This window comes from Gasterosteus aculeatus, chromosome 11, assembly GCF_964276395.1.
Source record: "Gasterosteus aculeatus chromosome 11, fGasAcu3.hap1.1, whole genome shotgun sequence".
Classification (NCBI taxonomy): domain Eukaryota; kingdom Metazoa; phylum Chordata; class Actinopteri; order Perciformes; family Gasterosteidae; genus Gasterosteus; species Gasterosteus aculeatus.
Genome location: NC_135699.1, coordinates 6,604,855 through 6,658,908, shown reverse-complemented (window position 1 = coordinate 6,658,908; position 54,054 = coordinate 6,604,855). Strand labels below are relative to the sequence as shown.

General features: G+C 45.7%; 4 protein-coding genes across 8 annotated transcripts; 1 reads left to right on the top strand and 3 right to left on the bottom strand.

The window, feature by feature from the left end:
* Nucleotides 1-5,295: 5,295 nt before the first annotated feature.
* On the top strand, nucleotides 5,296-13,436 carry csf2rb (colony stimulating factor 2 receptor subunit beta). 3 transcript variants are annotated; one of them, XM_040191621.2, is made up of 15 exons: nucleotides 5,296-5,414; nucleotides 7,196-7,393; nucleotides 7,849-7,966; nucleotides 8,079-8,254; nucleotides 8,360-8,508; nucleotides 8,987-9,131; nucleotides 9,401-9,533; nucleotides 9,628-9,782; nucleotides 9,968-10,101; nucleotides 10,190-10,367; nucleotides 10,519-10,615; nucleotides 10,947-11,013; nucleotides 11,116-11,198; nucleotides 11,332-11,491; nucleotides 12,135-13,436. In XM_040191621.2, the coding sequence occupies exons 2-15, from the start codon at nucleotides 7,291-7,293 to the stop codon at nucleotides 12,516-12,518; spliced, it is 2,082 nt and encodes a 693-aa protein (XP_040047555.2). In that variant the 5' UTR covers nucleotides 5,296-5,414; nucleotides 7,196-7,290; the 3' UTR covers nucleotides 12,519-13,436. The 3 variants fall into 3 exon arrangements, with proteins under 3 accessions (XP_040047555.2, XP_040047552.2, XP_040047554.2); XM_040191618.2 differs by having other exon boundaries at nucleotides 11,329-11,491; XM_040191620.2 differs by lacking the exon at nucleotides 5,296-5,414 and adding an exon at nucleotides 6,979-7,069 and having other exon boundaries at nucleotides 11,329-11,491.
* Nucleotides 13,437-16,423: 2,987 nt separating this feature from the next.
* On the bottom strand, nucleotides 16,424-27,619 carry pdgfbb (platelet-derived growth factor beta polypeptide b). Its single transcript, XM_040191642.2, has 8 exons — nucleotides 26,621-27,619; nucleotides 22,160-22,256; nucleotides 21,225-21,278; nucleotides 19,764-19,957; nucleotides 19,492-19,674; nucleotides 18,409-19,249; nucleotides 18,071-18,221; nucleotides 16,424-17,924 (listed from the first exon to the last, which is right to left on the bottom strand). The coding sequence occupies exons 1-7, from the start codon at nucleotides 26,684-26,686 to the stop codon at nucleotides 18,088-18,090; spliced, it is 1,569 nt and encodes a 522-aa protein (XP_040047576.2). The 5' UTR covers nucleotides 26,687-27,619; the 3' UTR covers nucleotides 16,424-17,924; nucleotides 18,071-18,087.
* An 18,300-nt stretch (nucleotides 27,620-45,919) lies between these two features.
* On the bottom strand, nucleotides 45,920-48,851 carry tmem150b (transmembrane protein 150B). Of its 3 annotated transcripts, none has more exons than XM_078084699.1 (6): nucleotides 48,655-48,851; nucleotides 48,114-48,173; nucleotides 47,939-48,006; nucleotides 47,686-47,813; nucleotides 47,302-47,470; nucleotides 45,920-46,521 (listed from the first exon to the last, which is right to left on the bottom strand). In XM_078084699.1, the coding sequence occupies exons 1-6, from the start codon at nucleotides 48,717-48,719 to the stop codon at nucleotides 46,337-46,339; spliced, it is 675 nt and encodes a 224-aa protein (XP_077940825.1). In that variant the 5' UTR covers nucleotides 48,720-48,851; the 3' UTR covers nucleotides 45,920-46,336. The 3 variants fall into 3 exon arrangements, with proteins under 3 accessions (XP_077940825.1, XP_040047609.2, XP_077940824.1); XM_040191675.2 differs by having other exon boundaries at nucleotides 45,920-46,542; nucleotides 48,655-48,848; XM_078084698.1 differs by having other exon boundaries at nucleotides 45,920-47,470.
* A 227-nt stretch (nucleotides 48,852-49,078) lies between these two features.
* Nucleotides 49,079-53,850, bottom strand: adsl (adenylosuccinate lyase). The gene is made up of 12 exons (XM_040191651.2): nucleotides 53,543-53,850; nucleotides 52,054-52,257; nucleotides 51,883-51,927; nucleotides 51,546-51,625; nucleotides 51,225-51,396; nucleotides 51,101-51,147; nucleotides 50,812-50,902; nucleotides 50,292-50,361; nucleotides 50,071-50,218; nucleotides 49,746-49,926; nucleotides 49,486-49,662; nucleotides 49,079-49,375 (listed from the first exon to the last, which is right to left on the bottom strand). Exons 1-12 carry the CDS (start codon nucleotides 53,684-53,686, stop codon nucleotides 49,289-49,291), a joined length of 1,446 nt encoding a protein of 481 aa, XP_040047585.1. The 5' UTR covers nucleotides 53,687-53,850; the 3' UTR covers nucleotides 49,079-49,288.
* Between the last annotated feature and the right edge of the window lie 204 nt (nucleotides 53,851-54,054).

The following is a 54,054-nucleotide window of genomic DNA, read 5'->3' as shown; positions in this document are numbered from 1 at the left end:
GCCAAGGACAAGGGCAAGCTGCAGCGCGTCATCCGCTCTGCAGAGAGGGTGATCGCAGTCCCTCCAGGACTTGTTCGCTTGAAGGACCCTAGAGCGAGCAACACAGATTGTAGCCTCTCTTACACCCGGACAAAAACAGGGGGGCACCGTTATTTTCAAGCGAGCGCTGCTGCCTGCAGTGACACCGTCATCAAAAAGCGGGAGGCTGGTTTGTACCGATCTCAGAGATTCTCCTGCGCTTACTCATTCATTGCCTGGATAGGAATAGCAACTCTTTATTATAGAAGGCAATTACTCTCTTTCTGTAATTCTCACACTTAACTCTGTTTAGAACCACTGGACCTTCATTTACGGAACGAAAAGGAGATCGTTCCATCACACGGTTCCTAACATGCGTCCCCCGTCGCATCACAACTTCGTAGCTTAATGAAAGTGGAGTCGGACTCCCGAGGTTTATCTAATAATGATGAATGATCAAAGTTGTAAAAGTCCATGTATTGCTTGCAAGCAGGAGGTCAAATACACAAGCACGTGTCAGAGTGCTCTGTAGAGATGCCGTCTCCGAGCAGTGAAAACATTGGGCTTGGTTGAACCAAGGTTAAGATGGGAAACAGGCAGTTCCTTTGTTTGAGCGTTTGTGTGAGAGCAAGTTGATTCACCCTCCTGTCTTCAGTCACAGCTGCAAATGGAAACTTTGAATCGTTCTGCTTTTTGCCCGTTAATACAGACAATTATCCCTCTTTTAACATTAGACTATATTCTAACATTAGACTATGTTTTAACATATTTTACCATTACAACATTTTCTACAGAGGTCAAGGGAAAGTGGTTAAAAATAGATGTTAGGAGGTCATTCTTTTGACTATTGCCCAGTCGCCACTGCTCAGCTGTCCATATTACTGACCAGAGAAGGTCCATTACAACCAAAACCTGCAAAACCAAACATACAGTACTTTGAAAATCACCTTGAGTGAATGAACACAATTAATGAGACAGGAGGAAGTGAGCAAGACTTGTCTCCTCCAGCTGTTTATCAGCCCAAAGCACTCTGCTTGGATTAAACTACAACTACTTTATAATTACTATTCTTATTGGGCAAGGATGGCTTACTTAATAAAGAGTCCAATAAGTGACTCTCTCCCTTTTCTATCCTGCTCTGGTCCTCCTCTCATTCATTTACATTATATTCTCATTAGCCCCAAAGAGTATTTAACTTTACACCGGCAGGATGATGGCTGTGCAATGGTGAAAGCAGCACTATTACTCAACAATAGCAGATGGGTCCGATCATTCGGGTCATCCTGTGTACAAATGCCATCAACACTGGTTTAGATTCATTAAAATTGGATTGTTCTTTTTTCTTTATTTTTCCTGTAAAATATTCTATTCAAAACAATGATATCGGATGCAGGACACACACATTTTATATGATTAATCTGTGTGAACAAATGTCTATATGCCGGTTTTCATTTGCAATGCTTGTCTATGCTGTGAATTCCGCCCTAAAACAGCAAGAGGGAGCCAAGATCCATTACTCTGTAACCCTAAATTGAGTCTTTTGCATGCGAATGAATGAACAAAACAAGTAATACATCTCTGTGAATGTGGATCTAATGAGACCTTCAATTGATGCTCTGCACTGTTTCTTCACAAGGAAAGATTTATAACTGCACATCTTTGTTACCATCACAAACCAGCAGAATAAATGGCTGTAATTTAAAAGCAGTGCACAATACGACACCTCATCCGTATTGTCTTTAGTGAAAAAATGTTGTTACCCGGTATGATAACCAATAAATGCACTCTAATCCGACATGAGTCATTTATACTGTATATATGCACATTTGCCTAATAAAAAATAAAAATAAAAATGATATAATCTGTAAAAATTTACTAAACTTATCAACTGATACTGATCAACAATGTCCATCCATTTCATTTTGATTTTATTTTTTTAAATAAGCATTCTATAGTTGGATGATATACATGAGACGCACTGTATAGTTTGAATTATACGTTTATATCTAAGTTTATTCTTGGAGTTCAAACTATATAAACAAAGGAGCACAAACGTGCTTTCGTCATCCGTGTCGTGGCGCGTGCGTCTGTGGAATCAGACAGGAACAAGGTCATTGCAACAGACGACCTTTTGAGGACCTTCAGAGGTGGTTGCGTAATCACAACCCAGACCTCTGGCGCCACGTGAAATTGCCGAATTCACTCCAGTTTGTGCAAATGAAAGGCTTTGTCCGCTCCAGGATAATAGCAAAGACTGAAATGAAGCACTACAATCGTGCCATTGTGTTCCTGCGCCGCCAACATCCACCCGCTACGTCAGGCTGTGAGCAAAGAGCAGTGGCAGTCTACCGTCACCAGGCGGCCCGGTGGAGGATTGTGACTGAATGATGGGTAGATGACTGATGTGCATGTAGTGTGTACAGAAGAGTGTAAAAATAACCTGTACCACACTATCATGTCGTGCTGCAGGTAAACATCTGTTTCACCCTTACGGACTTCACCCACTCGTGCTGTGTGTTTTTTTGGGGGGCAGCGCAAAGAACACTTAATAAGCTAAATACCACTGACTGAAACGTTTCCTCCTATATGACTCGAAAGTAGCCGATATATTCAGATCGCCATGTTGATGAGTGAGTTCCTTGTTGTTTCTGAGAACCAGAGGAAGTCTTCTTTTTTCTGTAAGATATTCTCGTCTCCCAAACTGATCAAACTGCACTGTGACGTGAGAACACTGACTCCTCTGAATCAACACGTTACATATTGTTTTGGAGTGAAAAAGAAAGACAACCTGCATTTTGAGAGAAATAAAGGATATGTCCATTAAATAGCTATTGACGGGATTTGAACACCGCTGGACGTTGAAAATCCAGAAGTAGAGCTAGTGTCAATCGCGTGAGTCACAGCAAAGTGATGGCAGCTGAAATGAGGAACTGGTCGCACTGTATCTTCACTCATCATCAACTTTTCGCAGGCTGTGGCATTTAAGATGTTTGTCAGCAGGAAGTCAAAGGAATAAAGAAAGAAAGAGAAACATCAACTGGCTTTTCGATCATCAGGAAGAACAAAAAGTAAATCCACTGGGTTTCTATTTATCATTTTTAAAGAAAGATGAATTTATAACCCTAAACATCTGATGCGGTGCACGGATGTTTTGCTTCCCAACATGGCCTTAAAATCTCCTTCATCTTGGTCACATTTAATTGGCTGTTTCAACTCAAAGGCCATCAAGGCAAGAGTGTCCGACTCGACGTGACCTGCTGGCCAGAATCCACCCTCATCGAAACGACGAGTGCATCTGAAGCTGAAATGTATGCGATGTGACGCCCATGTGGCACACCGAGCATCAGATAAGATCTAAAATGAGTCTGTGATCACTTCTCATTTGTTTTTGAGTGATTATTGCAATGATGAGAAGGTCGGTTCAAGAGCAGTTCAAAGTGAAAAGAGAGAGATTTTCTATTTATTAATTCTATTGGGGCACAGAAGTTACTGCGTGAGTGTGATTGCAAGTAAATAGGATTTGGTGATTGAGGTGTTCTGCCTCATTATGACATTTGTGGATTAGAAGTGATCCACCGCAAATGACTCAGTATCATAAAAGGAGAGCAGAGAAACATTGAGAGAAAACAACGGTTACATAAAAAATGTCTCAGCTTATATATATATTTGAATTCTAACTCGTACTTTCACCGACATACTGAGGCATACTTCCGGATTCACCATGAAATGGAGGGAATACATTGTTAAACAAATGAATCAAATCTCTATGAAAAAGTCTTCTCTTACTTTAAAAATGAGAATGAAACCCTGTAAATCGACGCTGTTATAACCAAAGGGGATGTAGTTGAATATAAACTTGTCCTCAATATAATATGGGTTTTTACAGTGTAATGTACGGTGGCCCTATAGTGCAAAACACAACGGCAAATAGGAAAACACAACGACCTTAAGTTCTTACGGAAAGGGTAGGGCCTTATAGCAGGAAGCAGAGGACGGACCTTTCTGATTGGACAGACGGACTGTCTGTCTTTTAAGTGTCACGCACTCCCGCCACACATCCAATTCCTCACGCCAAGGAATCGGTCCCCGAGCCGTGTCCGCGGCGCCCACCGGCCGTAGCGTCCGTGGCCCCCCCCCATTTTTATTTACTTTTATTTACAACACCCAAATATAATTGAACAACAAAACAATGGTGAAACACTAGTAGAGATGATATAACTGATGCTTAAACATGGAAGTGCACATTTGTAATATTTCCTGTTCATCAATAAAACAACTATTTTATAAATCAAGAAAATAACACATGTCTGATAAACAGACTAAAATAAATACATGACTGTCACAATCGTACCTGATTACGTGTACTTATACCATCTTCATCTAGTAAACTCAATTATTTTACCATCTTGTTGGTATTCATCTATTCAATCTCATGCCATCTAATCCAACAGTCTAATGTAGTATTATCCTCTAATCTGGTGTAATTCTGTAATATAATTCAGTCTCTGCAGCGTTACACGAGCACAGAGGCCTCTCAGACGTGGGAAGAAGAAGTGGGCGAAACTACGCGACGCCCCCGCAGCAAGCGATCGCGCTTCGCCGCCCTGCGACTGGCAGCAGCGAGGCCGCGCCGCTCCGTTCGCCCTCTAAACTCGTTCGTAGGAAAATGTAAAGTTGGTTGCTCAAGTGAGACAATGGCTGTAAAGAATAACATAACGAATTCCGACCATTCAAAATGTAAACAACCCGGCTGAGTGTGACAGTTGCAGTTGGGCGAGATGTGTGTGGCGGAAACCTTATCTTGAGCATGCGGTCGCTTAACCACTGATGCGTGTGAGAAGCTGGTAGACGTGCGCCATGAAACCAAATTCCTTTGTGACACCAGGAACAATTGGTGTGTTTCAATGCATTAACAGGAAATGTAAAAGAAGTGTTCCTGATGAGGAGACTTGTGTTGTTGTTTTGTGTGCTTTCATTTATGTTCTATACACAGTGTATACATACAACAGTATTACTTCTTACTTTTTGGGGGTCGTCCTAGTTTTATATTTTTACATTTTCGTGTTTATTTGTTAAAGAAACTGTGAAAAGTACAGAGTCAAACGTCACATATGGGTAAGCACACATGGCTCTGATTCTGTGCCAAACAATGTTCCGTTCTATTCCGTCATTACATGGGCTTTTGCGTTTCATTTCAACATGTGTCTTTTCATCTGAATCTCGTGAATACGACGAAGTGCATTGAAGTGACACTTGACATCTAAGTGGACAGAAAGGGGAAACTGAAGCCGTCACACAGGAAACTCCCACAGTTCTCGACAGCGGCGATGAGGAGCCGGCTGACAAGAAGGAAGCAGCGGTGAAAGAAAAAACATTGAGATTCTGTGTTATGAGAGGTATGTGAATGTAATTAACTGGACGTACGAGGAGACTTGGTAACGGTTGTTTCTTTTTCAAACCAAGGTTTTATTTCCCAGCTTGAAATTATCTGAACGCTGTAATTATCACCTGGGGATGTTTTATTATGAGTGTGATATTTTAAAGAAAAAGCTTCAGGAAATAATCCAGCGCCTGTCATATGAATTTCTACAAAGTTATGGTTACAAACCGTCTTATTTCAATTTTGTTCACGGGCAAAAGGGGGAAAACTCACAGTAAACTAAGTTTGACTGAACGCGGAACATGTTTTTATATTTTTTCATCTCCGTTAGATGTGACAGTGATATTGCTGTGATGCATTGTCAGTGAAAGCATCGCATTGTGCCTGGTGTATGAACGGGTTCATGTATGGGGTATTCATGTATGTTCAGAATGCTCATTTTCCATCCTGTTAATTCATCTGAAAGGAGGAAGTCAAAAGAACTGTATTTATATGAGTGACGGCGATCAGATCAGATCCGACGTGTTGACATCCTGTGAATCAGATATGAATTACTGGGGAATTACAGGAATCCAACAAAACTGTTGTAACAGGGTGACGTGGTAAGAAATGTCGGTATTGTGTGTAAAAGCTGATCTTATCCCCCCCGAAGAGTCAAATCAGTTTACAGTTTCTACATCATCGGGATCTTCTCAGACGCGTCATGCCTGCTGTTATTTCTCTGCATGTGCAGGTAGAATCAGGTTTTTGGTTGCCTTTGATGTCAGCAACATGTCGGCCGTGCCGCTGTGCGACCTGCTGCACCACGTTGCCCCTGGAGGGGCTTCCCCCGACTCAGATTACCTCCTCTGGTTACAGGTTCACCTCAGGTGTTTTTATCGCTTAGTTCTCTGTTCGTTTGAGGATATTATAGAACATCTCATGAAAAAGGTTGTGAATTGACGACGATTTCTAAAGAGATTAAGAAGTTGAATTTCTAATCCTCAAAATCAGTGTAATAGAATGTTTCCCATTAAGATCCTAAAGAATAGAAAAAGGGATTGCTGACAAATGAATAAGGAATCTGCCACTAGATGCGTGTTAATATCTTAAAATGATTTTCTTATTGAGTTCTGTCATCAATGACATAAATTCACATTATTGTGAAAAGGTTGTTTGTGGAAAAAAAAGCGATAAATAATCCGGAATAAAAGGATTGATGTCCATTTAGAAAAACTATGTTGTGTAACTGAAGGATGCTTTTGGATGCAGAACATCCCATTTTATGGAAGAAAGTATATGACAACCCCCCCCACCCCCCCCCCCCCCCAAAAAAAAAGCAAAAGGGCATTTATAACTAAGCAGAAACAAAACTCCATCATGCCTGTAAATTATTTGATTGTTGAAAGATTATATGGGACAAAGTAGTTCATCCTAAAACGATGCAGTCCACAAAATTTGATGTGATGTTCAATCAGCACTGGTGAGTTTGTTGGATGCGACAGTCTCGTGTACATATTTATACACAGTGTGGTAAATCCCCATGCGTGTCGCCAGTAATTGGAACGGTTTACTTACTGTTTGGACCCCAGAGACTGCATGTGTTCTTGGTGTGTCACATGTGAGTGGGGGAGATAAGAGGCAGGCGGATATGTGGTGACATCCCACAACAAGCAGACTCTCAAAGCAGAAGTGAGTGCTGGTAGTGTGGTCATGACTCATTTCTTCATTTTTTCTAGTAAACGCATTTGCAATTCTCTCCCTCCCTCATGTACACTTTTTTTTTGCGGCGTGCCCAACTTCTCATCTCATCCACAGGCTGGTGGATGCTGCGAATACACACAGGAACGTTTCCAGAGGCAGTCTGAGGAACGGGGAGGGGGGCGATCCCGCCCCGTCTGCCCCCAGGAACCATGCTTCTTTTCTGGGTCTTGCTTTGGTCAGTGCTCCTTCCCCTGGCTCTCTCCTGTGCTCCACACTGTTGTATTGCTCAGGAGAGCAGTGGTCTGCAGAAAAGTAAGTCTCTCCGTGGTCACCTGTCGCCACCAGCATTATTTATCAATCAAATCTGTGAACGTTTCCCAGTTTCATCATATTTCATATAGAGGTTTTAATGCGTATCCTAAATCTCATTAGAAATTGAATCTCATTGAGGTATTATACGAGAATTTAAGTACTTTGGGGATTATTTTGTTATTCTTTTTAGGCTTTCTTCTTTTTCTCCAATGTTTTAAGCCCTTTTCTGGGATAACATTTTGTTCATGATCGAGTTGTTACTGGCGGCAACAAAAAGCCATTCACACATTATTACACATTAGTCCTACAAACGTGAATTCGTTTTTTAAATTTAAAACTAATGTTTTTACTTTTTGTTACATCCTCTTTTCCACAAAAGCCAATGAGTCATTTCATTTCATTTTCATTTTGAGTTACTGGCAATCATGTGAAAGCAACTTGTCTTCCCGTACCAGCGTCTCCGTTGCTGACGTCCCTAAAGTGCCACAACGACTACGAGTCTTACGTCCACTGCCAGTGGAGGGAACTCGGAAACGAGTCGCTGCAGCTCTGGTTCAAGACAGAAAATGACGCGTAAGAACGAGAGCAATGGGGGACAGTGTCTGTTGAGGATGTGGGATCGTGGGGAACATCTGGGCACCAGCGTCTTCCGTCCCACAGCTGCACAGTGTTCATGTCCTTGCAGGAAGAAGTGTGCGCCGCACAGCGCCGGAGCTCAGGACGGACGTCGGACTTCCCAGTGCAGATACAGAACTCGGGCCTTTTCCATTGGCATCAAACACACGGTCTTCTTCGTGGAGGACAAAGCGCTGACCCCCTGCTCACCTGTCACACACAAGCCCGAGGATGCTTCTCTGCACCGTGAGTCACATCGGCCACTTTTAAGCGAGCAGCAATACAATAATGCAGGTGGTTACATGTGCTGGTGAACAATAATAAACCATCGTGCCTGTTTGTGACGCACAGTGAGAACCCGCCCACCGGTCAATGTGTCCACGCGTGGCGCAGGTGATGGAGGCAGGCGGCTTGTTTGGTCCAGCCCGTACCCCTCCTCCTCCACCCTGAACATCAGCTACCAGCTCAGCTACAGGACAGACAGACGGGACGACTGGACGGTTAGCGCATGTCTCACTCCGCACAACCTGCTGCCGGCCTTTGACTGTGGGACACAACCCTGAAATTGAAAACCTTTTTAAATGATGGAAAGGATCAGAAAATGTCAAATGTCAAAACAGAAATTGGATTTGTGAATTCGGTAGCATTTATGCCGAGTGGTACGATCGCAGTCCCCCAACATACCATAATAACTGACAAACCGCTTCTTGCTTTGTTTCTAGTTAAAGGAAGGAGTAGAAAACACTTCGGGGTGTGAGGCAGGTGTTAATATGCAGCGCGATAACACATTGCCTTTTGGTCGCGGAAGTGTTTCATTTAAAGAACATTTTGTCCAAACTAAACGTAAATAAGAGTGTACATTCGTTTACACGATGGCCATTCGAATAACAACAACAGGGGAAATGAGCTTTTCTGTGTAACACGTCAGTTTTCACCCTGTCAAAGTAAACGCACGGCGTCTTTTTTCGTCCTCTACAGACCGAGAACCTCACAGACACGAGTGTGAAACTAGAGAATCGACTGCTGCTCCCGGGTCGCCTGTACGAGGCCCGGCTGAGGGCCCGGGCCAGTGTGGCTCAATGGAGCGTCTGGAGTCCTGAGGTGACCTGGCGCGCTGAAGAAGGTGATTCAAAAGATTTGCTGAGTGCATTCTTCCCCGTGTGTGTACGTTTCAGCCTCGGCTCTGACATTTCTCAGTGAACCCGCTCACACATCGCATGCAGTGGATCATTTTCCTCCAGTCGGGGCATTTTTCCTCTGGCACGAACACCGCTCCTTGTCTCCTCTCCTCACACTTCTAATCTCCTCCCTCTGACCGTTTTCCTTTGAAGCACCTGGATGCTTTGCAGCCGTTGTTCTTAGCTCGCTCCCTTTCTGACTCTGGCTCTGCAGGCACGGTGCTGGTTCCCAGTTTGCATTGCGTGCTGGACGGAGAGGAAGCGGCGACGTGCAGCTGGGAGGTGAGCAGAGAGGTGGATCACTACGTCACCTACCAGCTGGCATGTCGACACAACCGGACTGCGCCGTAAGTGGACAACACCACCCAGGTTTTAGGCCCGAAAAAGACGCATCCCGTTTGCCGCGCATTCCATCCCAGCGTTTTTGCTCCCTGCGTTCAGGTCGGAGAGATGCTGCGCGAACCCCACAGTCAGCCCGGACCCCGGCAGGCCCGTGCTGAGGTACAGCTGCTCGCTGGCTGTCGCAGACCCTGCACGTCTGCTCGTGGAGCTCCTTCCAGAGCGCCAGGCCAAGACGTTCCATGCCTCCAAACACAGTGAGTGGAAAGGAGAAGTCCCCCATTGTGCGCCGTACAGGGGGAGATGTGCTGAGCGGCTGTGGCGTGATTGCGTGACCCCACCTAGTGTTTCATTGACACCACTGCATCCGTGTCTCTTTATTACCAGACAGTACGGATTAGTTTTATTGTGTCACTCTAAATGTTGCAATGGGACATTTCAGTTCGTCCCGGCGCGCCGCAGCAGGTGGAGGTGAGGCAGAAAGACACCAACTGGATGGTGGAGTGGGTCAAGCCGAGCACCCCTTCAAAGGTCCGGCTGTGTTACCAGGTGTGCTATTACAGCACGCAGGAGCAGGTGAGCTTTCATGTTGAGCGTTTGACATTCCCTGCATGGCAACGACGAACACCCCGTTAATAAACTTCACGTCATCCTTTTTTTTCAGGGATCTTTTGTCCTGCTGAACATTTCAGAGGGGTCCAAGTCCCTGAGCATCCTGGGAACGTCTCTGGCCCCTTCGCGGCATTACTGGGTCAAGGTCAGGTCGCTGGTGACTGGTGACAGCCACTATGGAGGAATCCCCTCTGAATGGACCGATCCGGTGGAATGGACCTCCCAAGAAGGTACCTCACAGGCAGAAGCAAAACATTCCATTAATGGGGTTTTTATTCACGTCCAGTTTATTCAAGGGGGGCAAAAAAAAACATCGTAATACAAACCATGAGTGATTGTTATCATTATCAACATTAATTCTGATTTCTCATCTCCTGACAGCCACCTGGTCTCCAACAACGCTGATCTATTTCACCCTCAGCCTGTTTGTAGCCGCCGTCTTCCTCACAATCTACTTCACCGTTCCGGCTTGTCGAAGGTACTTTATGTCTGTAATACTGTATTTGTGCTTCTCTCATTACACCTGAGATTACCTGACCTGAGTGCCACTGCAGCATGCACATCCATTCCAAAGTATATCTAGAGGGGGCAGAGCATCTTTCTTTGCTTTCATTGGCTTGTGAGAAAGATGTGACTTTTTCATGATATGTCCACTTAAAAATGCAATACCTACAAAAACATCAATAGAGGAAAATTAAGTATTCACATTACTGCGAACCTCTCGATGGTAATGTACGGCCTTGTAAAACACAAAAGTAGCACACAGGCTGCTACCTGGCTGTTTCACGTGGTGTGTTTTGAACAAACAGGAGGGCGGTTCTGTGGGTGGACTCGGTCCCTTCTCCGGGCAAAAGCAAAATCCTCTCCGAGATCAAGGTGAGGCTTGATGATTGCACCGTTTGATTGAATTATCTCCATTTGTGGTGCATCAAGGAAAGCGTTAATGTGTAAAACCTGATGCATTTTTTTGTAACGCAGTCGGCGAGCAACAGGACCCTCATGCAGGGGGAGAGCATGAGCATCTGCCAAGTCATGCGCTTGGACAGCGTCGTGTCGACATGGTAACGCATTTATCACCGATGATAATAATACTAATAATAAAGTATGCTTCCATGGAAGAAAAGATGTGTGAAATACAGCTGTAATAATTAAAGTCTAAATTCATTTTTCGGATCTTTCTCCGTCCACCAGCAGCTCCTCGGCCGCTCTGCTGTGGCCGCTGGACGTCGGACAAAAGCATCTGGAGCAGGACGAGGGCTGCTGGGAGTGCGATAACCTGCCCCCCCCTGCTGAGAGGGATGAGCACTCTGACACGTCCTCCATGAGCTTCAGCGGCCCGTACATCTTCTGTCAGGTTAGTTGGTCTCAACCAGAGTGGTTTGTCAGGGATGACCTGTACAGGCTACGCAGTAACAGACGGAATAAGGTCCAATACGCAATGAAGTGTGAAATACTTATTAGTATGTAGTATGTGTCCGAGTGGAGCTCTGATTGGTGAGGTATCTGATTACCTCTTCTGGTCCGATAGCTGTGTTGACCAGAAGGAGGAATCGTAAACTTTTGACTGTTACTGTACATGTTCCTCTTGTCCTGGATCGTGGTTATGTAATTCCAGGATCCAGGACAAGAAGAAGTGCACCACGTGACCCTCATAAAACTACAACGTGCCGTTTTTAACACATTGCACAAATAAAACAAACAAGGTGCAGCATTTTTGGTGGGGCTGTCTGTCTTTATGCTAAGCTAACTGGCTGCCGGGTGTGGTATAAATTTTCTCATCTAACTCTCAGCAATGAAAGGCAAATTATGAACATTTCCTTTCATTCAAAATGATCACACATACAATTATATATTATGTCTTGAGTACGATGCAAATGTCGTGAGAAGAAAAGGACGGTCACCACGTGCTGCATAGCACTTTATAGATGAGCGAAGGAATGTTATTATTCATTTGTCCACTAAGAGCCACACTGAACCACGTCGTCTCTTTCCAACAGTCATCAGAAGCGAACCACGAGTCCCCGGACGTCAGGGGTGGAGAGAAGGAGGGGGAGGAAGAACCCCCGTCGGACGGCTCTCCATTTCCCTCCCCGGTGATGTCGGCCCTCTACGGGGAAGGTTACGTGTGTCTGCCGGGCCGCAGCGTCTCCAGGTCCACACAGGATCTCGTATCTCACAGTGGCGCCGAAGGGAACTCACAGAGACGCGACACCGCTGAGCGGGACCATCGGGGTCCGGACGACACGGAGGGGCCGCCGGAGCCCGGCGAGACCGCCAGCAGCAGCCAGAATGCCACCTCAGGACCCTCCCCCCCCTGGTGCCAGGCACAGGCCTCGGGGTACTGCCACCTCCCCGCGGCCTTCATGAGTGCAGCCAAGTGAACCCACAGAAGGAGGGAGGGAGGGGGGCTGATTCCTTGAGTCATCCATCTGGGATTTCTTGTTTTTTAATATCAGCTTTCCACTTTATTTTAAACTTCTTATGCTTCCACGTGAAAAATAATGCATTGACTGAAATGAACCATTGGGGTGGTTTTATCTGATGTGTCACCGGGCAATGGAGGGCAGTAGTGAGCTAAGTGCAATGCAAGACTATCTATGGACTTCAGTATGTCTTCAGGCTTTTTCAGTTTTTTTTTTTTTTTTTGCAAACTTCCTCACGCATTCCAGGTCAGGATGAAACAACAGAAGCACCTTACACTCCAATACGACACAATACAACCTTCCCCTGCCCCGTCCTCCTTTAAAAAAACACCTTTGTGAAGTTCAAAAGGTTTCATTTCATGGTCAGAGATTCATCATCGCTTCGTTCACTTCCTTGTATATTTCCCCAAACATGTAACAACATGTAAATGTAAATACGTTACACTCAGAATGTCTAAAACACGGATTCTTAAGAATCTGGTGGAATGTGTTGAAAGGTAGCTCCTTCTCTTGTCCTTCCCTGAATTCCCCGTCTCCCTCACAGCTGAGAGGAAAGACACAGAATTATGTCGACAGCGTTTCATGGGAAAAGGGGGGACGTTGGCTGACCGTGTTCGCTGCGGTCATGTTTGCACGTTTGCACAAAGGTGTGTGAGTTAGGACGTTGTTGGCAATATTGTAACCTATGTGTTGCTGGATGTGTATATATATATATATATATATATATATATATATATATACAGTATGTTATCTACATGCCGATGTGCTGCTATGTTGTGTTGCACCAGCAATTTCACTGTATGCAAGTCCTCATTCGTCGACTGAGGCCCACGCACACATTAAATTAAACAAAATATATTTAGTGTCGACACATGATACTTGGCATCTTCTTCGGGTGTGTTTCTTAGCACTTTAAAAATGCATACAACAGAATAGTCAAAGAGGAATCACATACGTTTATTGCTCTTTTATATTGTGCTAATAACCTGTTTTAAGAATAGGACAGATGTTTTTGTCAACAGTGATGTCTTCTCGTTGTCTCTTTTTCTTTAAATCTCCCGCCCAAATAAGGAGCGTTTTCTGTCTACTGCACATCTGTAGACTACGTGCACGTATGAGGTTGCAGTGCTGTGACACATTTTTTATCATGGTGCACGAGCGATGCGCGATGTTTTTCTCGTCACCGTGGAGAAAACACAATGCTGGAATTCCAGGCGCGCTGATATTGACTTCCCGTGTTTTCAGCCCATCGCTAGGTACGACTTCCTGTCCGATGAGGAGCAGTTTGACGCTCACCGACTGAGTCACGATGTCCGCAAAGACGCTCACCCGCTCCTCTGTTTGGCCTTGGCCGTGGTCACGGAAAAGCCATTTGATGTGTTTTTCCCCAGCATTCCAGTCTGTTTCAGAGGCTCAGCCCCCCCCCCCCAAAAAAAGTCACATTCCTCAGAGTCTCCGTCGGTCCGCTATTGTTCCCAGGAAGGAGAGTGTGAGTGGAGGGTTCATATTGATCAGAATAGAAACGAGCATCGGACATCGGTGTGTGTTCATGGAAAGGCTGAGTGTGTGTATGTGCTTGATGACGGAGAAGCTGTGTGATCAACAGCGTACAACGTGTCCCCGTCCTTTGTCGTACATAAAAACAGGAAAATAAAAGCAGTGGAAGGTGTAAAGAGTGCGTGGCTCCACACGGATGCTTGCGTAACCTCCTGTTCTAAGGCCTCCTGTTTCCTCACTACTGTACATCAGGGAGTTCAGGTCATGCCGAAAAACTGTTTTGTCTTTAGAGGAAGTCCGTCAGGGGACTCGACTGTTGCTGTTGTATTTGTTGTTAAAATATACTTATAGATATCTGAAATCATCCACAAAAGCACGCAACCATGCTTTTTCATTGGTGTTTGAAAATCTGCAGTTGGACATTTGAATCGCAGAAAGGCGCCCCCCCCCCCCCCCCCCCCGCCCTCCTTACCGACAAGATAGGACAAAAGAAGAAGAATGGATCCTCAACAGGCTTCTAGTCGAATAACAATTGAAGCCGCTCTCATTCTGAATGGATGCGCACTCCCAGAGGCTCACTGCCACTTTCACACAAGCTTGTTTCCATCATTTAGGAGGACCTTGTTTTCACTAATTATCTACTTACTCAGACCCTGACCACAGTCACGCTTCACCCAGAGCCTGATCCTAACCTTAACCCAGCTCCAAACCAACATTTTGGGGACACGCGTTGGGATGAGTCCCCGTAATGTGACTGTGGGTCTCTTTTCCCCACAACGTGAGTTAAACCACCATCTGTGTTGCACCAACGACTAAATAATGATAATAGTGGGGTCACGGTTTGTGAGCAGGCTGGTCTTCCTTCAATTGCCGGCAGGGTCCTGGTCTCCATGGGTCATTATATTGTTCCAGTGGTTGTTTGCCGGTTTGGTAACAGTGTTGAATAGACCCAACAAGCCATATCGTCCTTTAAGGTCAACCAGTGAGCTATGAACCATCTCGTGTCTTTAGTCTTGGTCCCCTCAGAGACCCTCCCACACTGTCATGGTGGTCGACCCCTGTGTGGGTTTGTCACAGCCAACAAGCCTCAACGCACTTCTCTTTCCCGCTCTTGTTTGAAGTGGGCGTGGGCGGGGGGGGGGGGCTGCTGGGACACCTGCGGAAACACTGGCATCCCACCTCCGTGCCGAATGTAGAGATGGTCCGCTGTTTAGAAGTAGTGTGTCTGTGTGAGATTGCCAGTGGGGCAACGGGGAGGCAAGCAGCGCATGCATACCAGAATACACACTGAATTGAGTACGGGGGGTGAAGTGTGAGACAGACGCTGGCAGCTTTCTGCAAAATTGTCATTTGACACACATGAAACCCAATGATCAACGCACATATCAAGCGGTAAGTACAAGTTCAACATAAGTGAAGACCATAATTACGTACAGTACCTGTCAAAACGTTCTCATCGCTCTGAATCTGAGGACATATCTCACGTGATTTTATTTCAAAGGCAGAGCAGATGGCCTCTTGAGTAGATAATTAGCAGACAAACTGTGCAGCTGCCTGCTGAGTGAGGGAGTTTTTGCTGCCAAGAGTGAAGTGGGTAAATGTGAAAAACAAACCACAAAGAGAGCGTGTGCCAGAGTTCACTACATCAACCGCCTCCCGTTCTTTTCTCCCGCTCTCCTTTTTGGTCAGATTTGGACGTTGCACTTGACCGGGACTAACGCTTAGCACACGGCAGTGTTGAACCCTTAATGTAATGATGTCTCTCGCGGCTGTGGATGCACTGTGACACAACTGAATAAATCCTACAACCGTTTGGAGTTTTCCGTTTTGGTTCTGACTAAAGTTCCGTGGTAATTGGACAGACTGCCATGACATTTGATGCAGACATCCATGGCGTTGGAATTTAGCTCCCTGTGACCTTAAAAAAAATGCCTTGACAACTGTTGGATGGGTTTCTATAAATGTAGCACAAAAGGATGAATTTCAATCCCTTCGGGGGTATCCTTGCCTCTTTTAGTATCGTCATCAAGTCAATGCTTGACTTTGTGTAGTAATAATTGGCAAATATTAGCACGGTAACATGCCGAACTTAAAAATGACACCTGCTTAGCATCAGCATGTTAGCATGTTGGCATTTAGCTCGTAGCATTGCTGTACGACCTCTCTGAGCAGCGGACATGACTACGGACTCTTTTTATGCCTTGTTGTAATTCGCCTGTTGCTCATCACGCGGTAACATTCACGGCCCAGTGACTTTCTCTGAATAGCACGTTGACCATTTCATAACAAAACTTTGCCATCTGGAAGCAAATGTGTGTTCATAGAGGATAAACTGATGAAAAAAGGAATAAAAACACAAAACACTGTAGACAAACAAGTAGATTTAAGAACATTAGCTTCTTATACCCATATGAAAATAGCATTAATTATTGCAAAAATCTCATTTTTTGTCATAACAAAACAGACAAAAACAGTAACAGTTGTAGGTTGACATTAAGAACGTGCGGGTCGTATTTTTAATAACTTAAGATATTTATCCGATTATGCATTATTGGACACAAATAGGATCATCGGCATGTTTCCACACAAAATTTGCCATGTTCAGCTTTTAGCTGTCCTCCTAAGAAACTCTTCATTTTCTTGTTTTGCCCCTTCTCATTTCCAGTAATTGAAATGTCAAAAACAATTTGTTGGATTAATAAAACAAATTCAGTGGGACACGTGAAGAAACATGTGTAGCTTGGCGCTTGTTTCATTGAAAACGAGAGAAAGAGACCAAAACAAAGAGATTAATGCTTTTACATGAGTATTGAGATGCATGAGAGCATTGTAGGTGTGGGCCTAAGCCCTGACACACACACAACAGCACTTTTAGTCAAAACAAAATAAATGTTGCAAGTTAAACACTGCATGAACCTGGAAGGACACAGAAGTGTTTGATCTTTTTTTAATCTTGATGTCTTTCTTTCTGTTTGAACCACCCAGCCGTGACAAAACCACATGTAGTTTGTAGTATGTCGTGTAAAAAAAAAATCCAAAGAAAATGGCAGTGATAAATAAATAAGAATCATAGAGCGACGTCAGGACACTGGTGTAACGCTATTCAGATAGCACCTTGTTCTTTACACCTTTGATGAGATTTTGAAATGCACCAATTCATCTTTTTGTTCTCTTATCACATCTGTGTAATTCCAGTGTTTGCAATGAGTTAAATATAATTAAATACGGTTAATGAGGGAACCATCGCTGTTCTACAGAGCTAATAATTGATAACAGGTAAATCTACACAGCTTCATCTTCGTGTAGCTCGTGGAAATACTGCTCATTTCAGTGAACATCTGTTTCTTGTTGCAGATTATTGCCACTAAGACAATCTGATTAAAGTAAATTTTCAAAAAACACAAAAGTGTAATGTCCAATTTTATGTCAATTATTGTGGCTGATTGTGGCTTTCAAAACAGTCTTTCAGCAACAGACTTTGTTATGCGAACCCCATTTAACCCCCATTTGTCGACATCTAAGGGCGGTTTCTTTCAGTTGATATCGAAACAAGGTTTCAAGAAGAGTTCTGAAATTGCACTATTGTCCACAGTCCTGAAGCGATGCAGTTTCAGTCCCACAGGTTCTGCGCTTTAGCGCAAACTGTCAGTCTTCATACCGGCAACAGTTGTTGTAGAGGCAAGACAAGGTCCCTCTTTTATTTATATTCCATTGTCTTCTTGCCGCCGTGCTTTCTCCAGGCAGGTGGAGTTACAGGTTTCACCAGACAGTCGTTAGTAGTGTTACGGAGTGAATAAGTACTTAAATAAAGGGAGTCACTCTGCTTCACCTCTGAATCCGCAAAATACGCCAAGTTCACTTGGCCTCCTGAGGTGGGAACATAGAAAGATGTGCTTTAGACTGCATAATATGGAATATAGAATAAAGAAATATTACATACGGTCATTCCAATCTAAACAGTTTATAAATGATTTCAGTATTTCTGGAAATATTTAAAGATGCGGTAAACTCACTTGGCTTTACTTGACCTCTACATGAGCATTGCTCTCATAGCTGCCTTGCTGATTCGTTTGCGATTCTTCCTCATCCTTTTCTTCGGGCGTGTTGGGGGTCTGGGGCCTGTGTGAACCGATGGCTGCTTTGTGGTACTCGTAGATGTTGTTGCTGTTGAAATACGATGTTGTTAATATTAGCAGAAGTATACATTACACTTTCGCTCTGTGTTATTGTGAAACTGTACAAGAAAACTACAACTACGTTTCATTTAGCACATTATTTTACTCTGAGCTAAAAGCCAGTATTCTTATCTATGTTATTTTTACTACCCAAATTATTAGATAATGTCTCATACCTGGATTTTGTGTGGTTGTTTGCAGATGATGATGATGTTTACCATGCAGGTGATGTTGGCTACCAGTTTCCTTTTCTTTCTGCCTTTCCTGCTCTTCTCGTTTCAACTGCTGGCGTCTCAGTATCTCCTTCTCTTGGTCCAGCCTCTTGTGGAGAAGTAGAAGCTCTTTTCTCTCCTGCTGCAGTTTTTCCTCCTCGGTCTGTAATATCCTCACCTCCTCAGGAGTGCCATTGTCTCTCCGTCTCGCCTGTTCTCGAGGCTCTGGATTTGGCTCTTTGGTCGCTCTTAACCTGATCCCAACTATCTCACTGGGCGCCTCAGTAGGACTGAACTCAGTTTCAGGATTCTGGTTACCAGGGTGAGAAGATCCACTCCTCGAAAGTTTGGATTTTTCGTCTTGCCACGATGGACTGTGTATTTCCGTGCCTTCTTCCCTGCTACCGTTTCCCTCGTTAACGTTCCCTTCGGTGCTGAGGAGCAGCAATCCGTCTCCTCCCTCCACCAGCTCGTTCTTTACTTCCTCGCCAACATTATCCACCGAGGAAACAGTCTTGTTGACATCTGAGATCCTTGCATTTTCACTCTGCACGTCATCCAGATTTTCAATTTGGTCTTTAGTCTCAAGAAGCGTGGTGGCATTTTGCTCCCAAAGTGGAGAAAAAACCACAGCATCTCCAATGCGGGATGGATCTTTCTCAGCCAGGCTGTAAACGTCTCCCGGCTGAGTGAAGGTGTCTCCTCTGGGACTCCAGTGCTGCTCCAGGAGGTCCTCCAGGTGTGCCCTCTGGTTCTGCTTCAGATCATCCCACTGGTGGAGTTCATCCTTGGAGTGCACCTTGACCTTTCACAATGAAATGGTAGAAATGTTCAATTCAGTTGGATCTTAGTTTAGTTCATTAATCTTACAGTCAAGTCGATGAACCATTAACAAAGAGAGTAGATGGACCAACATTATTCTGAAGTTCACACAAAAGAGATGTAGAGCTAGATTAAAGGTCTATATACATTTAGACGTGCACAAGTAGTACTTCTAAAGCATTCACCCGGCTTCAAATGGCTCACAAAACAGCATTCATAATGTACCTGTCCTTGTCCCTGGCTGAGTGTGTGGTTTTGATGCTGGTGGCTTGGCTGTCTGCGCAACGATTTCTTCTTGGGCGCAGGGTGGCGCGCAGCCGGCTGACATCGGCACTCCACATGGTCGACGACCGACACCACGGCGTTAACGTAGGTGGGTCTTTTGTTGACGTACTCGATCTTCAGGACCTGGTGCGGTTGGTAACACAAGTGCAACACAAAGTTCAGCCTCCCGTGTGTTTAGACATTAGCGTACTGTGCGCTGCGCGGTTGTCTACCTGCAAGTATCTGGTGTGCGTGACGACAGGGGCGCAGCGCATGCTCTTAGTGTTGCAGCAACCGGAGCAGCGCTGCACCTCGACGCAGGGCGGCCACAGCATGAAGTGACCATTGCTGCGGTCCAACATCTCCCGGGTGACCTCGACCACCTCGGTACGAACTTTGCACTGAGCTTGCTGAGCCAGCTGGGCATCTGCGGAGCGGGACAACATATGACTGAGTGTGAGCGCGGAGGGATTAAGGAACAATGGGCTACTGAGCAAAGACACGGTGATCTTCTTGAGGATCTGGGCATCTGTTTGAGGTATTGCGCTTTCTGTTTACGGTAACTCTGCATCTCTTTGTGGCTGTTTTCGGGCTTCAATGCGGTCATGTTGTGTCTTTATGCGGTCAGCAATGTGTCTCTTCATAGATGTTTTGCTGGTCTTTTGGACATCTTGCATCTCTTTGTAGTTGCTGTGTGTCTTTGTGGTCATTTGGCGTCTCTTTCTGTGACATTTTGCAGACAAAACTTAGGGGGCCCCTGACCCCTTGGCCCCGTTGGCCCCTTGGCCTCTGCCCTGTAGGCCTGTTCAGTAATCCATCCGTGAGTGTGAGTAGGACTGCTTGACCTTGTGTTAGCAGTATTGTTCAAATCAGAATTTTTATCGATTTGACTGTTGACGAAACAAGACAATCTTCTCCCTTTTTGTAGATTTGATCTGAATGCACATGTACCCACATCTAAACCCTCACTGGTTGCTAGGAGTTGAGCCTGGGGCAGATAGGAGCAGCTTAAACCCTTTCAATACTATTGTGCTGACTTATTCATCCCTAGTGACCCACCTACCTTGTTTGTGTTTGTATTTAAGAGATGACTTATATCCAGCTGTTCTTGAACAGAAACAAGGAGGTGAAAATTAAACTTTCTTCCAGCTTCTTCTAATCAGACTTATGGTTAATATTGCATTGGTCTATTACACAGCAACATGAGGAAATTTGAGGTTTAATGTTGGGCCATTAGTGTCTCCTCGTGCTAGAGGGAATCTAACAAAGTCACCCGGACTGCTGCAGATGTGTCCAGTAATTCAGACATCTGCTTTATCGTGATAGCGACAAAAAAAGGTTAATGGGAGGAATTTTACCGTGTCACCGAAGCCATACTTGTCACATGAATCAACTCAAAAGAAGGCGGACAGAAAACACACGCAGCCCTCCACAACTGTGGATGGATTACTTTTACATTCATGAGGAAAATCAGGAATCCTCCATGTCAGCACTACTGATGCCCCATAAACATGCATCATTACACAGAAGCATCCTCACAGAGGGTCAAGAGTAATATCAGGGATGGTCCGCTCTTCAAGGCCGTACAATAAACTGGGACACATTGATCACCACAACAAACCCGTCTATCAGACGACACTGTGGGGGGAGTAGAAAGGAGGGAGGTGGGAAGGCCGGTGGGGGGTTTAGCTCACCGAGGCTCCTTGGTAGTCTATGACCTCCATTGGCTGCAATCCCGTCCTCCTCATCTGAGACAAAACAATAAACAAACACAGCGTTTGACTTGTGTAAACGCGGCGACTGATTTATGAATGGTCTGTTTTTTCGGCGCGTGGTGTATTTTTTTTTTTGCCCAATAGCGCCCTCTGTGTGTACAGAGATAAAACATTAGCATGTACACAGAGACCAACAGGGTGTGGGGGGTTGCTATTGTGTGTGCTGATGATCATGCACATAGAGAGAGAGAGACAAATACAAAGACTTAGACTTGTTGTCATATTCTTACTCTGTTTATTTTCCATGTGTGTTGCTACGGTCATGTATTCTCTCTGCTCCTCTGTTTGTCTGACTTTTATCACTCGTGATGTTTACTTATCACAATGAGGGTAGAAATGTAGCCACTATGTCTCGTTGGTTTTCATTTAATCACATAGTATGTATTTTTTCGTGATTTATAAGGAAATATCGTTACTTAAGTGAGTAAGACTTAGGAATTTTTGTTGTATGTGCATCATCAGCATTATTATTCATATCTGCTTTTGCATGTTCAAAGCATTTTACACTTTATTTTGAACGTATGCTCATAAACAAAAAGGCTGCATTACGCTCTCAGTTTGTCATGAAATTGTTGCCTACATATCTGATCATGCTGCCAGCATTTTAATTGTGTAATTCAGAAAATGAAGAATGCCAACAGTCCTAATGCTTAATGTCATTGGTTTGGCAAACTGTACGCTTGAGTTTCGACATATTCTCAAAAAAGGTTTTAGGTTTTGGTTTTATAAAAAAAAAATGTTCTGCTAATATGAAACTTGAACACGTTGTTAAGGTTCAAACAAGATGTGGACAGAACTCTGAGTCCGGTTTGTGCGTGTTTTGGACGGTGATGTGAGGACGGGCTGGTCTTTACCTACGGAGTCAGTGAGCAGCAGCAGCTGAAGGTCCTCTATGGAGGCGATGGGGCTGTTTCTAACCAGCTCCACCAGGGCTGCAGGCAGAGGATCCCCCTGAAACACACAAGTATTCTGTAAGAAACCAGAGGACACGTCGCTCTCGACTGTATCACAACGCGGTTGAAGGGGGAAGATACGTAAGCGTGATTTTAAGAATAGTTCAATTCCCACCCTGCACTCATCCTGCATTAGACATTACAGAGTCTTCCAAACAATTCTCAGGAAACGGAGTAACACTGCAGCACGTCTGCAACATCCACTTCACAAGTGTTTCAGTGGGTGTGTGCGTGTGTGTGTGTGTGTGTGTGTGTGTGTGTGTGTGTGTGTGTGTGTGTGTGTGTCTCCTCAACTGAGGGACAATAGGTCTCAAATTGACAGGTCTTTAAATACAAAGGCTGAGACTGTGAGATTTGGTTACATTAGTGAAAGCTGCCTGTTTGAGAGGAACAAAAAAGCCTTTTTTTCTTTTTATTTTCAAATCGTAATGGTCCAAAATGGCCGATTGTGATTTTGAATGTTGTCTACGTTGACTTGTTCATTTAATATAAAACTCTGTACAGCCGTATGTCTCTTTTATGTGTTGTTAACAGTTTTTGGGAAGACAAGGAGGATTTATAGCATGGAGGCTATAAATAATATCAGGTTTGGGCTCGACAGGAAGTACTTAATTCATTTCGGGTTTATTTTTTTAATGTTGATAAGAACAATATGGTAATTTAACTCTAGCCTCATACTTGAGCGTCACGCATTTGATTAAATGTTTCCATACCAGCCGAGCAGAAACCAAGCAACAGCTCTGCATTGTGATTCTATGGACTGACCGTGGGTTTAACCCCCCCCGGTCATTACTGGGCAAGAGAGCTGAGAGGGTGAGGGGGTATTAACCAAAGCAGACACACAATGGTCACTAAGAGCAGGGTGAATGACTATTGGCGTTGTGTCTTCTCATCTGCTAACATTTAGGGGTCAAAGGAGCCAGGAAGGAGTCAGGAAGTGGGGGAAGGAGTGATACGGAGAGGAGGAGAGAGAGGGAGGTGCATCTGAAAAAAAAAGAGGGATAATAGATGAATAAAAGACGGGTTAACATGGACACGGATCGGACATGGGTCGGAACACTCCCTTACATTGCTTTGACTCCCGTGGATGTGCTTCATTTGCTTTGTGGCCTCGCGGCGAGATGGAAGGAGTAAAGACAACCTCAAGGCAGCAGCATACGGTTTGATGTTATAATTCAAGGCCCGTCCAGTAAACTGCGCGCGCACTGCCATTCAGATTCCGGAGAACATGATGAATCCCTACGGGGAGCAGGTCTTAGCCAAAGGAAGCAGCCATCCATACATGGACATGTATTCTCATCCTGTCTGTACTATGCGCCATTGACTTCACCCCATTGTTGGAGTCAGGTCATAGAGCAGGGGAAATTCCTGCTGTATTACACTTATATCTCCAATGCAGAGCTGCCGATGCCCCAAAGGAGCCATAACGGTGACGATGTCTTCCCTTTGCCAAAGGTAGCGAAGCTGCCTGCTCGGCTAATTGTGTGTGATGTCAGTTATAGGATGTGCGCCTTTGTTAACAGTGGTGCCGGCTGGCATGACGATTTGTGTCTAAGCAGGAAACACTAAGTAAACACTTTGGCCCCGATAAACAAAACTGATGGAAACAGATAGAAAATGCACAGACAAAGTGATTATGATTGAGGACGAGGGTTATCAGACATTTAATATATTAAGAAAATAAAAATAGTGCCGACAAGGAAATTCCAGAGGACGCCTACCCTGAAATACAAGAGCATGGAAGGATGAAATTATTGAGGAACAACTCTTCTTATCATTTATTTGCCTGCGTAATTGCAAATCAGAAGACTTTCAGATTTTTTTATAGTGTGAGAAATAACAGGATCACACAATGATTTTTTTATATTTAGTTTTTTATTAAAGAGACCTATTTCCTTTTTGATTATTTGAAATAATAAAGCTGTTTTGTTTTCCAATAAGAGGTTTATATGTGCGGTCTGTGGTGCATTTAACTATTCACCTATTTGACCGAATAGGTCATTCCATTCTGTTGAAGGCCCTTCTAAGCGCTTGAAGCATATTTTGACGATAATCCTGATTTCATCATAAATTAAACAGGATAATCTTTATCATTTTCATATAGTCCAATCATAAACTCCCTTGTACAACCCAAATGCTCCCATGATGGTGGTACCATTGCATTCCTCTTTTATTGTCATGAGAATTCCGGTTGTCCTGATGACTTTTTTTCCATTTTCACATGCCGGATCGAGCCCTGGTCCCTCGGAGGCCTCTTGGACACATTGAGGAATGCCAGGTACAGGCAGCGGCTGCAGCGGGCCGGACAGGCGACGTCTAATCGTACATAATTAGGGGCTCCAGCCTGCTGCCGGCGCACCGACGGCACACGTGTAAGCCTTCACATGTAGTCAGTGAAACGGCGCCAACGCGTGCACAACACTGGAATGTGTGCATAAACGTGACTTTAATTCATTCCTTTGTCATCGTTTGAATCTGAGTTGGAAAGGCGCCTGATGCAATTAAAGATAATGATGACTTTGTGTCGGCTGATGTCTGGATTCCTCTCTGGTGGTCCACAGTAGAATGAACGTGCACTTCTTATGTGGGCACCGCATCACTTCATTGAAATGAATCTTCATTTTCCTACAATTATGTTCCTTTTAGAAGGGATCTGATTGCAGCTTGCATTTAGAACTATATGAACTAGAACTTTTGAAATGTTTGTGTTTAATGAAGTAGATTAGACTAGAACTAGAAAAATGAGTCATAGGGAATTCCTGGCCCTCTACCTCAAAGCCTCAAATTAATTAAATATGAATTCCTTTGTGGTACTTTCAGAGGGAATAAAATAACAAAGTAATTTAGTCATCCATTATAGTTGTGTTTCACTCTTTAGGTGGAGGGAAAAGCACCAGTTCGCACGCCTTGTTTTCCCTTCATTTACGTTGTCAATACTTTCATTAAAGCAGCTCATTCCCAACATGTGCAGAAGCTACTCAGTCCTCTTGCAACGTGCAAGACCAAACTGCTCCTTCTGTCTGTTTGAAAAAAACTCAGATGGCCCCTCTTGTTTGACTTGTTTAAACGTCCACTTGAGCGACTTGTTAACTGTGTGTGTTTTGACCCCCTTTGGTTTTACAAGTGCTTGTCACTGGGGCTTCACTGTCGAGATGAATTTCCTGGGTCGCAAACACACCAGGCAGACGTGCGGATAAAATAGAATTCAATGTGCATCTCAACCTTCATCTAGCTGTTCATGGGCAAAAGAAGCAATGATGTATTTTTGATGGTGTCCGTTAAGCTTCACTTGACCTCGGTGGGACCTCGAGTTAAGTTCAGTCTTCCTGTTTGACCTCAGCAGACGGTCAGACGTCGCCAATCTATCCTGCTTCCTTATGTCAGTATTGCCTTCCCCCACCCTCACATGGAATATTATCCAGTCAGATTTCTATCCAAATTTGCAGGACTGCAGAAATAAATGACGAAGAGTCGAAAACAAAAGTATCATTTTCAGCTGAACGCGGGATGGAGATCTGCATTTGTTTCAATGAACACATTAGTGATGTTTTAAGAGGCCAGTCGTTCGTTGTGCTTATACAAGACAAATTAATCACACCACAGCACACCAGTTTGCCACGAAGTTACGCTCCAAGGTGTCAAAGTCAGAGAGAGAAAAGAGGTGAGTCAGTGCAACCGAGTTCTCTCCATGGTTGCCTAACTAACATCTGGCCTCGGCGTGTCACCGCGTGATGCTGCTCGCTGACTAATTTGTGGACTCAACATCTGGAACAGCATCCATGAATGCATCTCTTCACCACGTGGGGCATCCAGCTGCAGAAGGAGCCAATCGTGGATAACGAGGCTTGTAACCCGCAGGAGGACGGCGCGCGTGGCCCTGCGCATCCGTTCATTGCGCCATTTAATTGGAGGAATAACAGTTATTTACTGCGTGCCCGTTAAACACACACACACACACACACACACACACACACAAACACACACCTCGATAAATGCAATAAAACAAAGACTGGACTTTATTATAAGACCAGACTGGAGCAGGTGCACTATGATTATTTAAAAAAAAAAAGAATAAAGTCCTGTATTTGTTGTAACTTGTGTTAAACAGCACGCGGCGTATTTCACGATATTTCACTTCATTTTGAAATAGTTGGCCTTAAGTAGCTGCTACTCTCTCACCTAACGTATGGGTTCTAATTGCATGGCCACATATGGTGGGTTGTTATTTGCCAGCATCTATACCTTGATGGCTCGTGGAGCAATTTCAAATAAATCTCACTTCAATCCGTGTTGGAATCCCACAAGGACTTGGTCACTTCCGTGCGCCAAACCTCCGGCAAAGTGCGAAAGCTGCGGACTCACCTCGGTTGCGCCAAACCGCGGACACGCCGCCAGCAACGCGAGCAGCAGCTGCACCAACGAGCTCATCTTGCTGCCCAGCCTGGAGCCTCTTCGACGGACCGGGCATTTATGGAAGCGCGACAGTCCCCGTCTGCTCCTCCGGTAGAGATATCCGAGGAAGAGGGTGAGGAACGCGCACTTGCTGAGCTGGGGAGTACGCGCCTTAAGGTGCCCGGCAAGATACCAACAAAAAAAGGGGGGTGAGCTCCGCTTTGCTTGATGAATGGATAATCCTACAAGTTTTTTTTAATTCAGGCGCTTTGTCTTGACGATGTGCTCCAGTCTTCTGTTTTTATGTCCGGCTTGCGCACAAGTGCGCGTTTTTACGGCTAAAAGCGCAAGAGTTCACACGTCTACAAAAATAACTTTACGACATTTTCCAGGTCACAAACTTCTAAAGACCAAAACTATATAAGACACTCCAAAAAGAAAAAGAGTGTTTCAATTATTCCAAGGATGTCCAGCTTTTCTTTCAAATATATCCAATAGGATTCTCTCGACAAGTGACGCGTCAAACACACACAAAAGTGCGGCTCGCACGCTGAAATAACGTCGCAGGGCCGCTCGCTGGTTTTCTGTCCTCTTCTTTCCAAGGAGTCTTATCACTAAGAAAAAGCCCGTGTGGCTCGGTGCCCTTCAGCCCTGGACCTGCCTGATTACGCAGCGGTGGTGATGGTGGAGGTGGTGGTGGAGGAGGAGGAGGAGGAGGAGAAGGGGGGCGCAGCACACTTCCAAGAGCCTCTCTCCCGCCCCCTGCCTGAGGAATGGCGGATGATCTGCGCACGAAGACGCGACAGCAGCGCGCGAATCATTTATTCAGACCCTCCGGAGGGGCCGAGCGCAGCTATTCTGTTTGTGCCACATGATCCGGTTTGAAATGTTAGTATTATTAACTCTCTCTCTGAGGGTGGAGGACCGTGTAAAAATATCAAGCCGGTGGTCCTGCTACTATCACGGTCCGTTGGGTAGAGTTTCAGATGGCACACGGGGATCTGTTCCTCCTGGTGCTGCTTCATGTACTAATCTGCAATCCAGCCAAGACCAAGTCGGTAAAATGTCACAGTTTGCAATTAATCCGTATTAATATCCAACAATGAATTTGTCTGCAGGGCACTTTAATAATGCTACGCTCATTTGTGTACTAATTTGTACTAATCATTTGTGTAACCTTAAAGTTTGGGTGCAGCACTTTTAGTACTTTACTGTTGCTCAGTTAAAAGGATCCACCACACTTCATGAATGCACAAACCCCGTGTTATCATTTTATTCCGGAGTTTATAAAAAAGACGACATTGACAAATGATTAAAAACAACAACGTAACCGTTAACTTAGAAATAACTGTCTTGGAAATATTTCCACGTGTAATTTTCTCATTTACTGTCGGTAAACTTGCCATGTTGATCTTTTAGTATTCCAGTAACTTTTGACTTAAAAGTTATTGAGCAAGTCTTAATTCTCAAATGCTTATTAAAGCATCTTTTAAACACACTCAGGGGGGTTACTTATGAAGGACCCCTGACCCTAAATTCAGCATAACGGACCTTTATGCAGCTACTATGGCTGGAGAGAGATAGTTGCCATGCCAACCGTCTCCTCCCGTTACCCCAGCATCACGGCGAGCTGCTATCTGGGAACAAAATGTGGTGTTTCGTAAAATCATAGGGCTCATTCTCAGTGCTGACCTTCGACGGTCACCCATGTTTAGGGAACATTTTTGAACAATGCCTGACGGTGACTCTGCATGTTTTAAATTCAGCCAGGCCGGGCCCAAAAATAGCATATCAGTCTGCCAACCTCGTGGACCTGCAATGATACGCGGCAGGGGCCAAAGAGCAAGGGAGTTTTTATCATTAAACACAAACATTTCAAAAGGTGAAGCGCGGGAGAGAACAAAACCGCTCGATGGATAACTGATACTGTACTGATTCGGACTCGACTGGAGACGGATCCTCAGACACCACTGCGCTCCAGCCAGGAACAAAGCCCGTCCAATCACGGCACGGTGAATAATAGGATGCCATTGTTTTTCTAACAAGAGTCAACGGAGGAAACCGCATGAGCTATGGAGCTATATTTACACCGTTTCATATTTGCACATTTGGCCAAGGCCACCAGCACTGCGGTGTAACAATGCACTGAGTGCATGTTGGTGGAGTCAAACGCTACGAATCAAATTGTACACCAAATCTTTTTTCTATACATAGATTTAAAATTAATAGTTTATTTTCACTTCCATTCTCAGTCTAAAGTACAAAAGTTATTCACAGTTTTTGAAACCCAAAGATACTCAAAACAATTCTTAAAGTAAATCAGTTAAGTTCCGGATGGTGTCAGGAAGGTGCTGGGGATAAAAACAGGACTCAAACACAGAGTTTTTCGAAAACAAAAAGGGACTTTAATCGTAAAAAATTCCAAAAATTAAGGCAAGAAACTACAAAATAAAACCAGACATGAACCCAAACCGTGACAGATATACAGTTTTTAATAATGGAAGATGCGGTGAGTGAATCATGGTGTAACATATATACCAACATGCATCAACTTCTGAAAAAGAGCTACAATTAAGGGCTTTTCTTGGCGTTCTTCCTCTCAACGAGGCTGTTCGTGTCGCCCAGTTTTACGACGCTGCACACCTCAAAACGTATTTCATATTATGCCTCAACCTGAGCGTTTGATGAGGAAGAGGAGGAGGAGGAGCAGGGTCTTGACTGCAGGTGGGGATTTTCCCAACCGGAACCGTCATTGGTTCTCACACCCCGGCGGACTCGCTCTCACAGACTCACACCTGCGACCGTCACATCTCAAAGAGAGACGGTCACCCATCACGTTTCACACAGGCGTCAACTTGACAACAAACATTCATGCCCGCCGTGTTTAAAGCACAGAAGAGTCCTTGTTTGCGTGTGTTTCTGTGTGTGTGTGTGGACGCGTGTCTCTTTCGGAAAGCATTACGCATGCATGCAGATACACTCTTGCGTGTGCACACAAATCCACCCAACTGTACACACACACACAATACGCACAGACTCATTTAAAATTGCCCATGAAAAGCATTCAGACGTGTTAAAGCACTGTTCAGCGGAACAGATCACACCCCCTCAAATATTGTCCCCCCACACACACACACACACACACACACACACACACACACACGATGTCCCGAGCTGACAACTCATTTCAGAAGGGACAGAGGGCTCTCTATGCCTAACATTTTAGTGAGAGATGACAGTACTCGCTCAAATATTTAAGAGCTTTTCAGAAGATCCGGGGAGGGTCTCAGCACCCTGAACAATGAGGCCATTTCATTTCAATGCGTTTTTTTTTCCGTCGTTGGCTCAGAAGCTCCAGCGGTTAATTTGACGCAGAAATCGCAGAGTTTTCTCCACCACAGCTGATTTCTCCACATGAATCTCCTGTATTTGTGTTGCGTGTAAGTGCCACCGGTGTGTGTGTGTGTGTGTGTGTGTGTGTGTGCAGAGGTGCCCTTTTGGCCGCTGTCGCAAGCATCAGAGTTGAGAGGCGAGACAATTGACCCTCGATTAGCCGCGGGGATGGAATCTCTCCGCCGCGTGTGTCTCAGAGATAATAGAGGATCATGTAGACCAAATGGACTAATGGGAAGTCATTAGTTGGCCCCTGGAGCCTCGAGTACGACCGCTCGGGCCCCGGCTCTCAGGTTTCCCGATCGCAGGAGGAGGAATGTGGCTGAATCAGACCACAAGACGAAACGGGGGGAAGATTCACACGCAGGGACACGTGGCTCATCTATTCCAATTAAGCAAACCGCATATGCACACACAAAAACATACTCTCTGAACAATCGGAACTGTGAGCATCTTGGATGTGGGACTTTTATAAGGATCCGCCAATGATCAGTTCTGTCGCGGTCAGAGCAGCTGAAGGCCTTTTACGTCTCCGCAGGGATCTGTCACCAGCATCTAACGAATGGGTCGGAGTGAGAGAGACTGACAGAGAGGAATTGTTGGAATGCACTCTCCCGGGACCAGGATGAAGAGGGAGAGGACGCTGGGGAGGGAAGCAGATGGAGTGGGGCACACTGGGATATGTGCGCAGCATAGATTGAAACCCAGGAATGGCAAAAACCACACAGCAAATCTGTGGGAAAAAAAATGTATACACAGTATATGGTGGGTACATGTCTGAGAGCAGCGCACGCAGGGGCTTCTGGAACGAGAGCTGACAGCAGTCGATCCCTCTGGTGTTTGAAGCCCTGCGGCTGCAACCGAGGCGGATTTACAGCCACGGAACTCACAGCTGGAGTGGACTGGATCCGGAGACGGTCTGTCCTCTTCATGCGTTGACTTCACACGACCTCACCGCCACGCTTTAAGCCGCTCACCCAGGACGCCTAAACTTCAATAGCTCGTTCGTACACCTGCACGTGCAGCGCTGGCTTTTAATGAGTGTCAAGACTGAGCCAGAATCCAAATTTGTCAGGACACGTCTGTCTGGCTGGATTGATCAAAGCAAATGCATGTTATAGAAGTCTTAAGTGCAAAAGCAAAAAAACATCTTTCCTATATATATATATATGTGCTTTCTCTCCAACGGCATGACTGTAATTCCATCCCTGACTTATTCCTTGTGTTTTCTTCAGGCTTTGCCAAAATGGGACCATCTGTTTTGTAAATGCGGTGTTATTTCTGTTGGATGAGCGTGCTGCTGACGCTAACAGATAACGGTGAGGATGGACCACACCACGCTGCAGAGCATAAACATCTCCGTGAGGAATGCCTGGTTTTGTTCAGCTCCAAAAGGCTGTATACAATCGCATTCCTCTGCCGGGCTCCCCTCCCTGTCCCGGTTCACAGGGGACTTCCCTGCTCTCTACTGTACCGAGACTTCTTAATGAACTCAGCCTACTGTGTTTATAATAACAGTAGCTGTGTCATTGATATTGCCACACACGGGGGGGGGCGAATGATTTTTCTCTGTCTGAACTTTATCCTCTGGCGTTGAAATGGGCTCAAGTCTGATCATTTATCCTCAAACATGCTGTATGTGGGCCAGCGTGTCAATAACAAGGCAGATCCGTCAGTGAGGAGCTCGTTTATTGGCTTCTCCCTCTGGTCCAAAGGCCACATCAGCGCAAACTTAGCAAGCGAAGTGTGTCTCAAATCAACTTCATCCACTTAGTTACACATTCATCATCTTAGTTTTTGGCCACGCTAGTGGTTCCACTACTTTAGACTGAAATATCTCAACAACTGTTGAATGGGTTAGCTTTAAATTTCAGAGAGGTATCAATGGTTTGATCAGAACAAATGGTAAAAACCAGTTAACATCCCACAATTTATATACATATACCTAGATTAACCTTAAATATCTGAATTTCATTCACCATTACAAATTGAGTGTGTACTTGTATCTTAGTATTGAGTTGATTTTTCAAACAGAAACAAAGGGAAAACCAACAGCTTTGAGAACAAAGGGAGTTAAAAGGTGGGAGAGTCGAGTGCGTGAGAGAATAAAGGAGGACAGCAAGACTTAAAAGGCCGGGATTCATCTCTTAGCAAAATAAGGGAGGGAGGAGGGAGGAGGGGGAGACAGGAGTACAGGTGTATTTCTAACGGTCAATCTAAAAATGCCTCCATGAACTTTGTTTTTTCTCCGGGGGTTTTCTCTTTTTTTCTGTGGCTAACTTGCTGAGCCTCCTCCCAGTCGTTCCTGTTTACGAGGTCGCTTCCTGGTGACGTTGTGCTGAGTGTGTCATGGTCCGTCATCTGGTATTCCTCTCAGAGAGCAGCACCACACACTGAACTGCTGGTTGATCGATCCTCAGCGTGTCGATTCTGAGCATTTTACTTCATTTTCAGGCTCCACTCTCTCCTTCGTCCGACTGAAGATTCCCTGCATCGAACCTTCAGGGGACGCGAGAGCTTTTCCAGACCGAAGGGCCTCAGATGTGCTGTTTGTAGTTTACACATCCTGCAGCAGAGGACGTGACATTGTTCTGACTTTATTAAAACGACGAATTTGAAATTGTTGACCTAGCTGTCACAACCTGCCCCCCGGGGGCCAAAACAAAAATGGGAAGTGGACGTGGAAATCCCAGCGAGTTTGAATTTTCCATTTTTTGTAAAGGAAACAGACGAGTTTCATAGCAGTAGATGTGAAGAAGTGCTTCCGCATGTGTTCAATATAGAATATGTGGCGTGTGGAAGTTCGACCGGGAAACGGTTGCAGTCTTACACACTTACACGCTTCCATCAGAGCAGCCACCCACCCAAAACACGATTTCTACTAAATAAATGAATAATGAAATTTAAAACCTGCATCGTAATAGAAGAATTGAAGGTGGGCTCTTAAATATTACCGCTGTTTTAGTAAATGAGTTAATATCAGATCACCAAGTTGATCTATTTTCTATGTTAACTTAAATGAAGTCATGTTAATACTCATATTCCTCCTGGCACAGGCCGAGGAGCGGCAGCTATTTATGACTATTCTTTTAATAAACCTTAAACCTGAATTAGAATAGAACTCATTTCAAGACCTGGTTCTCAGCCTCTCGCACCAAACCTGGAGAACAATACAGCCGCTTCTCTTGGCTGTAGTGAATAACTAAAGGAAAATCCTTTCTGAGTTCTTAACAAGTTTGGTCCTTAAAGATAAACTATAGTGGGTGATTTTAGTATTCACGTGGATGTCGATAACAGCCCCGGCACATTGTTCGATTTGTTTGGTTGAGAACCCCACTCATTGTTTTAACCACAAACTTGGCCCGGTTCTGGTGGATAGAATATTTGAGCCACAGCTCTGCTGAGCCGTGTCATGAACTTCTTTAATAAAACCTCCTGACAGAGACCAAATGGATGGTCTCCTTCCTTCAAACAGTGCCGAGCCGTCCTCGAGCGTAGGGACGCTGGATGCAGCGGTGGGTCCTGATACCTACTTGGATGGCTTCTCTCCAATCAACATTGATCAAATCCAGTCTAAATCTTCTACCTGTCTCTTGTATCCAATTCCAACCAGGCTGCCTAGGGAGGATTTTCCTTTAGTTGAATCTGTCTTTGTTGACAGGAATGTCCCACAGTCCTTCTAGGTAGCCATGATGAGACATTTTAGGTGTTGTCTAACCATCTCTAACCTTCCTTTCCTCTCTGAGATCCTTGATAAATCAGTATGACTTGTGTGATTTTCTACATAATAAAAAAAAGCAAAAACGAATTATCTTCTACTTGCATCGGACAAAGGACTTGTCTGTTCTTGTCTTGCTGGACCTCAGTGCCACGTTTGACACCATTGATCATTGCATCCTGCTGCAGAAACTAGAACATTCGATTGGTATTAAAAAGAAACGCACTCAGTCGTATTCAACAGATGAATCCCAGTTTGTGTTTGTGAGCGTTGAATCCTCGACCACCAGTGTTGTCCATCCAGGGCTCTGCCTCAGGATTCTCCCCTTCCTTTGTCCCCCATGGAAGAGTTTTTCATTTTTTGGGGAGTTTTTTCTGTGCCGATGTGAGGCTTTTGAAACAGAGGGCGTTGAACAGACTGTACAGCCCGAGGCAAATTTGTATTTTGCCTCGTTGAATAATGAGAATAAGTAGCACAATCACTTATTCAGAGGACTGGATGAAATTCTATACAAATTGGTATAGCATAATATGATAACGAGGCAGTTTGTGAAAAAATAAATGTTCAATAATTGACATAAAATTCCCTGCATCCATGTTAAGTCTTAAATAAAATGAAAATAATGACTCCAAAGTCCACTGAAAAAATCAAAAGAAAAGGTCAGGTGGCGGGCATGTAGTTAAAATCTTTAAAACGCAGTAAATTACATAAATGTCAAATCCTCCTGGAAGGCTTTTATATGTGTGTGTGTGTGTGTGTGTGCACACATGCATTCACAGTCACATGTGTAATGTACTACAAAAGGGCACATGCACACACGTATGTATGCAGGCGCACACACCTATCCGTCACTGCAGCGGTAGGAACCGCAGTCTCAGCACTCGCTATCGCTCACACATACTCAGGATACTTCTTAATACTTTGGTTGAGCCAAGAAACCTGTAATCAAAGCGATCCATCAGGCAGGTCCAGACAGCACAGGAGAGCTGCGCACTGAGCACCAAACTGCAACCTGAAAATGCCTTAAATATCTCCCCTGTAGCTGCTTATTACATCATCAAGGTAATTACTTCCAAATCCAAAGGACTTGGCGGGGATGAGGGGGAGAAGGGAAATAGTAAGTAATGTCGCCACTTTCTATCCAGGTGACTGCAGGTAGAAAAAAAGGGTATTCTGGGGAAGCAAAGATGACCCGAGTGAGGTTGTTTTCCCATTTGGTCAGATAGAAATGGACCAATAACAAGTTTGCTGCTGGAAGTATCCAATATAAGCCACCAGGTTAGCATGTACATACAGAGCAGGGGGAGGGATGGGGGGAGGTAGGGGGGGGGGGCTTTTGAATAAAAGGACATAATGATTTAACAGGGGAGGAGAGGAAATGAGAGGAGTGGTGCTAAATGAGAGGGTGAGAGCGAGGCGGTAGTTGTTAAAGAGCTAGGGAGAGTGGAAACGGGGAAATCCAGGCTTTACCTCCCAGAAGCCGGTGGTGGGACGGGGGGGAGGACAAGGGGAGCACTGGTAGGGGGGTTGGGGGGGGAGGGGGGGCCTTGAGCTACAACACACTCTCGGAATGCCAATGAGGGTCGCTGAGTACACAAGCGCTTGGCGTCTACTGCAGCGGCAATCTCCGTCCCCTCCCACTCCAGATACAATGAAAATTGTGTCTGCGAACAATGCCATCTGCAGAGACGGCGTGGGGAGAAACCTCGGAGTGGCCCGGTTCAGCGGGGAACTGTGTCGAGGATGTGATGTCTGGACAACAGAGCACAGCCTCTGTGGGCCTCGTTTCGTAGGAAAGGCCTCTCTGCGGCGTCGCCGTCACTTTGTGTCGGTCCATCTTATGTGTTTAATTTCACGCGACGTGAATAAAAAAAGTTTGGGTTTTGATTCTGTACGTTATCGTCAGTGTGCTTCTCTCTCTCGAGTTCTTTGCGTTTTTTATTTCTGAACCAGCTGCTTCTGTGACTTTGAAGTGCAACACGTGAGCGTCTCGCCTGAAAACGAAAACGGTTCTCATATTTTCTACCATTATCTCTCTGGATTCATCAGCTATAAACACTTCAGCCCCCAAACACGTCGTGTGAACCCGTTTTTGTTGAGCACACCACCCGAACCTTCAGGACACTTAAGCTCGATGCCACTATACGCGGGTTAAAGTCCAAAGCCAGCAGCAGCTCATCTCAGCATAAAACGGTGCTTCTCTGTCGGATTCCTCTTCAATAATGAACAAATGCATTTTACATAATTAAATGTGCGTCATATGGTTTGCCCAGGTTTCTTTAATATTCATAATTCACCCAATTTAGAACAAAACAAACGGCAGCAGAGACGTCTCAAAAGCACCTTGAGCGCAGCGTTTCTGTCTGATCTTCTAAAATGAGTCTGCATGACGTCATCAGCTCTCCACATCATTAACATTAAGCCTTAAAAAAAGTGTCTCAACGCTCTGATTGGCCGGGAGCTTAAATGCGCCAAGCTGCTCTCAATACATAATTAGAGGTCCGTTGCTGTTCAACAGGTGATCTGAATAAGCCTCCAATCAACTCAGAGGAATTGTGACTTTTGGCTAGAATGAATGTATTAGGAAAACGGGAAATGACAGCGAGTGAGAAACAATGACTGCTACAACACGGCCGTCATGCCGGCTGGTGTTGTGGAAGATTTTGCACAGACAATGGCAAAATAAGAATGACGGCTCTGAATCAAATATGTCTTTCTCCAGGACAAACAGCTCAGTGCACAGTAGACTGCAGAGAATATCTTCCCCCACAACGGGGCAATGCACACGTACATAAGTGCCACAGTTCAGTTACAGACGGCATCAACAGAAAATGTGCTTACATCCAACACATGTGAACCAACCTGCTGTGTCTCTACAGGACATTTTTGGTCGGGCCATACAATCAATTCCAGCAAACATTGCAAAAAAATGTGTATATATATGTATATATGCTTCTTAGACCTTCTTTGGGACCGAGCCCAGCAGAGACATGCAGCCAGGCGGAGAGGACGTGCAGGAAAAGCATATATTTTGCGCAGATACCTTATTTTACAAATATTACTGGGTATATTCAAAAACATGTTTCAAAACCAGGCCCGCCGTCACTGCTCTGATGAAGTGTCTTATTCGTGTCTTATATCTCACGTTGGCTGCCTGAATTTTCAAACTTCAAATACATACTGTTGTCTCATTTTAAAACCGCTCTGGTCGCTCACGAACCAACTTCTCCTACAGCAGCTCAAATACAATGATGCTACGCTGACGTATAAACCGGAACTCTCTCTTCCTGGACTCCACACGGCTCCAACAGGGCTCCCTCCCTCTCTCTCTCTCTCTCTCTCTCTCTCTCTGTTTAATTCCCCTCCTCATCCTGCCTCTCCTCTGCCTCTTCTTCCTCTTCCCTTCTCTGGGTTTGTTTGTTCTGCCTTTGGCTCCCAGGTGTTTTCCTGCACGCCTCCATGTTCCTCCGAGCAGAGGCTCCTCTTCCGCTCTGACTCAGGTACTGCAAACCAATTGCTTCCCGTTTGCTGCGATACACAACACACTGATCAATACGCACGCGCGGGTGACACACCCGGTCGCATGCCCGGTCGGCATAAATCACATGTTGTGTTGTGGTACGCAAAACGACACACACACACACACGCACTGACTTCTTCCAGCTCCCTCCCTCTTTCTCCCTCATCCAACAATAACACAACAAACCTGGCTTCCTGTGCGTGGGGGAACAATAGTGGGATAGCTTTGATGGCCAGAGGTGCTTTTCGGTAGATACTCCCTTATCGGTCCCAGCATCAGCAGGTCGGCTATAGATCCTGTCAGCGTCCTGCTGTGTGGAGCGGCTTTATCGTTTTACCAGTGTCAGGGTGTCAGGATGCACGGGCCGCGAGCCGCTGCGTTAGCAGACACCCAAGCAAGTGGCATGTTTTTAGCAAGTATTTTCCCATGTGCTTCAGGTTCATTTCTATGAATGTGTTCATGTAACAGGATTTGCAACAGTTTCTTCTATAGTTCCTTATTTCCTTACTTCCTTTATTTACCTCTTCCTTGACAGAAGATTATATGTTTTACACTTGTTACATGAGTTACTTACACCACTTTACACATTGTTGTTTGCAATGTGATTAAAGCTGCACTAATTCCTGTTACTCTATTAATTAATTATTAATTATCAAATGACTATGAGGGGAAAGGGTTTGTATGTAGTGATGGACAAACATTATTATTAGCATCCTTACTATTTTATTCCACAGCAATAAGAAGCTTTTCAGAGCCCTTCAGCTCCTTGTATGTGTGTGAGGGATTTATTTAGGGGGGAGGGTGGGGGAGGGGGGCAGATCTTTCCAGCAGCAGGCAGCTGTTTTATAAACAGAGCTAAAAGGAAAATGAATATTGGATTTCAATTTATCAGATGGCACACATCTCCAAATCCATTTGGCTAGATGTGCAACTGCTTGATACTATCAACAACGTAACACAGTGACAATGAGCAAGTGTTTGCAGCCTCACTGTTTCTGTCAATCAAACATTGTTTTTTCCTCCTCTTATAATCCTCTTTTAGATGCATTTAAGTTAATAATGCATGTATTAATGTTAATACATTAATGTGGTTATACATACAGGGGTGTGTGGGATACGGACACACACACTTTATATGCACCCTCCCACCATAGTATAGATTTCAGTATTGGTACAAACGATGAATGCACATAAAGTCAAGTAACTTTAGCAATGCATAAATCACACACGATCACGCACACACACACTCACACACACACACACACACGATCACGCACACACACACTCACACCTCTCATTTCTCTCCTCTGTTGTCTCACTCTTCCCATAGTATCAATACTACCATTGATTCAACAAGTCACAGGCGTTACTAGAATCAAAGCTGTGTTGGGATATCGGTTGCCCCGGGCAACCTTACCAATCAGTCCGCCCCCGCATCCCCCATGAAGCCCTCGTCCTTTTGGTACATTAGCTGCACTGTATACCCAATGATGCACCGTGTGTTTGTGTATGAGTGTTACTATGGAGCTCCGGCTGACAGCAGCTGTGTACAGCTGTTTGTGTGTGTGTGTGTGTGTGTGTGTGTGTGTGTGTGTGTGTGTGTGTGTGTGTGTGTGTGGGAACGATTGCGTGGGAGAAAGGAGGCGATGAATCATAACACACATACCAACAGGACACAACAGCTCCCCCTGTTGTCGGGGCAGGGGAAACCCCGGAGGTGTGGGTGTATTGTCAGCGAGAACAGAGCTCACCGTGACATCATAGGACGTCTCGCTCCCACACCGGGGGGACGGGGGGGTCGGGGGGGAAACAGGTGGAAGTCGCGGCTCTTTTTCCCTTTCTTAATGTTAGGGACAGAATGGTGAGAGCAGAATCTGTCAGTCATTCGTGAGTTGTACTAATGCTGTGATAACTCCAGCTTTCATCGACGATTAACACAATGAGCCTCACTGTTAGGGGTTTTTCAGTGGTATTTAGTGTAAGCATTGATTGAGAAGGGATGTCAATGGAATGAAATTATTATTAGTATATTAGAGTTGGATATGGGCTTCTTCACTTATGTTAGAGTTAACATGTATGTGAGATCATATAAATTCATTCAATCATGGTATAAATATTGTGCGTGATAAAACTATTTACTGAATGTGCTTTAGTTGTATTAAGAGATGTATTTAAAAAGGCACATGCCATGCTGTAACATGTCACACAGCATTTGTTTTTACGTGTGTGTGTGTGTGTGTGTCAGAGGTGTTGGTCCAGTAGGTGTGAGACAGCGTGCATCACTCCTAAGGCCTCTGTACTTTGTTGTACGCAGGTCCAGTCCACTAAAACGCCGGCACACACATTCATACACAAGGAGAGGCTCCTCACACGCGCATCAGCTCATACGCTCACATGCATGTGTGCGCACACTCAGCAGGGAAAGGAAACTGCAGCACAATGATAAGGTCTGGGAACACAATGGGCTCAGCAGTGCACAGACAGAAGCCAGGACCAGTTTAGCTCTGAAAGGTCAACAAGCCTCTCCAAGCTTTCATTCAGTTCCCCCAGTTATTATTGTTCCAACATTATAATGATTACTCTGATGGCCTTTATTTTTTGAGTGTGGGAGCCATCCGGAAATACCGATGAAATATGAAAATGCAGCCTGGACCACCGAGGAGAAGAAGGGAAAGAAGGTTACTTACGCCTTTGACATTTCCCATGGCCAGGCCTCGGATTGGTCTTCAGGTTCATCTTAGATCTCTGCTGAGAGGACAATCGAATGAACATCTGCTCTAAACAGACCACCTTGTCATGATAGTGACGCTCAGGCGTTGATGCTCATCAACCAATAAAACTGGTGCTACAAAACTAACTGACTAAAGATGTCAGTCTATTAGTTTATTTTATTTGTTTCTGTTACACTCCACACGTATGTCATTTTATCGTCACCTTTCTTATGTTCATGCAAACTAATTAAAGTCCAGTAATGCCTCCATGTTTGCAGGATTGTTTTCATTATATGTGACAACAGGGATTAAAAAAAATGTGCAGTGAAATCTGCTCCTTTCTGCTCCATCGGAGAACGATATCAGTGTTTAATATCATGTATTTCCTGTATGTTGATTGCCACATGTAGTCCCAGCCTTGTTGTGATGTCACAGAGTCTTAAACTAAAATTAAAGGTGGGCCCAGAGAATCGTCCAACCTTTGTAGACGAGTACACAGCCTCTAGTGTTGAGACTGATCGGGTGGCGGTAAAACACTCCAGCAAAGTAACAAAGCACATCCTTGAGTGGAGGACGGCCCTAAGCTCCATCCGGGAGGAAGACCGCTGCTTTGAAGATTTGACCCACGAGGTAGCGCGCGGCGTCGATAGTGACTCTTTGTTGCCTCGCATGGTATAGAATGGGCCTGTGACGGGGCCCTTTCTGCCCGAGCCGCTGATGCTGCATCAAGACATCAATTCAGCCCACGAGTGGCGCCGACCTCTCGGGTCTGTCTGAGGGAACGTCTGACTGATCCTCAAAGCAATGAAGGAGCAGAGGGGGTCACAGCCCACTCCCAAATGTCACGGCCATTACACAATCCCCTGCCTGCGCGTGTTTTTTTTTTTTTTTTTTTCTTTCTGCTGGGACACAACAGCGATACCCCTCTGCTCCGCTCGGGAAGTTCTGCAACAAGACAAAAAGGTCGTGCCGCTAGAGAGCGAGAGAACGAGTGAGGCACGCTGGCCTCGCATCGTTTCAAACGGCGTGCAGCGCATGTGCGGAATATAGAGCATGGCGACGTGGGAATTTGGACAATTCGAGAATGGCCATGACCCTCTTCTCTGACTTTGGCCTATTGATTATGTCACAGTCATTGTGGTTCGGTGACGTACGCAGCTGTGCATTCGGGTTGGGCTTTGCTGAGCTGGCGCGGTAAACTCGTGGATGCCACGGTTTTGCCTTTTTGTCTCACAAGTCAAATAAACATGGCAAAAAAAGTTTTATTTTGCTTCCAATTCATGTTGAGTGCCAACAAACCTGACCTCTGACAAATAACTTGTTTTCCTCTGGAAAATATTTAGCAAACCAGCAAACCTCCTGGGACAAACAAAGCTTCAGATATTGCTGCCAACATCTAAAAGCAGCGTGAATGAAAACAGAAAGCCTTGGTGATGGCACCCATTTCTACTCGGACAGTAGTTTCTCACCATCTCAAAAACGCATGGAGCCCAAATACCGATCTGCAGCAGAGGCCCTCATGTGAATATCGTCTCAAAGCTGAATGAGACTCTGTGGTTGAAGGAGGCTGTTTTTGTTGCCGTGAGAGTAATACTTTCTACTCTATGAAGATCTTTTTCCAAATGTTCAAAAGCAGTAATCTCACCAAAGACACAGACGATTGGAGCCTCGTGAGCGCTAATGACTGTTTGTCTGAGTCGAGCAGTCGCCTGCAGTTGTGTGCGGAATTCTTTAGCGTTTCTTGTGCGTGTCGGATAGAAGGCATCAAGGCAGGAGGTGCCGCATGTACAAGTAAATGGGATTTGCCGTATACTCGTTCTGCATTTTTCCACTCATTAACCACAATGGTTTCCATTACTTTTACAAAGGAAACCGTGCGTTTCACATTGATTTTCCACCCTGTAGAAGGTTGCCCAGGAGCTAAAAATCTATCTATGAATCTATATGGGATGCTTTGGAAAATGCTCAAATGAGGGGTTTGTGTTCAACAAAGAAATTAATTAAAAAATAATAATAAATACAGTTGACTAAGCTGAGTGGCACTTGAATGCAACAGACAGGGTTCTGCAGGTGTTTGCTAAGGACACGTGTACTTTCAACACGGATATGGGCCAACCTTCAAAAACAGGGCTTTCAGAAATCATTTTTAAATGCACTAGAAAAACACAGCAAACTGCTACCCTGGCTCCGTCCAAAAGGAACACAATCTCCTCACAAAATACACCAGGACTACTTATCACGGCAGACGTGTGGTCACGGTGAGGTTGTCAGGGCAACCACACACTCATGTTCAATTAATTGATCCTGGTCAAAAGATGCAGGTGCACATAACAAACAATGAAGAAGCTTATTAACTCTTGTGTCTCTCGTTACAAATAACTGTGAACATGCACGGCCATGATAGCTTCTGGCCCCGATGACTCATCCCATGCCTGGTGTTGGTCCTAAGCGCCTTGTGCACAATGTTGATTGCAAAACAAAGTACTACATGTGTGTGGAAACGTTCACGTAAGAAAGACTGTCCACTGTGTGTGTGTGTGTGAGAGAGAGAATAGCTGTCCAGTGGCTCTGCATCAGTGCACACGCATGCAAGTAGGAGGGGAGCCATATGCTTCTTTGTCCATGTGCTGTTCGCTCTCGCTCGTTAAAAGCTAATTTCTCCCCCCATCATCCTCCCTGCCCCAACGTCACACCCCCCTCCCCTCCCCCCCCCCCCCCCCCCCCTTCCCCTGGCTCGCTGTCTTGTAGCGATCAACAATAGTCTATTCTGTGTTGTCCCGTGCGAGCGGAGACACACCCAGAGCCAAGGCCACGGTGCGAGGGGAGATTGTTGGGCGGGGGCCAGCTGAGCTGGACACAGGCTCAATTCTCGTCTGGCAGCGTGGATCCTGCTGCGGGAAGAGGGAAGAGCTGGTCCGTTTGGCAATTCTTGTGATCGGCGACAAGTAGACGCCCTGCAGCATGTTGCCAAGGGCACATGGAAAGATTAGTTGCTAACTAAATGCATCCGGTAGAACATTGATTTATTCTTACCTCTATTCATTTATTTTTTTTAGATATCCATTTATTGATTCACCTGTAACACCTGAGCCCCACCACGTGTTCAGAGCGCATGCAAACTTGTTGTCAATAAACTGCAAAATTGTCTAGAATGCCAAAACGGAAAAAGTGGTATAAGACAGCTAACTACGGATACACTCTCAAAATAGATGGAGCAATTGATTAACAGTTAATCTCATTATGATGACTTACAGGACCTGTTTTTCAGTGGCTGACATGGGCTTCCATACATTAACCAACAACAGATGTAGATGGATTGTAAATCACAGCACTTGTATGTGTATTTCCACCACTTCATAAAATTTTTGTAACATGCAGTTGAATGAAGGTAGTCTGCTATTATTGTAAATTGACAGCTTTAACTGTTTATTCATGACATTGGCCGTTAATTTACAAGCAAGAGATGGAAATTTAACTGTATGTTAAAGTTGTTATGACATACTGTAAGATACCGTTAGAAATGCAATTTGTTAACAGTGCACTTTTATCTATTTAGTGGTGGTAAATAGCGTACAGCACCATGCCATCCCTTTCAATTGTTCTCATATGTTTCTGTCTAGTTGCCCCAAATGTCCCCACCCCTCCACACATGGATCCAAAACACACACCCAAACGCACACACCGGGGCCCAACCACAATACAGACCCCTGATCCCGGGCACACATGCTGAAGGTCGTTCTATCGACCCCGTTATTCTCTATCATGACAATCGGTTCCTAAGTGCCACAGCTGCCCCCCCCCACACACACACACACACACACACACACACACACACACACACACCCTGCCTCCTCCGATTCGACCAGACTCTCTTCATTGTCCGAGAACCTAAATATGACACGCCAACACACCATCTGAAGGCTCCCCTGTCTGCACCGGGCCGGCCTAATTATATAATTATCCCCTGTGTGGTTGTGCCTTTGCAGCTGAGACGAGGGAGGGCCTTTGTGTGCCGTTGGAATGCGGTGCGCTTGGCATTTTTCAGCGAAAGGGCAGCTTTCTGGATGCCGCTGCCAGAGGGGAGTAGAGGAGGGTGACATCACCGCTGCTGGTGCCCACTGTTTCTTTTCCCCCCTCTCTCTCTCTCTCTCGCTCTCTCTCTTCTGACTCACTCAATCTTTCCTCTCCTTATCAGTCGCTGGATCTTGCCCTCTCAGTTCTGGAAACCCCCCCCCCATCCCCGTCTTCATCTTCCTCTCCAAACCTTCACGTTTGGCAGATCCAGCTGTCTTGCAGATGAAGTGGCCTTTCGAAACGGAATGCCCGGGGTTTGGCCCTCTGCCGACCTACAGACCCACAAGACCGCCCTCGGAGGAGGCGAGCGGCGACGTTCGATAGCGAAACTCGCAGGGCGACTGCTCCGCCGCGTGATAGGAAGGCTTTGCTTTTGTTTCTGGTGGAGAGCTGTTGAGGGGATAAGAGGGACCAAAGCGCCAGCAGGTGTTGGGCGAGATTACAGCATTGGGCCTAGAAAGCATAAGCGCCTCTTTTCTTGAATTAAAGTCAAAAGCAACAAGACGGGCGTCCGATATATAAACCACGTTCTCCTGCACACAACGATAGAGGATTCAGGCCTTTTTTTCTGACATTTACATGAAGGGCCCCTCAGTCTTTGCACATCGCCACAGGTGATTTTATGAGTTGTTTTAGTTTTATCAGACGCCTTTCATGCTCACTAATGAAAACAGCAGGGCTGTATAAGGCAGGAGTATTTTGGGCGCCAACGCTTTCCCACTGAGTTCCTCCCAACGACCTCTTCTGTAATCAAAGGACACATCGTCGTTTCAGCAAAAATAGATTGAACTTTCAAAAAAAAACGTTTCTTTTCATGCCACCTGAGGTGAACTCGTATGTCGGGCAGGTAGGAGAACCCAGGTTCTCCCAGCTGTTCATCCCAGCCCACCGCTGCCTTTTTACAAGTTTTGTACCTGGAGTTCACGCCTCCAATCAGCTGCAGCAGCAGAGGAGTTCATCAGAGCCCCGAGACAGCGTTGTTCAACCACGGGAGCAAGAAGCAGATCTGCAAGTCGTCTGCAGCAGAAACACTGGTAACCAACAGCACGTGAGAAAATTCCCATAGAATTCCGAGGTATCCGTCTGATCCCAGTGCCCGCTGGTCAAAGCCCCCCTCTGGTGATCACACAGCACGGGGTATGTGAAAGAATGCTGTCGGCACACAACGGGCCTATGTATTCCCAGGACAAGCTTCACCACATGCCCCTTAGTCATTTCCTTCTTTTTATTTTATTTTTTTAATGACATCAATAAAAGTGAAAATTTTGATCACGGACTGTACGACCAGAGACCGTGCCAACGGACCCCGAGACAATAATGTGTAAATAAACAGAGTTTAGTCTGATGAGAGACATAGTTTGGGTGCCGGAGCCAAGAGGAGGACCTCTCCCACTGTCAGCACGGCTGTGAGAGCTCCATTGTTTGGCCCGTCCCAAATGGCCCTGACCGATCACATTGAATGTCGAACCTCTGTCTAAACTAGAGGCATCTTCCCCAAAACATGCTGGCACGGTGCCAGGGTTCGGTTTTCCCATCAGGATTACTGATCGCTCCGCGGCGCCCCCGCTGGTCAGTGTAGTTACTGCCGCTGTGAAGGGTGTTCAATGAGCAGTTTACACGTGATCAAAGATATGAGTTATTTTGTACTATAATCATTTTTGCAAAGCTCAAACGTTTCAAACAGTGAGTTACAGGTCTCATTGTGCATTATGTCATAAGGAAACTGTTTTGCCTCTCGCGAACAAAACCTTTCCTGCACAACTCCATCCTCCGTTTCTATTCCCCGTCCTCTATTGTATCACATCCAGCTGGCAGGTGGAGAGGGAGGGAGACAAAGAGCAGACTTTTCCTGGTATTCTCAGGGATTTTATTAAAGAACAAGAAATACAGTGCGGAGAGAGGGAGGTCTGGGAGTACGATCCATAGATACTTTGTTACATTACATTGTTGAATAGACATCAAAGCACAGATTCAATAATAGTGGAATGGTGCCACCGTGTGTTTGTGCACATTTATTACAGTTCATTAGCCTCAGTCAAATGATTAATCATTTTAAAGAAATAGAAAGGTACATAGTATGAGATAAAAAGGTTAAAGTATCACGTTGTCATAAGGAATATTGCTCAATCCTAAAATTATTGAAGAATAAAATAGCAAATGTAAAAACGCAGTTTGGCATATCAGACACAGAACATGTAAACTAATGCACAGGCATTGTGACGACGCTAAAGACAAAAAGGAAACAGGGATGTTCAGTAACCTCGGGCGATTCAGCTGAGCGCGTGTGAGACATAATCATACGTCTCTGCTACGCCGAGCTCGTTCGCCACAGCTGGGTTCTGCTCCGAGGGGTCGCGGCCGTCGATGTGCCTGAACTCGGGCGCGAAAAGCCCAAAGAGGCAGAAGATCAACATGACAAAGGCCCATTCGCACATGGCGGCCACGGAGGGAAAGCCTGTGTTGTAGAGGACCCCCACTGGAGGAGGGGACCACGGGTCAAGGAGCGTGACATTAAATACACTCAATCCAAATGGTTGTTGAAATATGCTTTGGCTTGCATATATTTAGCTTGCGGGTTCTTTGAGAAGATTTGCACGTGGTTTACGTGTGTGTGTGTGTGTGTGTGTGTGCGCGCGCGTTCTAAGCCCTTTCCTCTTGTGCCCCTCTGTCTGTAGTTTCCGGTCCTGGTTTGTGGTCTCAAACAATGTGAAGGACTTTTCACAACACGCTTTATAAATGAACGCTGACAATAAACGTCAGCTAAATCTGTCATTTAAAAATATCCCTCTTTCAGAAATAAAGGCAGTTTTAACATCTTTTAGTAGTTCGACTTCTCAACAGTTACCAACAGGGACAAATTGTTAGTGCGGCTAAAAATAATGGACAATAGCTGAAGTAGTGAGCTAGAACTATAAACAGATGATTTGTTGGGTTAATAGTTGATTTAAAATTGCCTAGGTAAAAATTGAAAGCTCAGCTCAATTGTTAAACATCCAGTTCAAAAATTCAGTACCAGTCGAAAGTTTGGACACACTTTCCCAAGCCTGCCTCTGTATGTATGAATGAACACATTTAGATCCCATTGGTGATGAATAACTCTGCATTACCACTGTGGCTGCAACAATCACACACTCCTTAAGGATTCCTTGTATTCCCAATAAGCAATAAAAGCACAGCTTGTGTTTCCAATCTGCGGAAGCCGTTTGCTTCTCACAGCACGCGTTTGGCAGGATACAAGCGATGATCAGGCCGGTGCACAGGAAGCAGCAGGTGGCCTTGGCGGGCTCGACCCACCTTCGGTCTGGAGACGGCACGGTTAGAAACAGCTGGATCCAGAAGTAGGCCAAGCCCAGAAAGAAAGCTAGGAACGCTCCCAAAAGGTGAACACTGTAGAAAGTGGTTACCTGGACGGACGGAGAAGAGACCTGAGTCAGCACTTCTTTTACATTACATGTCATTGCATTTTGAACCGATGGTTTTACATTTTGCCCGGGAAGCAATCAGGGGTTGGGTGACTTGCTCAGGGACACTTCAACGTGGGACATGGAGCAGCCGGGGTTCAGAGGGCGCGCCCTCTCTGCTCCACGCGCCACCGTCGCCCATTCTCGAGAGTCGTTACCTGGAAGCTGCCGACGATGGAGAGGCCCACGCACGAGATCAAGCCCAAAACGAAGCTGGCTATGTTGGCATTCCTGCGGATGCCTCGGCCGCTAACCTGCTTGAAACGGAGGACCACGATCCACAGAGCTAAGAGAGACCGACGTGGAGACAGACCAGGGCAGAAGACGCTCGAACTGTCACTTAATGGACGGGATACGTAAAGAAAAAACAGGGTCCACTTTGGATTGAGGTTAGAAGATGTGCGCGTTTACCTAAAACAGAGCAGGTGCTGCAGATCTGGGAGAGGAAGCATCTCTGAGGGGGGTAAGCGCCGCAATGGCTGACGGGAGCGCGAGAACACAAATGATCGTCAGTCAACGGCGAGTTATCCGCGACGGCATCCGGCTCAAGTGATTCGCCACCATCGCTGAGTAGAACCGTACCAACCTGATGGAAGGGAATCCGTCTGCAAGGTCGACCGTCCTGTTAAACACAGCCGTGGCAAATCTAGCGGGAAGAAAAACCACCACCGCCTTGTTTCATACACGTTACTGGAGAGGCCTGATTAAACATTAACTGTCATTAGGAAACTATTAGGTCACTGCTAAATGTGTCACGCCTCTACTCCCTCCTTTCTACCAACAACTTTATCGCTACAATAACATTTTGAAAACACTTCTCATTTGCAGGATGTAATCTGAAGCATTAACAGAATACATTACGTAAATATACACACGTAGTTTCCTATTTGTTTTACCCCCTCGGACCCAGACGTGCTCAGATCATTGAACGCAGCTTACCGGCGAGGTCGTCGATCACGAGCAGTATATATAGTGAAGAGCTTTGTATTTGTGTTGACAAACCAAGTCAGAAATGCTCTTTGTTGTGGACTAAAAGACCAAAGTCTCAGTAAAAAAAAAAAAATCCTTTCCAGAACTCTGTAGAAACAGCGATATGGTGTTAATAAAGGAGGGAGCCAAATACTCACACGATCCAGATGCCCACAGTGCCAAAGGCAGCCAGGCCGAGAGGGAGCAAAGCCCACTGCCACATGTTGGTATGGCCGCTGCTTAAAGAGGAACCGTCCCCACCTAAAGTTGAGATTCTTCACAAATAGGTTTGTTAATCATCAAGTGGTTGAAGGTAGAGGAACCGTTTTCTTGAAAGGACGGCGCTGGACTTTGATTCCCTTTTTCTTTTTTAAACAAGTTCACCCAATTGGAAGTCTTACAGAATAAAGGGGCATTCAGTCTCTTATGCGGTCAATAATTCCCTTAGTATTTAATTAGCTTCACACCTTTTTCACGATGCTTGGTTCCTCTCAAGAGAGAGAGAAACATCAATCACATCACCCCATCAAAATGAATAGTTATCTATTTGTTTATATAAAAGAAAAATAATTATGAAACAAATTTGTAACATTCACCGTTTATTCAACTATTTCAAATGCAGCAGGCAGAAACCAAAACACACCGATGAGCTGAATGAATGATTGCGCTTTATTGAAGTGGAGCGTTGCCCATGGCCACACACGGGGGGGAGGGTTCTTTTCTCTGCTTGGTACGAGTCAACAACGCGTATCAGTGTGTGTGTGTGTGTGTGTGTGTGTGTGTGTGGGCTCGTCAGAGCTCAAGCTCGATCTTGACATCCATCTTAGCCTTGTACGGCTCCAGCAGGGGGCGCACTTCTTCAGACAGGAACCTGGTCACCTGGACGAGAGGACACATTACACCTCGTTAGTGTGCCGACGCTCCTGTAAAGCCGGAGCAGCGGGCAGGACGGCGGCTGGAGGCGAGCCGAGCGGCGCCGCGCGTCGTACCTGCTGGGGAGCGCGGCCGATGAAGGTCTTGGGGTCCAGGATGGCGTCCAGCTGCCCCAGGACGGGGGCGAAGTAGGGGTCTCGCTGGACCCTCACCAGCAGGTCGTTATCGCCACCCTCCTGTTTGACCACGGCGGCTGCCTCCTGGGACAAAACCCGAATCTTCTCGTGGCAGTCCTGAAGGAGGTGGACAGGTGTGGTTTTGAACTCCAGAGTGGATGACGCGAGGGATTACAAACTGACAAGAAGCGAGACAATACCTGTCTGTTCCCCCCCGCCTTCACCATGGCCATGATGATGTTCTCTGTGGCCATGAAGGGCAGCTCGTGGCGGATGTGTCTCTCGATGACTTTGGGGTAGACCACCAGTCCCTCGGTGATGTTCTGCAGGGTGCTGAGGATGATGTCAGCCGTCAGGAAGGACTCAGGCAGGGAGATCCTCCTGCAGACGAGCGAGAGGGGTGAAGTGAGTAACCTGGAACTGATTCAGCGACCCCTTCTTACTGAATAGCTGGCTAACACTGCCGATCACGCGACCACATCGCCACGTCTCACACATGCGGCACATAAGGGCGTCTGGTCCGACCTGTTGGCGCTGTCGTCCAGCGTCCTCTCCAGCCACTGGACCGACGCAGTCTGCAGCGGGTCGGTCATCAGTGCCACCAGGTGCCGGGCCAAGCTGCAGCAGCGCTCTGCGCGCATGGGGTTCCTCTTGTAGGGCATGGCGCTGGAGCCTGGAGGCCAGGGAGACAACTTGAAGCTGACTGACCACGTGATCGGTGTGAGGCGAGCAGTGAGTCAACATACCGATCTGCTCCTTCTCAAAAGGCTCCTCAATCTCCTTCAGGTTGGCGAGCAGGCGGATGTCGGTACAGATCTGCAGCAGACAGACGGAGGATGAGCAACAATACTCCTTTTGGTCAGATCCTGATATAAAATATGCATTCGGTTGTTCGGGACAATCTGGTATCGAACGCAATTGTTTTGATAAAGAACTACTCGCTACGTTCATTTCTATGTGTTTTTCAGCGTTTGTTGAAGTGGAGCCTGATGATGCCTCACATATCGATCCCTGTCACTTCCTCACAGCTGTTTATTGAAAACTAAACTTAGATTGTTTCTTGTTGTTATATCATCATCATACCCAAAAGCTCAGGTATCTGTATCGGGACTGAAAAACAGAAAAGTTGTCTTGGTGAAAACCTAATGTCAAATTCAAACTTTAAAGTGAGGTAAAAAGAGCAGGTCTCTCTTCACACATGCAGATTCCCTTAAATACCACTAGATGGCAACGTTTCTCTACGCGTCCCCGTCTCCTGCAGCTCACCTTGTGAATAGAAGCTCCCAGACTCGCCAGGCTGGACAGACAGTCCACGTCCACCTTACGGCTGTAGGTCTGTCCTGTTACCAGGTAGGCTCTGTGTGGAGCATAGCAACAGCACCGTCAGGCCTAAAAACGCATTACACCAACCGCATGGTGGTCATAGCATTTAACGGTTGACACAATAACTGCATCATGTGATGGTCTGCTTGTCCTGTGTGAGAATAATCGTGACCCCTATAAAACACTGAGAGAAATACCAGAGAGGGATTTTAAATCTTAGCACGAGACTTACTTTTTGAAGCCGGCCATCTCTGTCACCATCCTGTCAAGATCTTCCACCTGATGAAGGAACACGTGACATTTATAATCCGTCATTATAACAACCTTCCGGCCCACACGCCATTGACGGCGGATACCTTGTCGTGGTCCCCCTGAAACAGCTGCAGGAAGCTGGCCTGGGTGCCAGTGGTCCCCTTGACACCCCGGAAACGCAGGTCGTCGCGGGCTCGCTGCATGTTCCGCATGTCCATGGCCAAGTCCTGCAGCCAGAGACACGCCCGCTTCCCTACCGTGGTCAACTGGGCCGGCCTGCGGGCGGGGCAGGGGAAAGGAGGAGAGGGAGTGGAGGTGGGTGGAGTGGAGGTAAATGATGCATTTTCTACGTGTGACAAATCAAGCTGAGGGAACGGCGCGTGCTGAGGCGACCCCGCGGCGAGGAGCAGCCACTCTGGACTCACTGGTAGTGCGTGTAGCCGAGCGTGGGGAGGTCAGCGTATTTCTCCGCAAAGTTTGCCAGCCTGTCAATGACTCTGGCCAGCTGCGTAGGGGGAGGGGAAGAGAACAAAAGGGTTACGCCGAAGGATTGCATGAGACACGATGATGTTACGGTTGTGTATGTGTTCCACGTGGGGTGTGACAAAACACTGCAAAGGAATAATTACTGCACCGATTATTTCTACATCGTTACCAAACAGCTGAGGCTTGGAGAGAAGAAAAAATAAATCATATAACAATTAGATGCTCAACTTAACGTGTGTGTGTGTGTGTGTTTCCTGGCAAACACCTGAGCCTCACCTTCGGCAAGAGAATGTCAAATCCATCACGTAGCATAATCAGATCCTGAGGAGGACACAGAGAACCACTTAGGGAACACGAGAACTTCGCGCTTAATCCTTTATTTTCTTGTTTCGTCACATGGCGATACGTCGCGGGACAAATATATGAAAAGGAGTCCATCATAATTACAGTATTGTCTCCCACGTAGCAGGAGGTGGCCCCGAGGTGGATGATGGGAGCGGCGGTGGGGCAGCAGTGTGCGAAGGTGTGGACATGGGCCATGACGTCGTGCCTGAGCTTGCGCTCCTCCTCGGCCGCCATGGCGAAGTCGATGTCCACTTCGTGGCTCTCCATCTCCAGAATCTGGGCGTCGGTGATGGGAAGACCCAAAGCCTGAGGAGGACAACGATTTGAGACGGGGGGAGGAGAACACAGTTAGGGTGAAAGAAATGGAGGACTTTGCTGGTGTGGATTATCATTTATTATTTATTTTCTCATTCTTTTAAGAAAAATGATCATGTCCATTTAAACATCAGACAGATGTTTTCTTTAAACCCTCTCAAAAGCCATGCGCTCTCCTCGTGAGACTCTGATTAGATTACATTGTTTTCTAATGGGATTGAACATCATGTGATGAGACTGCGGAGTGGGTTTGTTGAGAAATTGAGCCCGACCCCGGGAAGAACGTTGAGGTTACTTCCCGAAAAGGTCAAAGGGTCACACTGATGGCCTCCCGCATCCAAAAACCAAACCTAAATGAACACAACACAAGCTAAGGCTATAGTGGTTATGCTGTTGGACGGTCGGGGAGGCGGTCTCCTGTTACCGTGACATTAACTGCTCGCGCTATTTTCACTTGCAAACCAGAGTGGCAGCCACAGGCCTCGCTGACGCTGCACAGGACAACTGTGGGAAAGTTACAAAAAGGTGGGACTGATCAGTCCTGATCAGTGTGTGCTGATGTAATGTGAGGCATGTGACAGAGGGCCAGTCACCAGTTAAGGACTTGCGAGCGCTGTAGAATTATTGTTAATCATGTTTGTTTATTTTGAGCATCTGCAGCCAATTATGCTCGCGTTAAATCAACCTTGCGTGTTTTGGGTAAACCTTGATGAAACATGAGCTGAGGAACCTTAAAAGGATCACATGGCGGTTTGGTTTGGACGGCTAAATGTCAAGACGTTTTTATAGAGGGGGGGTCTCTCAATTCCAAATTTCAGAATGAGAATATACATGTGGTTTATACTGGTTATTGACATAAAGATCACAAGCTGGGATGTCAAAAAGCAGAACAAAGAAAAAATATATATATTTTTTTTATCCTGGAATATAAATGTTATTTTTACTTGGATTACAAAATATCATCCAATTTCTAGAGTATATGAACAACAGAGTGAAATCAAATTTATATCATTAGAATCAATATAGGAAAGACTTTGTGATTGTTGTATGACAGGCGCGCGCCCCCACACACACACACTTTGGCTAAAGACCTGACAACCCGATGGGGGGCTTTTAAAACTATATTTAGAGCAGGGAACTTGATGCAGGTCTCTGAAGGTCGCAAACTTAAACAAAGACCTATAAAGCATGAGAAAAGGGGCATTCACGCACAGCGCGTGCAGACACGGGCTTCGGTTGCTATGGTTGCTAATCGCGCGGCTACAATGTGTCAAACCTTCTCCGCCTTGGCCAGGTAGATCCACAGCTTCCTCCAGGTGGTGAACTTCTTCCTGTCACTGAAGTTGTAGGCCATTTCCTTGCTGGCGTACCTCGACACCAGCGGGGAGCGGTACTTCATGAACTCCTCGGCTCCCTCCATGTCGGAAAAGGCGAGGCGGTGTTAGCGAACACGCAAAAAGTCTGCCCCGCGACTCCCGACTACACTCACTCAAACACGCGCGCGCGCAGAGACGCTAGCTTTCCGACTAGCGGCGGCGCTCGGCGTCACGTGGAATGCTTTTACGACACTGGCAGTCGGCGTACGGCGTCACGTGGACGCCGGACTGAGGTCACCGGCGAAGCGCTCCTCAATTGTTTTGCAACACGTAAAAAAAACACGACGCAACAGAGTAAAACAACGCTGCCAAAACGCCAAATAACGTTACGCCCGCACACGCTATAAATGTATGGTTATGGTTATTGTTTTATTAAAAGCACACTGAACTAATTATGTTTTTAACCGTCTTT

Excerpts from the sequence above, each read along its gene's own strand:
- csf2rb (XM_040191618.2), top strand. The coding sequence starts at position 7,291 with ATGCTTCTTTTCTGGGTCTTGCTTTGGTCAGTGCTCCTTCCCCTGGCT. Across the intron at positions 9,132-9,400 it reads GACCTGGCGCGCTGAAGAAG|GCACGGTGCTGGTTCCCAGT; the intron begins GTGATTCAAAAG and ends CTGGCTCTGCAG. Across the intron at positions 10,102-10,189 it reads ATTACAGCACGCAGGAGCAG|GGATCTTTTGTCCTGCTGAA; the intron begins GTGAGCTTTCAT and ends CTTTTTTTTCAG.
- adsl (XM_040191651.2), bottom strand. The coding sequence starts at position 53,686 with ATGGAGGGAGCCGAGGAGTTCATGAAGTACCGCTCCCCGCTGGTGTCG. Across the intron at positions 50,903-51,100 it reads GAGATGGCCGGCTTCAAAAA|AGCCTACCTGGTAACAGGAC; the intron begins GTAAGTCTCGTG and ends TGCTCCACACAG. Across the intron at positions 49,376-49,485 it reads TCGGCCGCGCTCCCCAGCAG|GTGACCAGGTTCCTGTCTGA; the intron begins GTACGACGCGCG and ends CCTCTCGTCCAG.
- pdgfbb (XM_040191642.2), bottom strand. The coding sequence starts at position 26,686 with ATGAGCTCGTTGGTGCAGCTGCTGCTCGCGTTGCTGGCGGCGTGTCCG. Across the intron at positions 21,279-22,159 it reads GCTGCTCACTGACTCCGTAG|ATGAGGAGGACGGGATTGCA; the intron begins GTAAAGACCAGC and ends GTTTTGTCTCAG. Across the intron at positions 19,675-19,763 it reads CGCACACCAGATACTTGCAG|GTCCTGAAGATCGAGTACGT; the intron begins GTAGACAACCGC and ends CAACCGCACCAG.
- tmem150b (XM_078084698.1), bottom strand. The coding sequence starts at position 48,719 with ATGTGGCAGTGGGCTTTGCTCCCTCTCGGCCTGGCTGCCTTTGGCACT. Across the intron at positions 47,814-47,938 it reads CAGCACCTGCTCTGTTTTAG|CTCTGTGGATCGTGGTCCTC; the intron begins GTAAACGCGCAC and ends GGTCTCTCTTAG. Across the intron at positions 47,471-47,685 it reads CCATCGTCGGCAGCTTCCAG|GTAACCACTTTCTACAGTGT; the intron begins GTAACGACTCTC and ends CCGTCCGTCCAG.